The 72,089-nt window shown below is 40.2% G+C and overlaps 2 protein-coding genes across 3 annotated transcripts in view; one reads left to right on the top strand and one right to left on the bottom strand.

The window, feature by feature from the left end:
- The window catches only part of ube2h (ubiquitin-conjugating enzyme E2H (UBC8 homolog, yeast)), a 23,319-nt gene extending 6,269 nt beyond the window's left edge, over nucleotides 1-17,050 (top strand). Inside the window, exons 2-7 of the mRNA XM_010757159.3 lie at nucleotides 9,169-9,245; nucleotides 10,364-10,438; nucleotides 10,527-10,566; nucleotides 11,198-11,250; nucleotides 12,582-12,710; nucleotides 12,890-17,050. Coding sequence (XP_010755461.1) covers nucleotides 9,169-9,245; nucleotides 10,364-10,438; nucleotides 10,527-10,566; nucleotides 11,198-11,250; nucleotides 12,582-12,710; nucleotides 12,890-13,014 — 499 coding nt within the window. The 3' untranslated portion in view covers nucleotides 13,015-17,050. The remainder of the gene's footprint in view (nucleotides 1-9,168; nucleotides 9,246-10,363; nucleotides 10,439-10,526; nucleotides 10,567-11,197; nucleotides 11,251-12,581; nucleotides 12,711-12,889) is intronic.
- Nucleotides 17,051-34,255: 17,205 nt separating this feature from the next.
- Nucleotides 34,256-49,102, bottom strand: nrf1 (nuclear respiratory factor 1). Of its 2 annotated transcripts, none has more exons than XM_019259169.2 (12): nucleotides 48,916-49,102; nucleotides 47,052-47,172; nucleotides 46,733-46,877; nucleotides 45,971-46,085; nucleotides 45,646-45,772; nucleotides 45,266-45,406; nucleotides 42,654-42,812; nucleotides 42,267-42,482; nucleotides 42,052-42,150; nucleotides 41,484-41,641; nucleotides 39,454-39,575; nucleotides 34,256-35,456 (listed from the first exon to the last, which is right to left on the bottom strand). In XM_019259169.2, exons 2-12 carry the CDS (start codon nucleotides 47,127-47,129, stop codon nucleotides 35,296-35,298), a joined length of 1,521 nt encoding a protein of 506 aa, XP_019114714.1. In that variant the 5' UTR covers nucleotides 47,130-47,172; nucleotides 48,916-49,102; the 3' UTR covers nucleotides 34,256-35,295. The 2 variants fall into 2 exon arrangements, with proteins under 2 accessions (XP_019114714.1, XP_019114726.1); XM_019259181.2 differs by having other exon boundaries at nucleotides 47,061-47,172; nucleotides 48,916-49,101.
- Between the last annotated feature and the right edge of the window lie 22,987 nt (nucleotides 49,103-72,089).

The following is a 72,089-nucleotide window of genomic DNA, read 5'->3' as shown; positions in this document are numbered from 1 at the left end:
ATCAGCTAACATAAAATACTCAGGGGCTGTATTTAATGGAAATCAAATTTGCATTGCAATATGATTGTTTTGTTTTTTGAGCTGGTGTTTTATTCTTATTATTTTTTTAGGTAGAATAATAAAAGCAGGTCTGTGTATTGTTTCACTGCATGTGTACATTGAGCATTGCAAAGGAAGCATTGCAAATTGTTATTATAATGTTGGTTGAAAGGGTTCATTGCAAAGGCTTTTGGCCTAGGGGTTTGGTGGTATATCTCTGTCTAAGTGAGCTGAGAACACACTTATGTGAGACCAAGTGAAATGTACCCAGGTTCAATATGTTAGTCTACTTGTTACATAATGATATGTCAGGTTTTATGTGTGTTCTTTTTTTGCTTCCTCAATTGCAGATATGTAATATATCATTATGTTAAATGTATTCAAATTCTAGGTGTTGACCTTTTTAATTTTCAAAGCAGAAATGAAACTGAGATATTCATAGAGTTCATTTACTTCCCATCCACCATCTATAGTGAGGACGGCACTTAACAGCTACCAGACATTTACATGTGGATTTCACTGAGTCTGGCCTTTGGGGGCCATATGTCCATTGATATGTAAAACCTGCTGCCAGGTTTTCTTTCACACATGCTGGCACCAAGTGCTCCATCGGTATTTCGATACTTAATGCCTCAGCACAAGCTGGGTGCTTCGAGAACACACAGTTTAAGTTGAGCTTTTCTGATAACTGTTAATTAGTTAACTGATATTTGTTAATTTGGATTCAACATTTTTAACCAGATGTCAATACAGTGAAGGAGAATGCTTCTTCTGATTTTCTGAAACACAACCAGTCCTATTAACATTAAACACAAACATTGTTTTTCAGTGTTTGGCTCTTCAAACTGCAAAATCAGCAAATAAGACATTACTTATTTACTTCTATTACTGTTAATACTTGCATTACTGACCATTATTATTTATGATATGATTTTCTATTCTTTATAACTATCCTATTTACACTATTTTTAATTTAACAAAGTGGAGGCGCTTATATTTTAGACACATATTTCACTATGATTGCACCTGTATGATTATATGTGACAATTAAACCCTAACTTTGAAATGATACAATGAAAGGAGGCAGCTTGATTACATATTACTGACTAAAAACATAACTACAACAAAAAAATCCTGTAACCTGTCAAAAGTGGCTGGTAAGGAGAAACAAATATCAGTAGCATGACTGTACTAAAGCCTAAGCTTTTAAACTCATAGCATAGGCCTTTATGGCCTGTTAGTTTTGGAGTAATTGTTACTAAACTGAGTGCAGCTCAAATGCTGTGGCACATTTAGCATTATTAGCTCAAGCCTTACGACTATGATCAGAAGAATTTAAAAACTGACCCAAATTTTTTTGGTTGATTTAACTGCTGTCTAGTTCATTTCCTTAGATAATTTGTGAGGCAGCATTAGTAGGAAAAACTAAAGAATGAATATGAGGATGACAGAGCTGCTCTGTTCAGGGTTTAAGTAGTCACATATGTAACCAATTTCCTGTGAGAGATAAATAAAGCTTAAGTTGTGTTTTTAATGATAAGCAGAGGTTGAAGCAAGTTGTCTCATGCTCAAGCATGTCATGCTTTTAAAAATCGTGACCCCTTCATAAGTTTGTTGGGATCTCAACATATTGTATTTTTTATAATCTGTATTAGATAGTCTGCTTAAGTCTTTGTAAACATTAGCTTTATCATGGCTATTTTAGCTTAGTTTTTGAAGGATTAGATAACTCCCCGTGGCTAATTCATTAGTTTTGCTTCCACATAGAACAAACACACGTGCATAATCTGTTCATAAGTATGTTGTAGTATAGGTTATTAGCACCTTACTTCCCCTCAGCAGATATCTCATATCTCTTGTGGGATATGGGTAGGAGAAGTGAGAGCAGCTGGCATGACCACAGGCCAGTTACTATCATACCACTTCACCTCTGTTCACTAACCAGAGCCAGCCAGGACCCCCTCGCCTCATAGGAGAGGTGACAATAACCAGGCCTTACCTTTTATGGTGAAAAAAACTAGGCTTGTGGTTGTTGCAGAGGTTGTGTGAGTACTGTGGTGGGCATCACAGTTTCCAACTATTGCGCCTCTGTTCTATCGTTACATGTAAAGAACCCTAAACCAACAGTTGTGACCTCTGACTTCTGTCAAGCTGGCTTGATTATTAGCTACTTTTCAACTCTGCCTAAATTAATTGTGGAAATGAGTATCTGTTCTTCTGCTGCTGTTTTTTTCCCTCCCATATATAGCTAACTAAATGTGTTGGTTTCATTTTGATGTAACCTAAAGGGACTTCCTACTTAACCCAAATATAGGGTGCACCAGGCAAGTTGCATGTTGATTAATTAATAAGAGTTTCATAGGTACAAAAATGAGAGTGGTATAGCATGATAATTCTTGTCATAACACCAGTTTTGTAAATGAAAAAGTTGTATATTGGGATATTTATAGTCTGAATGAATGAGAGCTGTTGTTGAACTTGGACTCATCACTTTTCTTTAGCTCACCGTGTATTCACAGGATTACCTATCTACTCAGTCACTGTGCTGGGGTTTGAGGGGGTTTCTGATGATTGAAATGGTCAGGCTCCAAATCAGCATTCAAATTGAGTAGAGAGTGTTCGACTTAATGAGCAATAAAAGAAAGTAAACACCAGAAGGAACATGTTAGCCGTCGGTGTGAGAGATTGAGAGTGAGTGAGAGTGAGTGGAGGAGTGGGTCAGTGGGTTTGGCTGGCGACTGCTGCAGGGGAGAACGGTGTTTGTTTGATTTTGAACTGATTAAATCACACTCCCACAGCAACACCGTGCCTATCACTCGCTCTGCCTGCTGTGGCAGGATGGTTGCCGTGCTACAGTAGCTGCCTCTGTTTTCAAGCCGCTGAGTGTAGTGGAGATCACACAGTAATCCTGCTTGGCTGGTTGCAGTGCAGTAACACACATAAAGTTTAATGAACAAACAGGCACATTTGACTCATGGGCTAGGATTTCAGAAGAAACAATGCACATGCAAAGGTGCATGCAGGTAGAGACTACAAATGAACAAACCTTCTTAAAATGCTGGTATTGACTTTGTTGTTTGTTTCATTATTGTTCTTCATCTATACAAGGCTGCTTTCTGTTCTTATTGCAAAATGTAGCTTGCTGTCTTAAGTAAGTAAGCTTTCTTTCTTACTATCTTTAGTAGGTGATGAATATTGGCTTATACATTTCTTTTGGTAGCTTATACATGTATCTCTTTTGGTGGAGGAAGCCTACCCATTGTGCACACCCTGAGGACAGCTGCTATATTTCCTGCCTTTCATCTTCAAGGCCTTTGATTGTACATTGTCAGTGCAATCTGTGTGTGAGGGAGAGAAAACGAAAGAGAAGTCTTTACCTCAGAGTTCCTCATCTCTAAAGAAAGATGTGCCCTTAAACACGTTTTCTATGAAGGTTATCATGTTTCTCCTGCCATTTTAAATAACACAATTTAGTTGAGTTAACTTCATCCAGTCTGTATGTACTTAAAGATCCTCACACTGTTGTATCTCTTTATCTAAGGCCACATTATTGTCAAAGGGTTCAGTAAAAAAAACTACTTGCTGTCAGTGTGAACCTCACATTATGTAAATATGCAGCAAGGCATTTCATCTCTCTGAAACAGAGATGTATTCCCTTGTGGCAGGAGATGACATAAGTATTTGCCTTGCTTCTGATGCAGACTAATTAATAGCTTCAATCCTCTGAATATACTTGGTATAATTATTATATGTGTATAAATTCTGCAATAGACAGTCTTTTAGGAGTTATTATATGTTAACATACACAGTCCTGCCAGAAGTGCAAGCTTAATTGCTTAACTACTGGCATACTTGCAGAAAAATCTTTTTTGTGTTGACAGGTCTTCAGCACTGTATGTCAAAACACCCATTTCCTGCACTTAGTCCCGTTCAATATCTTTCTTTAAACAGTTTGGAATTCATATTAAAAAAAACCTCAACATGAAAAAATGTTTTCAGTCACAACTCATCAGTAAAGGTGTTCCACTTGGCCCCACTCTTTTCTCCATTTAATAATGCTGCCTCTGTTACTTTAATGTTTTGCCAGTGTTTCAAGTAAAAGCTCTTCAAAACAAAACTGCATCATAATGCTTACATTTTCCAAAGTTCCTGCCAATATTGACCTCAATCAATCAAATGGGAATTGGAAATTGAATTCTTATCTTTTTGCCCATTTATGTGTCTATATACACTGAGGCAAATCATAATCATCGGCCTGCGGTCCACAGTTATGATGTCATTCATATCCACAGATCTGCCTGCCAGGCTAGATCAGCATTCTCCAGGCTGAACCCTTTCCTCTTATTATCTCTGCACCACTCTCCCACTGCCTCTTCTTTCCCATTGCTCTTTCCATGTTTCTTTCACTTTATTCATCAACAGCTCTGTGTATCATCTTCTCATGCTCTTTTCTCCCCTGTCTCAGCCCTTTGCTCTGTTGGCTGACCTTATTCTACCCTGTCTTTTTATGTTCCTATTCCCTGCTGGCTTTTTGGGGGTTACGGACTATTAGTGTCTTTCAAGGAGACTTCTTAGCTTTGCCCTTCCAGTCTCACTGCTTCTTATGTTCAGGCTTTGACAGCCAGCTTCTTTGGTTAGTGCCATTAATAACTGGAAATTCTGCATGGTATCCCCTTTTTTGATATTCAGTAATCCATCTCTCGGCCCATGTCTTAAGGATTATTTGATTTGTTGCCTTTCCTGTTTTTTCAACCCAGTCTGCCTAGAGGCTCTGTACCTTCTCTTTAAAGGGATTACTTGAAGCTGGAGGTGTCAGCAGGTGGTCAGAGTATTGTATGCTGATATGTAAATAGTCTGAACTGGCTTGCAGAGTCACTTCAGTCTTTTTGAATTTGATTATACATGCCTGTCTTGTACAAAAAAAAGTTGATAATGGATTTTCTTTGTGGAATTGTTACATCACCATGTCGATGAAAGGACATTGAGGGCTTTTCCTGCCCTTCTTCTCCTCAAAAAAAAAAAAGAGACAAGGAACTGCTTTGAAACTAGCCAGTTCCTCCCTTTTACAAGATCAACAACTTCTCTCTCCAAGAGTCAAGAAGGAAATATTCAAGCATGGTTGATACCACATTGTTTGACAGAGTACTGTTTATGATTCCCCATCATGTTTGTTTTCCATACTTAGAAAGAGGTTGGTCAGGTTTGGATATTTCGATCCAGGGTCACACAGGGATAGTGTCCTGAATGGACCAGAAAGAAAACAAGGCATGTCTAGACCACAGCCGTAAATGCTATTTAGTGCATATTTTTACACTTAAGCCTCTAAATGTTCTTTATAAAGTTCAAAATCAGGATAATATTGACCCTTAGTGCTTGGATAAACTAAAACATTTTAAAGATGCTAACTGGTAGTCTGAAAGTACTTCTTTTCAGCCTTTTCTTTTTACACAGTGTTTTCAAGTGTGAGTGTTTTCAAGCCACTATGTCATTATGTGAAGAAAGTCTTGCAGTGAAATGGTGTGAACACAGGAGACCTGGTTGCTGTTGCAGTTCAGAGCTTTCAGGATTCTCTGCATTGAGAATGTATGTGTGTGTGTTCTTCTGGATTGATTAGGCTCTGTGTATGAGATTAGAAGTGTGTGTAAAACGATATTGACCTTGTGCTATCCACAGATTATGACTTATCTATACTAATCCAAGCTGGGGTGATGGACAGATTGTCTTTATGCAGGGAATGCAGAACAAGTAAATGACCTTGAACAAAATGTTGTTGTTAGGAGCTATATGTCTTAAAATTTGTTGAAACAATTTAATCCTGGTTGATATATATGAACTGATCAGTAAACACTTTCAGTGGTTTATATTAGCCTTGTGTTAATTAGCGATAGATAACTTTGAATTAGATTTTTCTAAACCAAACAATAAGTGATCTGTGATGTTTACACTCTCTTTGTTGGCGGAGTGTCTATTGGTCCACTACACTGTCAGTACATCAACCCCATCAAACAGTTGGGAATCACAAGCTGTACCAGGAACTCCCTTCTCTTTTAACAGACCTGCCAAAAACTCCTTCATAAGAGGGAGGGCCGTTGTTGACAGTGACTCACAGTTATTTACTGGGTGGAAGGAATGAGTGCTTGGAGCTTTGGGTCTCACGGTATTAAACAAAAGGCCAGTGGATTAGACAACTGTGTCACAATGATATGGAAGATCAAAGTGAGTTCATAGTGAGTTCATAGTTTTGGGATAAGCCTTCTTGAGAAAAATTAGAGAAGGTGAGAGTGTCGATGTCAAAGCCAGAGATTGTTTCTTAAGATTAAGATCGTAGCTATTGTTATGCAAATGTATATGAATGAACTAGGCTTTGTTTGTACGGAGACCGGGGTTAGTGGGTGATTTGTGTTTGTGATGGTGGGGATACATGGAAGGTGCTCAGTCCAGCCAGTTGCTCAAAAACTGGATGTGGTTATTTTTGACTGTTGACTGCACAAATTTGCTTACAAGTCTTTGTGTGTGTGTGTTAACTTAAGTAATGAGTAATATGAGCTACTCCCTTTCCCTATCTCATGCTCTTACATGATCTCATGTATAGCTCCGTGAATATTTACAGATCACAAGACTCCGACCTTTGCATTTCTGCTTGCTTGTAATTTTGCGGTCTTGTAAAGTGAACTCATGCTACACAGTATCCTGTAAACCCTAGCTCGTATGTGTCAACTAAATGTCTAAAAGGTAAATATAACAAACAGATTTTACACAGAGAAACTGGTTCTTCTCTAGCTTTATGGTGAGTATGGCCAATGTCAGTTACCCTGCAGCATAATCAGTTGATTCAACACCATTAATAGCTTATCCCCCACCCCGCCTCACTGCCATCTTCTATAACATAACACACACAGTCCATACCATCCCCCTCCTCGGTGTCCCTCTCTCATGGTCGTATACACGTTCACACACCAGTGGTTTCACTATTGGTAAAGGTGCATATCCTTACATGAAGGGCAGAACTTGATGAGATGCAGAATGTAAACAGAGTGCTTGTAGTGTGACTGGTGTCCCTCTGGTGTTAGTGTTCACTTATTCTTAGACTTGGACTTTGCCTCAAAGAGCCTCCTTGACTCTTAACACGAGTCAGAACAGAGAGGTTCCTCTTCTGTCTGACAATGACACATTTCCCCACTGAAGCCAGGGATTCAGTCTTCTCTTCGCAGACTCAACCAGAGCTTAAAATAACCTCCAGTTTGATTTAACCCTTTGGGGGTCAGCGCTACTGCTAAAGGGATACACACTCAATCAGGATTGACAAGCCAGCTGCTACCGTGTGGCATGGAAAACTGATTTTTATCCCCTCTTTAACCTCCTGTCTCTAATGTGTTCTGTCGGTCTTTCACTCATTTTACAATCATTTTCCTCTCTGTCTTTTACACTTGTTTATTTTCTCTCTAAGTCTCTGTCTGCTTCAATTATATTTCCTGTGCTTCTTCCCTCTGCTCGCATGAAAGGGAAACCATTTCTCTCTGACGGTTTTGTGTGTTTTGAGTGGCGATCTAAAATGATCAGAGCATGCAAAAATTATATGGCTGTAATGTTTGATTCGCCATGTGATGCTCTGAATGGAAAAAAAAGCTAACATTCTTCAGGGTTTGTTGTTATTGTAGCGATCTCTGTAACTAGGGTCGCAGAGGAAAACAGTCTGTGACCATTTCCTCTATTTGCCATAATAAACTTCTTCTGTGGTAGATGATGTGGATATATACAGCTCTTCTAAATATCAGCCTTTGAATAGGTTTTGAGGTGAATCACATTAAAATATCTAAAGATGGTTCAGACCGGTTCAACAGTTGGGTCGAGCTGTCCTTTTGTTCTCTTTCTTTCTTTTTTTTTGGAGTATCAAGATTCTTGCATCTCATTAGAATCTAGGTCATGAGCAACTCTGTTGCTGTTGTTGTTATTATCATTATCATTATTATTATTCCTGTTATATTAATCTCTCACACTGTATTTAACCTCCAAGCATTTGTACATTTGAATGTCGGAGATTAAAAAATTAGTTTTTGCCTCTTAATATTATCAACCCTCATGATTAAAATTAGGTTCAAAGAAACCTTGCAAAACTACTGAATAGGACGTGATTGTGACCTTAAACTTTACAATTTGCCAGAAGCACATCCCTGTAAAAACACATGCCTTGTCAGAGTGTTCTCTCTCTCTCTCTGTGGGTTATTTGCTTATTTGGACTAATGGAGCTATTCTCGTCTAACTAAGGAGTCTCCTGAAATTTTATCTGAAAAAACAGTTGCTTATGGCCACTAAAATAAATTATGAAGGAAAGAACTACATCTATGTGAGACTGTGAACTGTTTCAGATAATGGGACATTATTAGTCTGTTGAATCATAGCGTTCATGATATAAAGTTTAATCAGAGACTGATTACTACAAATTGAGTTGTTTTTATATCTAATTTTAGGCTAACAGAGTCAACGGAGCAAGTGCATTAGGTTTTGTCAGCAGTATAGATGGTAACATAAACTTCTCAGGCCCTCTTTGTAAGGAGATGGCCTTCTGTACTGTGTTTCTCAGTGGGGACTTGTGGTTTATGTCCAAGAGGTTTATTAGAGAGTGACAGGAAAGAGGCCTGCACAGCCCTGAATACGATCTACTGGCTATTGTGAATGTGCATGACTTTTTTTTTTTTTGTGGTCTGCATACTTCACATTCAGTCCGGGGATATTAATCCAACATGCAGAATGACAAATTGGCATGAAGCTATCGATTGTCATTGGAAGTGAGTCTCCAGGGCCAGGGGTCAGAACAGAAAACCAAGTGTAATTTTCCTGCATTGATTTGTTTTCATTGTCTGTCAAAAGCTATAATTTATCTCTTTTGTCTTCAGAACTCTGTATGGTATAAAAGATGCGGAGAGGAAAAAGGTCAGACTGCTTGTGTCTTCCTTCCAACAAAGCATGTGATGATGTGTTACACTGGAAACAACTGCTGCTGAATTATCATTTCGCAGAGGCCAAATTGTTGTGATCCTGAATATTATTGAAGAATTATTGGTTGCTGTCTTGTGTGTTCTTGTTTGTGTATGTGATCACATGAAGACGTTGTCCTTAACAACCTTTCAGCATCGAGAGCAAGCATGAAGTCACCATCCTCAGTGGACTCAATGAATTTGTAGTGAAATTTTTCGGACCACAAGGAAGTAAGTGTTTCTCTCCTCTCTCATTTAACAGATTTTTTTTTTCTTCTCCTGACACATTAAATAAGTTTCCTGATTTACTGCTGGATCCTTGTTTGGACTAACAAATGCGTACCAGAAAGAGGCTGTAGGATTTAGGGTGTGATCTTTTCATCTGGGTACAAAGGTACAAAATTGTTCTTCCATTAATCCCCCTCCTCTTACCGAACCTTTTCAAACTGGTTGTAAAACCAGGTTAATGTTGCTGTTAAAAACTGATCATCTGACCACATCTTGTGTTTAATTAAACCCTAAACAGAGCGTGAAGTGAGAATGAATGTTGTCCTGAGGGCAGCCAGCACAGGAATCTCAGTCATTCTCCTGTTAGAAACTTTAAGAGAGGTTCGTCACAGCAGGCCAGGGACGTAAAATGGACTGAAACCAGGCCTGAAGCCACAAAGTGTAAAACAGAAGGAGCCAGGCTTGAGGAGAATTTGGATGAGGAGATTGGCGTCATAATCAGGAAATACTCCTTTCGTTTGCCGTCCTCAACATCTGTCGCACTAAAAAACACTGCCACTTACGCATCAGTAAAGAGAGGAAGTGGGCGTCTGACCCTGTTTATGATACCTTGAAACCGTGCCAAATAAAATGGCACTGTTGTCCGTTCACATGTGTGAATGCACGTGCTCACCATCATTCATCCTCAACAAGTGTGGTTTCAGTCATCTGTGGTGCTGTTCAGTGTCGGTACGGCACATAAGGGTCCTGTTACACACAGCTATTCTGGGAGAAGCATCACACACTCACACAATCTCATTCTCTTCCTCTTTGATGTTAGTGTATTATATGAAGTGATTTGGATGTGGTGAATTCTCCAGGGCCGAAAAACATTACTGCATAAAATAAAAGGGAATGGAAAAGGGGAAAGTGGTATGTGTAGCCCATTTCTCAAGTGGCCCTCACTCTGATGTGTGTCTGTGCAGAGAAGAAAGGAGTGCAGAAAATGAATATAATCCTACAGTGTCTTAATTTCATTGACGAACATGAAGGATGGAGCAGGCATTCAATGGAATGAAAGTCTGTCCTCTGTCCCTAACAGTGTTCTGTCATTATTTTTTGTGTCCCTTCCTCATGTACAGCACCGTACGAGGGAGGCGTGTGGAAGGTGCGAGTAGATCTTCCTGACAAATACCCTTTCAAATCACCATCAATAGGTAGGGGCTGCACTATTTCATGAAGGATTGCCAGGGTACATTTTCACTTTTTGTTACACTGTCCTCACCTCTGCCTTTTGCTTTTCAGGATTCATGAACAAGATTTTTCATCCCAACATTGACGAAGCGTAAGTTGATTTTAGTCATATATTTGAAGTGAAGGCTGGTCTCTGGGAGGACCTGATGGACAGGCTGAACCTGTGCCTCCTCCCCAAATGGGACAGTCGTGACTCAGAAAGAGTGAAACTAATGGTGCATTCAGGTGCTCATCATCAGACGTTGACATTTATCACTAGGAAATTCCGGTGATAAACTGGGGCAAGTTCCATGTAGCTGTACAAATTGTGACATTTCAATTTGACACACAATTGACAACAGGCAAATAGCGTATAAGATAAACTGTAAATATGCCAATGTATGTTTAAATGTTTTGAAACAATCTGTAATTAGCAACATATTTAGTGAGCTAACGAGAGCATGGCTTCCATTACTCAAAGCACATGATCTTTTACCACTACGAATTTCTGAATTTTGATTAAAACATTGGACAGCCACACATGCAATATATCATCACTGTACTCTAAGTCTTGGGCAGAATGGGCTGCATTTCTCAGGCACATTTGCCTTGTTGGAACAGTTGACCTAATCAGTGTAGAAAAGAGGACTTTAAAGGATCCGGCCCCTGAGCTGGGACACGCATTGCACACAGATTACCTTTGGCCTTACTCCTCTAACTCTGCTTTCCTCTCGGTTTCCCAGGTCAGGGACAGTGTGCTTAGATGTCATCAACCAGACATGGACGGCCCTTTATGGTGAGTAGCCCCACTGCTTACGTGTCCATATTAAGTTTCCTCGCTGGGGTCTGTGTGATTATGTGTGAAGAACTTGACACAGTGCCATGAACACCAAAAAGGTAACTGCAAGCCGCTCACTAGCAAGTATGGGCACATTAGGCAGGGGCACAATTGGCCTTAATCTACTTACTTACTGAGGGGTGAAGTGAGCACTAATGAGGTAATACCCTCACCCAGTAAGGTCAGAAAACATTCACCTTCAACAGAGATGATTTACTGTCTGTCAGCTGTGAGAGACAGCGACATGCTCATACTCTCAATGGCAGTGATTGTATTTGCCGTTTGTCACCCAGTTGCTGTCCTCACTGCCACCGTGTCTCTTTCTGCTGCTCCCAATGCCTCTAAGCCTTTCTCCCTATTTTCCCATTAATTTCACATTACAGCTCCTCCACAAGGCTACAATAGCTGTTGAGCACTATAAATGGCTTTGCAGTAATATTCCTAGCAGATGTTTTCATCATCCCTTCCTATTTATTTTCACCGTGTTGTGGATATGACTCTGAGGCGAATTTTAAAACCCTATACTCCGTTTAAGCAACTTGATTAAGTTCACTCTGATTCCAGTGTTTTGATATAAAGAGCCAAAGCTTTGCTACTTGATATAAATGCAGCATGGCTTGTTTTTCTCTAAAGTCAATTCAAACCTTTGGAAGAGTCTAATTTGTGTTATTTTCTATTTTATTTGTACTGCACATTTTGTTGTGTTGAGTGTTTTGGAAAAGAGATTAACCAGACATGAGGAGAAAAGGCCAACCAACCAAGTATTGTCTGTAATGAGTCTCTACAATGCTGATTAAATCAGCTAAACATGATAATACTGTGGGGAAGTGTTTGTTTTCCTAACTTGAATGGACCCAACAGTGACACCTAGGAGATGAGAGCAGAATTGCAATTTTATTTTTCTACTAGGCCTCAGCTCTCAGAGAAAGCTGAGGCCTGCTAGCAGGGAGCTAGTCAAAGGGATTAGTGTAGTTCTAGTATCTGTGGGTGAGGCGGACTTTACATTTGTGGTCTTGTTGCTGTACACCATACGTCTTTGATATTTTTGTGTGGTCATCACTGACTGTTAAGCGTGTAAATTGATTATGAGCTTTCCTGTTTACAGAGGCAGTGTACATATAATTATCAGAATACTGGCTCAGCATTTCTCCATCAGTCTCCTTCAGATTAATGGTTGGATACTTAGGAGAAGCCTGATAGTAACTGCCGTTAAATAATAAACAGATTATTTTACTGATTACTTGTTTCGTTCAGTTGTTAAAGTGGTAACCTGTTATCTTCTCTCCCAGATCTGACCAACATCTTTGAGTCGTTCCTGCCCCAGCTGCTGGCTTACCCAAACCCCATCGACCCCCTGAATGGAGATGCAGCAGCCATGTACCTTCACCGGCCAGAGGAGTACAAGCAGAAAATCAAAGGTTCAACCTAATCAGAATCTGTTGGGTGTAGATCCCAGATCCCTTTAGATTCTTAGATTGTTGCACACCTGTGAAAAGCTATTTTCCCCAACTTTAATATCTGACAAAAAAAAGTAATTCTAATCATGATTTATTATTTTCAGTTTTTGTGTCTGACCATGCCATCTTTCTTTCCACAGAGTACATCCAGAAATATGCAACAGAGGAGGCTCTGAAGGAGCAGGAAGAGGGGGCAGGCGACTCTTCATCTGAAAGCTCCATGTCTGATTTCTCAGAAGACGAGGCCCAGGACATGGAGTTGTAGTGATAGGAGGGCTCCCCCATCCCGCCCCCTCCTTTAACCCCCACAGAGACTATATTTGATTTCCTAACCATGAGAAAGCAGACTTATAATATTCATATTTAAACAAGTTGATTTTTTTATTATTATTATTATTACTACTAAACAAGGATTTTTATGGATATCTAGCCTTTGGTGTGTTTGACACCCCTCCCATTCTGTAGCTGTTTCTCCCTACACATATGTTGCGATTGCTTTCACATTTTCTCCTTGCCATCTCCGCATTTTTAAGGTGCGTCATGTAGTCAAAGGCAGGAAATGCCCCAGTGAACATTTAATTTCGTTACCCAAATTTTCACTTTCCAATTTGAGCTGAATCCTAATGTCTTTCTTTATCCACAATGCCAACTGATTCTGACCAACATTTTGTTAGTTGCTCCGCTACAGAGCTGCTTGGGTCTTGCTTGTCTGGGGTTGCAGCTTTTCAATATTACGCTGTAGTCAAAACAGTATTTTAGTACGCACAATCACACATGGAGTGTCTTTGCACACCTATAAACTACAAAAAGTGTAATGCCAATAGACACTCAGAAATCAACCCTGAAGGCTTCCTAAACATATCTTTTTCAACACATTGATTGAGACATGCTATTAAAAAAATATGACTTTCTTTCTTAATCTGTTTGGCTACCCAGACATGTTACTTAACTTTTTGTTACTCTTTGTTGACCTGCTGCAGCTGCCTGTCTACATGTGCCGCTGTGCAGTGCAAAAATGAATGCTTAATAAGGTCAAGTCTTGGAAAACAAATTAATTTAACGCATGTCTCCATACAGGGTCAGTGACAATGTGGTGCTAAAGACGTGTTGGGTGCTTTGGGTGTTGATTTGTGGAATGTACTCCTGCTGCATAATTTGTATGGCAAAGGCAATGAAGACAAAAAGTGGCTTTACTCTTGATGCATTTGTGGAGATCAGGTCAGACTCACTTGGTATTATGGGAATTAAAAAAAGACCAGAGCTGCCCTTTAACCATCTGACCATATATAAATTTCATATCTCATGTTTGCTCAAACATTGTCATTGTGCAGGATGCTTACAGTCACCTGTACTCCTGCACATTTCTATTAGTATTAGTGGTCAAGAACAACTATCCAGGTAGAGAAAGAATGTAACTATCACCTATTCTGGTGAATTTAGAAAACCAGCACCGAAGTCGGTTTTAATTTTAGTAAAAAGCAACAAAAATCACATGGTTATTGAGTGGATCTGGGGAGAGAAAAAATTCAGTGAAGATTCAGTTGTGTGTAGTATTCATCATCCTCACATTCCACTGTTACCTGGAGTTTGCTCTAATGCATGCCCTTAATATTGGTCTCAACCTGTGGTATGTACCCCGACTGCATTGACTGGACTCCCACACTTAATGTCTGCCTACCAGGATCTCTATCTGGATCACTAGTTTGAAGAGGATTACAAAATAAGATGCCCAATATGTGACATTTAGACATTGTAGCAATTTTCGTTGATGGGAATTGATTTAACGTTAATTTCAAATGTACAGATTTGACTTATCTAAAAAAGAAAAGGAAAAAAAAAAGAAAAATGCGTTATTCATTGTTCAATGTGGCGAGTTGAGATGTAAATCCATGATGCGTGGAAAGAGATTGCAATCGCAGCTTTGATTTTTGGCTGTTTTTTTCCCTCCTTTTATTTCTTGTACATTTTTTGCCCAATGGGGGGGTCAACACGTTTTGGATTTTTTTTTTTTTTTTTTTTTAAATGGACAGCATCTACCTTGTACAGTGATAAGACACCTCTCTGTAGCCTCATGAAAATTCAGTGTTGAACTCTAAACACTGACTGAGTGTGGCTTGTCGAGGCTAACACGGCAGTCAAACTACCTAGAAAAAAAACCTTGCATTGCAGTAAGAATCACTGGTCGCTTTGTGGCAGATTGTGGATCCTGAGTGGGAGATTCAAGGCTGAATCCTACCCGGGAGGTCACCTTATCACCTCTGAGCTCGACTCCCTCTTCTGTGCCTCATCACAAAAGGAAGTTGACCGTTGAAGAAAAAAAATCCCCCAAACCATGTTTCCAAAAAAGCCATGAAGGTCAAAAGTTACAAGAAAAGCACATTGTTTTTACCTATTCTACTTTTATTCTCCTCTTCCTGCAAATTGATCCTGTGCAATTTATGATTTGACATCTACATTTTCAATCTTTGTTGCAGATGTGGGGAATGACCCAGGGTTGAGGGTTGGCATTGTGTTTATTTGAGCTAACGTAGGATTGTTAGACTTTTATGGCTCAGGTTTGAAATGCAGTTTGGTTGTATCTTGCATTGTGATTCACATTTTCACCCGGGACTTACTGAAAGGATGGAAATCATGCTAATATTTGTTGAACTGTGTTTTTGACATGTCAGGATAGTTAGTTTTGCTGGGTGTTTACTTCAACTAAACAACATATGCTATATGGCTGTATTACAGATAGAGTTAGCTAGTTTGATATACTTACCTGATAAAGCATTCATAGTTCACCTGATTTTAGTTAGTGTCTGTTGTGTGGTTATATGTAAGATACTCCATAGACATGCCTGCTTGTCCTCTTCTTGCAGAGTTGTACAGATGAGTGTGAGTGATTTCAAACTAGGGTGATGTTTGACCTGTAGTGAGCCTGACAGATCTAACTGTACAGAAATGAAAAGTTTGGTTCAGATGTTGGATTTTCTCCACACACACACACAAAAAACACGATTTAAAAACACAATTCTATGCTCACATTTGATTTGTTTTTAATTTCCGATATTTATCTGAGAAGTTTGACTTGTTTAAAGCTATGGGATAATAATTCCTCTCATCCAGCCCTGAGGAGGATTTGAATGTTAGCTCAGGGGTTAGCTTCCAGCAGGATGCAGCCATTTTAACTGTTGCAGAGCTAACTTCTGTGATATTCAGCATGTTGAAGGCAGTATAAAGCTACGTGAATGTTTTACATGTGTTCAGAGTGTTTGTGGTGAAGCTTGTGAACCACATCCACTCGAAGAGAACAAACCTGCAAAATTGTATGCTGATCCCCACTCTCACAATTGGCTTGTGTTTTCTCCCTGTGCTGCCTATAAATATGTATTTATTCATTAAAGAGATCTCCCTTTTTTTTTTTTTTTTAATTTTGGTCATCAGGCGCCACTTGTTGTAAGTTATAGTTCAGCTAAATGATCACACTGATGACAACTTGAGCTTCAGTTTATTTTTTGTTTTAAGTAATTCATTATTAGAAACTCTTGTTTTACTTTACACTTGTGCAGTATTGTACTTGAGTGCTGAAAATACAGTATATCCAAGCTGAGAATTGTAATAAAATAGCACATTATGATGCAGTGGTGCAACAGGGAACTCATGATATTTTTGTCTTTTTCAAAAACAAACTCGTGTTCATAGGTTTTCAGCATAATTTGCATCTGCTGGGCAATAAATTGATGATATACTCAGATGTGGTGTTGCTCTGGTAAACATGACAACCATTTGATCTTTTCCATTTGTTCTCTTTCTTTTTTTTACTCCCTGCACTTACTTAGAAAAATTACTGCCTCTATGTTTCAGGTTTTCTTCAATTCACAAGAAAAAGAAAATATCAAACCAGTAAATGATTACGCTTCCCGTTTCAACGTAAATTCTAAATTATTTTTGAAGGAGTCTGGATAAACATGTTTATTGTGCTTTTATTGAATTTCCTTTTGGCTTACCCCCCTCCACCTTTTTTTCTAAGACCACAGGTGTACAGATACAAATGTCTTAACTACCCACAGTTTTAAACAGCGACTCCAAACTACCACACTGAGATGATGGGATAGATGGAGGGCCTCAAAATTCTGCCTGCGAACTTGCAGAGAACGTCCAGTCCAGAGCTATAGCCCCACAACCGTACTCACACACTTCACCACACCCTGCTGGATACAATAAGGATGAAGGGCCTCATCTAAGTGAATGGACTGTTCTATCATTAATCCATAGACAGGACCTTCAGGGCCCACCCTCCGTTTTTATCAGCACAGCTGCAGAGAGCCAGCACCCTGATCCTGTAATATCACCTCCCCTAATGTGTTGACTGTGTGTCCTTGTGCACTTGCATGCTTCTGGTGTGGAGTCGAGGCTCGCTTGGTGCACACCTCCCATTCTGTCTTGTGCTTGTGTGGATTTGTGCCCTGTGCTGGCCTACAGCTGCAATCAGGGGATTTAGCAGGCACACACAGCATGGAAAATGGCAGTTTTTTGCTTTTTTTAATTTAATTAATTTTTTTTTCTTTTTTTTTTTTATAGAAACTATGTATTTGTTACCTAGTGTGTGATACTTGAGGGTTAAAAAGTCAAAAGGTTTATTTTTGTTTTGTTTTCAAAAGTCCATCCTTGGTCTTATTTTTATCACCCTCTTTGCCCTTCTTCTCTTGTTTTTTCTTTGCATTGTGAAGTGGGCATGCTTGTCAAAAAGACAAAATGCTCTCTATTAATAGGCTTATAACCTCATAAATAGTTGTGTATAAAATAAACTGTTATAACTTCTTTTTTAATAAAACATTCAATGTGTATAAATTGTTTTTGTCTGAGGCTGATCATTTTGCAAATTCTTTTTACGAAAGACCCATTTCACTGCAGAAAACATGAACAATAGAACATTTTTTTCAAATAGATCTCATTTTAAAGTCATTACTGGACAGAAACAGGAAAGAGTGGTAGAGAGGAGGGACGACATGCAGCAAAGAGCTGCTGGTTGGAGTCAGACCAGGCTGCGGTGATATGTACTGAGCCTTTCTATATGTGACGTATGCTCTACCAGATGAGCTCCTCACGATTTAAATCTGCCACATTTCAATACCAACGGCTATAAACTTTATCTTATCCTTCTTTCATACAAGTTGGAACCTGTGGATCTGTATCAGCTGATAGATGGAAGTCTAAATCTCCCTTCATGGATCTGTGGGGAACTTTCGCTCAGTGCCCTGAATTCCTGCTGTGTGGGCTGAAATATCCTGATGTTCTCTGAACATATTCAAGGTAAGCAAATTGATTACACTTCTCAAACTCACAAATTTGTTTAGAATCAATCATTAGATTAAAGTGGAAACTGATTATTACATCTCATTTTAGCAATATTCTAAAATTGTGCAGTTTGCTTTACAGTTAAGCCATAATGTACAATTTACATTTTTAATGAGGGGCTTAATATATACTTTAGTATTTATCTATATTACATACGTTTATATTTATAATGTATTTATTTATTGTTTATTTATTTGGCTATTCTTTATTGCTTTGAACCTCGAACTGAACACATTTGTTCAAATACTACAAATGTTACACCTTGGAAAGCTAAAGTGTCCTTAGAAATATGAGCCAAAAGAAACAATGAGTGAATAGGTATGCTGTGCTATATCCTGTAAACATTTCTTGAGCAGGAATTCATCACCTCCACAAGATGTCAGTGTGGCACTACACTGCTGTGTAGACATCCCTGAACTCCAGGTCTCAGTCAGTTTGTACAATATGAGCCACTGTCTGGCATGATCCCTGTGAGTGCTGTGAAACTGGAGAATGAGGTTAGAACCCCAGTACTTCCAGTCTGAAATGGGGGTGATGAATGACTACAGCCATTCAAACACACAGCACTGTTTAGTGAGTTTTCCTTCAAAAACAGGTTTTTGAGTGACCGGTGTCTTAACCCTTCACAGTACTGGTTGGCTTTACATAGCAATGCATAACTCTTGTAAACTGCAGTGATCTGTGTCAAACCAGCTAAGCGTCTGAGATTCTGACTGGGGTTTTATTTTGAAGGGGACATTGGACTGTGTGAGATTAACCTTGCTGTGAGGGCACCCTCCACATGCAACGATAGATGTGGTTTCACAGGAGAGCCAGGTGAGGGCGCTGCCTTGTTTATCCTCCTCTGTCCTCAGCTGAAACCCCCCTCTGTATAATCACAGCAGGGGAAAATAAATGCTGTGGCATAAGGCTGTTTAATCCCCTCTCCTCTGAAAAATGTATTCTGTCACGCAGCAATCTGCTCTCTCTTCCTGTCTGTCTTTATTTCTGTAGCAGTGCTGAGACATGAAAATACTCTCCACTTTGATATTTTTGAAATTTGAGTAAATCGTCAGAGTTTTTATATTTTGTTGCCTTTTCTTTGGCTGTATATTGCAAAACGATTCATGTTCATGTTGCACCTCTTCCTTTCTCCCCATCATATATAATCTACAAAAATGCCTCCACATAATGCAGTTACTACAGTAGTGTTTTTTGAGGCTATAATAAGCTGTTCGAATGAACTGATTTACAGTATATTATAATGTACTCTGTACTGTTCCTTTATATATACCTCTTTCTATGTACTGCATCCTATGCCAGGCCACAAGCTCCAGCATGTCCAGATGAAACCCCTAGAGTGTCTTAGGCCCAGCCAGGAATGCCTGTCAGGTGATCGACACGTGTCTGTTTTCCAACAGAAGGCCTGCAAACCAAGTAAATGATCCTGCAGATTTGAGATGGCTATTATAAGAACAGACATTTTTTTTTTTTACTGAATCACGATATAAATTTAAGGAGCACTCCAGCAATTTTTTTGGGTCAAAATATTTGAAATCTCAAAGATAATATCATCCAGTTTATTTTCTCCTTCAGGGACACTTTTAAAGAGAGTAAGCTGACTTTTATGTGTAAAATTGCTGAAGCTCCCCTTAAACGACCAGTGTGTATCTAGCGGTGAGGTTATAGATTGCGACCAACTGAATACCCCCTGCCTCACCCTGCCCTTCCAAACATGTAAGAGAACCCATGGAGCCTGTAAAACTCATGATAAATGTGAAATGCCCTCCCTTAGAGTGCCAGTGTTTGGTTTGTGCATTGGAGAAACATGTCAGCGCAACACGGGGGACTCCATGGAAGAGCACTCATTCTGCACACTAATTAGAACATGTGAATATTCAATTTCTGCCATATTCTGCCAATAGATCACCCTAAGTCTTACATACTCGACCTTTAAATTAGATATACAAGGTGCAAATACTTCCTGTTACACCTGACACTATGAAACAGCATTTTTTTACCCTTCATGTTTAAAAAATAATATCCAAGGAGGCACAAGTCAGAGCAGAATGTTGGAAGCAACCTTACTCCCCCTTGGTTGAGGACTGTTGTTCACAGCAGACTCTTCGAGCTGTAAAAACCCAACCCTCTGTTTTCACCCTGCTACCCCTTCTCCTGCATCAAAAGAGGAGGAGGAGGAGGATAGAGGGAGGATGGGAGGGAGAGATGGAGGGAGGAGGGATGAGAGGACGAGGCTATCTGTCTCTTCATAGTCCTGACCTCCAGAAGTCCAGCAACCTGAGAATCTCAATGAAATATTTAAAGCTTCTGTTTTATCCGCAGTGCGTTGGTCAAGACAAACTGTGGGCCTCCATGACGTAATGCCAGCTGTCTGATTGGTCCTCACTGAGCAGGGTGGTCAGGTGACCTGTGCCGCTGTGGCCTTTTAAGGCATTACGATGCCCAGAGGCTCCACATTAGGCTCATTGGCTGTCTGCTGCAAGTTATGATCAATCACTGCTGGCTGCGGTATTTTCCATAGCAAAGCTTTTAGCAGTAAATCTTGTGTATGCGTACATTCTTCAAGGCCTGAGTCGCTCATGTTATACTGATCTAGAAAAGAGTCGGTATAACTGTTGACAGGCCTCATGTTTTAGGACTTGAGGCCTCCACAGATCCAGATCCAATCATGACCAGCTAGACCTAAAATATGTTGACAACTTTGATTTTGTTTCTTCTCTTATGTTTTTCCTCTTTCTTTTCTATTCCCCCAAAACACCATGGTGAGCTGACAGCCCTTCAACCAATCTGAGTGAGCCATCACCGACATGCTGTGTGTTGAGTTTCTCAAGCTGGGGCTGGGTGGCAGGCAATGGGCCCTCTCAAATTACAAGCTCTGTTTCACTGGCAAAGTGGGGGGTTGGATGAGGTGGTGGAGGTGGTGATGCAGCAGCAGTGAGCAATACAATGATCCTGGGTCTTTACTAATAGATGACCCACTGACTAACATGCCCCCACCCACTACCACCACTCCTTTGCTGCAGCAGGGGGGACCAGAGCGGGAGCAGACAGCAGAGAGACGGTGCTCACGGTGGTGCAGGAGACTCTGTAGAAGGTGGTTTGTATGGGCACAATCACTGGCTGTGTGTGTTTGGAAAAAAGCAAGTTCTCAACATCAATAAAAGACTATATGAAATATATGAATATGAATTAAATGCTGGCCTGATTTGAATATTTTTTCTCTTTTATCACACCTGCTTTTTCAATTTTAAACCTTCAAAAACACATCCAGTTTTTTAGATTGTTGGCCTTATTTCATGACATTATTTTCATCTTGACAATGTTTCCCTGGGTTATAATGCTGCATGTGCTGAGGGCATGTAAATAATCCCAATCTTCAGTAATCCTCTGCCAGTTGGAGCTAAAATGTATCATCATTTCATATCAAGAGAGTGATGAGTTAATATTTATTTATTTGAATCAGTTGGATCGAAATATCTTCCTTTATGTTCTTGTTTTATTTATTTTTGTACAATATGCTTTATGTTGGCTCGGTGATTTTAAGCACTGTTTTGCTTTGATTGATTTATATTATTCTCATAAAATACAAAGTTTATTTCAGCATTTCTGCAGAATCTATGATAAAATATGGTCTCTGCATACGCCAGGGCGCCTTGTATCCTCAGTAAAGTGATCTCTATTGTTGCCATTTAGTTTTTCTTTAGGAGCAGCAGCCTGAATCTTGCCGCATTATTATTTCATCCGGCGTCCTATCTCATGGCCTGGATCCCTCCACGGGAGACGGGTGGCAGCACAAACGCACGGCGTCCATCTGATCCCTCCACTGGCACCTGTTTTCATCTGGCTCAGGCACGACAGCACAGAATCAGATGAGTGTTTTAAATATTCATCGTGGGCTACTCGTGTCCTATACACGCCGGCCTCTTGCACAGATGATCCGCGGCTCCGGTTTCAGCTTTTCCAGGTGGAAACCACGTCAAGGTTTTGGAGAGGGCTTCGGGCTCCTCAACTGTGAGCAGCGACGATGAGCCACTGCGGATTGATTTCACTGTCGCTATCCGACCTGAAAGGAGTGTAACCATACCCAACCCCATCCATCTCTAAATATTAGACGAGTTTTGTCCACCTAGTTATCTGCCTAATTATCAACAGCAGGTAAATGGACTCTGACTGGCCATCTGAGAGGAGCATGGGTAGAACTCACCCTCATATATTAGGCATCCTTAAGTGAAGTAGGGACATACCTCGGGCTCTCACTTCAGCATGGGTCCCTGCACTGATGTGCAGCTCTGCATGAGGGAGGAGGATGCGGACACCGAAGCCCCTGAAGGCCCTGGAGAGATTCTGCTGCCTGGGAGGACACCAGGCCTCCATCAGGCCAACATCAGGTTGTATGGTTTTGACTAGAAGAGTTTGTGGTGACAGATTAATGATGAAATAATATATGATAGAACCAAAATATGTGGACAACATATCCTCACTTTGGTGTTTTAGTAAAGGTATTTATTGCTGCTCGCACATGAAATGTTATGCAATCTGCACGAGGTAACCACTAGTGCAGGCTTTAAATGTAGTATTTGATAATCATCAGCCATCTGGACGTGGTCATTTGATCCTGCAGCACCTCGACCCAAGAACTGCAGCCTCAACAGCATCAGCCGACTAAAACTAATCCTGGGATGGGGGGCTGGGAAAAGATGCGCCAGATAGCCAGATCTGTTCCGTGCTTGGTTTAATATCTGAAAATGCAGCGCAAGCCATGTTGTACTGGACATTAATGAGCTATCTAATCTTCTATTTACTCGGAGTTAGTTTTAATGGTGCAGACTGTTTGTGTTGCAGAATTCAGAGGCCCTTAATGGAGACAGCTGTGGAATATAAATTATAGGTTAACTTATCATTTAGGCCAGTTCCTCCATCAGCATCTCTTTCTCTCCATTGAGACAGAATGTGGTCTGTGGGTAAAACTGTAAACTTCTGACCTGTAGGCCTACATAAACCACAGGCCTGCAGGCCTCCTCTCTAAAGGCCTTTTAGGATAAAAAAAGGAAATTGGCAAAATCAGGCCTGCGTTGGACATTGTAATATAAATCTTGAATTGCAGCAGCATACAGCGAATATCTGAAGACATTTAGATTAAAATCTAAAAAAAATAGAGTCAATGAAATCCACCAATTTTTAAATTTGTGTGTCAATATTATAGGGATGTGAAAGCATGAAATAAAACTCTAAATTGTATCTACAGGCCCGATTTAAAGCTGCAATGCATCTTTTCTTATTTAATTAACCTCACATAAATGCATGTCTGGATCTAAAGAATTATAATATATATATATATATATATATAAAGTAGAAACAGAATCATCTGGATGTCCTAACGAAGTGTCCAATTTCTAACACAGGGGGTTGGTCCAAATTATTCATCAGGAAATTGTTTAATCCGGAGAGACAAAACCAATCCTCATCCGCTCAGACTGCAGCAGTCTCTGGGTTAAACCAGCACCACTTTTAAGGTCTCCTCGCCTGCAGAGAGATCAAGCTTAAAGATACTGTAGAGCCCGAGGCCATGAACGCAGCAGAACAACAGACACACACACACACACACACAGAGGCAGTTTGGATTACTTTGGTGTGGGGGTCAAATGCTCGAAAAATGTGTCTTTTTCTACGCGGTCAAATCCCTGGACTCGCAGCCTAAAACCAGGTGGAAGGAGACTCGATGGAAACCGTTTGGGTCCAGAAAAACGTCCACTGTTAGGAAGACAGGTACACGCCGGTACGATTTGTACCCATAGAGGCTGTGTCATTTTAAATAGGTTGTCACTGAGAACGGGACATTTAAAAGGTAAGCATGTTGCTTAGAATATATCTCGAAAATATGTCTTAAAAATATGGACAGGTTCATGTTGAGGCCTATAACACATACATCTGAAAAAAGAAGAAATTGAAATATATTCCATAGTTTCACATGACCAGTCAACAGCTGTATCTGAAAGCTTTAAAACGCAAAATATTAAAGCACCTCCACATTTTTTAGGGGCTGTTGTTTTATTCCCTATGTAAGTTTGTGACCTGTTGTCGCTCCTTTGTGTATCTGCGGCTTTAAAAAGGTGCGCGCAGCACCTTTCCTTCTGTCAGTGTGCAGTTTGGACGCGCAGGTAAAAAAAAAAAAAAAAAAAAAAAGGGAGGAGGTTGAGTTTGGAGAGAGAGGCAGCCGGTGGGAGAGGAGCGCAGGGCTGAAATTGACATTTGATACTCAGGAAGTTCAGAACGCCGCTTGGATTTCTTTTGTTTCATTGTAATTCTGCAGTCCTGCTGCAGGGAACACGGACCGGAGGCTTGTTGTGCCCCAACACTCCTTTAATAGTGGAACTCCTTAGATAATAATATGGTAAGGACTAAAGTATCTGATGGGTCCGACTTCAGTGCAGTTTGTAGCTTCAGGTATGGCGCACAACGATGGACTCGCAGGAAGGTATGAATTGAATTTGATATGTTTTGCTCCAGTTAGACTATTAATTAGAAAACATTGATGTCCTATGAATAGGAGAGCTGCGCAAAAAAAAAAGAGGAAAGCTGCGCGGTGTAATTTCGTAAGAAGTTGCCATGTTAGTTATAAATAAGGAGATATTACTGTGATTAAAAACTCGATGTCACAGCTCATTCATACTAAAAAGTAATGTAGTTTTTAGGATTTAGATAGTTTAAAATCAGAAATGACTGCAGTGCATCTAATGCGTCATGGGACCTTCTTTTTACCATCTTCTGGCCTGACCCACAAATAGTCCGGACAGGTTGGATTTAGTCGGAATAAAAAGAAAAAGAAAACAATTATAATGTTTCAAAATCCAGTTGTCCACCATTAATACTTTCAAATTAAAAGACATTGTAGTTACTGAAATATGTGTTATTTCCGATTATGCTGCAGGTTGCTGGTATGTCTTATTCACATTGCACCTGCTTTTTTTTCAGCTGCGATAAATACCAAGGGAATACAGTCGAGGCACTGCGGGTTTAGCAGCTTAATCCTCTGGATTAATACTGAGTTTGGTATCTTGTACATTTTTACTCGTTACTCACGTCAGCAGAGGATATTCAGAATGTAAAATATATAATAATTACATGGAAAACACAGTAATCAAACGTTATATTGGTGGACTAAAACGGACATAAAAATATAGATTCTTCAAATAAGGGTAATAATTAGTAACTCGCTGTAAATTCGCATAGGATAAAAATAATTTTATATGATTTTTATCTTGTTCAAAGGCCTTTTTCTTTTTTAAACGGGACATATAGTCATATATGTCAGGTTGCATGACCGACAGAGAATTTAAATCGTGCTGCAGGATTTAGAGGAGGTGATAAATCCTCCTGAAATAACCGTGAAGTTGAGGACTTGTAGACTCCCGATTCAGACAAATGCGATTAACTGAAGGGGCTTTGGAGCTGCTCTGAATTAACGATGGCAGAGACAAAAGGCAGTCCGGGCCGTACAATGTTAACATTTCAATAGAATAAAGCGTGTTAGTAAATTCACATGCAGCTTAATGAAGAGGGGAAATTGATTTCTAAATTTCACTATAGATGTATGACGTGTCTGCCTTTAAATCTAAACCTTTTTCGTATTTAATCTACAATATTCTGATGTGAACTGAGTTTATAGAATCCATTTAAAATGTATTATAGTATTACTATTGTTCATTGAGGAGTCAAATAGGAAATTATGAACTATTGACAGTTGACAAAATAATTACTGAAAATGGGCAAACCTAAAAAAAACATTTTTCACATTAATTATATCAGGTAATTATTAAATTATCATCAACTAAAAAGGGTGGGTCCAGTTTATATAGGTTATATAGGCCACTGCAGGAGGGCTTTGTATTTTGACAGCTGGCCTTGATGACATTTCATAGCAAGATGACTTTGTATGTCATCTATTGACCTGACTATCCAAACAAATTCATATTTACAGAAGGATAAAAAAGAGGTCTACATGAACAAACATACTTTGAAATATTATTAATATAATCTCTTAGAATAAATAAGTAATATGAGTAATAAGTAATGTTCCCATATGCACTTGTTTTTCATCTATGCTGCTGGCAGGGTTCATAGAGACTCTTATGTAATAACTTATTAATAAAGCAAAAACAAAGCTACATTTTTAACTAATTAAGGTACTGAAAAACAAGACATGGACAAATCTTTAAAGGACATAGGTTCTTTTTTCGACTTGGCTTTTTAGTGGTATTGATTTCTTCAGGAAATGGCAATGGGAGTCTTGCTCAGGGAGCCATTTGGGCGTCTGAGGAATCACTTAGTACATGGTTTGATCGCTGGAATCAATGGGAGCTCCGTGCACTGCAGGGCCCAGGGTGAGGGAGCTAATGGCTGAACCAAGGGTGGGGCGTCTGAGGACGGTTAGCCTCTCCAGTTCGGATTATCTGCAGCTCAAAGATGCTTTTGACAACTCATCCAAGGTCAGGAGATGGACTGAAGGTCACCGCACGACTGCAGTATTGTGTATCATAATTTGGTGGACTTGATATTCACAGTGAGACGTTAATGTTGAGCTGAATTAAGAGAGAAAGGTGCAGGATCATATTTTAGTCATTGGATAGATATTTTGAAACATTACTTTGATGCAGCGTCCACATCTGACTCAGATGGCAGCCATTTTATGGGATTTGTAGCATAGATAAAAATGTAAGACATCATGACAAATGACAACCCAGATTCAATGAAGCTTACTCTGTTAACTGGAAGTTAACTGATTGTTATAGGAGAATATTCAATTTCAAACGCTTCACATAGATTGGTATGTTATCTGGCATCAAACGTTAAAATTAGCATGTATAAACTATTCAATCTTTCTGATACAGACAACATTTGTACAGTATTTTTTTCATTATAACCTGCAGCGATTGCTGTGTAGAGGACATGGCAGCATGTCTCTGTCATGACATTGACTTGAAAATGCAACAACGCTAATCTACAGAGCAAATTAAGAGGTCAAGTTTAGGGTGTCACCCTATGGACGAGTTGTGAGTGCAGAGCCAGGATGTAAAGAGATTACCTAGAAAACAGGGCCTAACCTTATGTTTCAGACATGGATGGGTTTAAGCATTAAAGCTCAGTTAAATAATCTCAATTATTACAGCTGAATTATTGTCTGTGAATGAAAAAAAGTGAGGTGTTTTGATGCAGCGTGTATGGACAAAACTTTGGCATTCAGGGTTTTATATTGCACAATTATCTTGGAAAATCCCCCCTTGCTGTGCCATATGTGCTTCAAGCAAAACAAAATTATTGAACTAGAGGATTGATTAATTGGTAATTTATCAATCAGTTTGTCATGCTTATGAACGTGTAATCGCAGAACAGTCACCTGTGTCATAATTTTATCAGCCGCCAACCTTAACACTCCTTCCCTAGAAATCTAAAGATGGCAGTTCAGATGATTAGCAGTGAACAATTACAAGAGGATGTTTTTTCATTCCTCGGGTTGACTGGATTTACTTTATATTTAGTCGCCGACTTGGAGACACAGTAGCCTTTGACCTGTTACTCAATGCGTGTATCCGTCCACTGCAGTGCAGTGCATCCAGAGTTAAGCTGCGTCACTGCAACACTGTGGAAGCCTATAACTGCGCCCCTTCCTGTTTCAGATCATTTCTTCCCTTGCTTTCGTATCTCTCTCCTTCATGCCTCACTTTCTATCTCTCCAGGCTGTTGTTTCCTCTTCTCCCAAGAGGGTCGGTGGTCTAGTTTGCATAGTTTTGCTTTGCTGGGCTGACTCTCCTCACAGGCTGACTGTTTGGCCTAGGTGTTGGGGTGATAATGACTCCTGTTCTGTGTATGGCACTGGTAGAATTCACTGTGAGAGCTCACTATCAGTGAATTACCATAGGGCCATAAACAGAGCAGAGAAAGAACCACTTGATGATGCCCGTCCATAGTGGCTTACTGTCTCTAGCTCTCCCTCTCTCTTGTGCTTGTGGGTGGGGTGAATGTGATGTAATGACTCTGGTGCCGTTGCATGAGCTGAGTTGCGCATGTCTCGCTGGGTACTTCGACATCTCTCCGTTCTCTCCTGATGTGCTTCTATAAACAACAGCTGGATGCCCCAGCCACTCCTCTTCTTTGCCCATTTTGGCACTAGCACATTTTTGCTTCTGTATATATACTTTGAGCAATTATGTGTAGTGCCAATATAGGACAAGACAGACTTCCATCACTTTCGCATAATCGTGGATTGTAATCTCGTCTGTATAAGTACATGTTGTGGTGTCTCTCAGTTATAAATTGCACATGATTGATGCTTTAATTCTCCTCATTGTCCTCATGTAAGTCATTTTCTCCTTCCAGTTGTCCTTTCATGTAATTTGGTCTTCCTTACCTGACTGTACAGGAACTTTCAGTGGATGTGGATCCATATTTTGAAGACACGCTGACTCTTATACACTTATGTATTTCAAACCATGACCCAGAAGGATGATATCAGCGCATTTTCCCATACTCTTCCCTCTTTATGTATTAAAGGTAACTCCTGTTGCTAAGCATTTTATATTCAGATTTCATCTTAGTTCCTCATATCAATCTGAATCACATGACATCCAAAGAATCCATGTTTGCATTTGCTCACGTGGGTCTGAAGAGGCCCAGCAGCTCTCTGGTGGTGTTTGGCAATGGTAGAACTCACACTGGTGAGGTAGATGGATCCGGTGGTTCTAGACTTGCCAACTACTGCTTTAGAGCGTCCACCAGCTGAAAACGCTGCAGGGACAAAACGAGCCTTCTAGTCCCAAGTGGAGAAACATCTTAAGGACACTTTAGTCAGTGAGTGAGTGGCTGACGGTGGTGAAGGGTGGGGTGAAACTCTGTTCCTCCCCTACGCACCCCGGCCTCAGAGCTCCAGTGACTTTTTGAAGGACAGGTTGTGTAGGGCAAAGAATATACCAGACCCAGGACAAACATCATTCTAAAATTTTAAGGATACTGTTCAAGACTGATGAGGTGAATCCAGATACTTTTACTTTAATCTACAAAAGAGGAGATGCAGGAGGCAATAAACTGAGACAATTGAAATAAAAAAACAAAAACAAGAACAAGATACGTCCCTAATATTTAGTCAATTCTGCATAAATCTGATATTTTTATATATATATATATATTATATCTATATATATATATATATATATGGTGTCTGTTTGGAACGCACTGCAGAAAAATGATTGTACAAATAGGCTGTAGAAGATGGTTCACTCCCCTGTAAAGAAAATGAAACCTGGGGTCAAAAATCAATGTAAGTGTTTCTTGAAACAAGAGTTTCAGTTGCAATCAATGCAAAAACGTCTGTCAGCACATCCCAAAAAACGTTACATCACTTTCTCAAATGATGCCAGTTGTTAACCATCTTCTACCTTATCCTCAATGATACCATAACATGTTGTGTTCTCAATCAAACAATAAGAATTTCAACGTTAACCATTTTAATAATCAATTAATCATTTAAGTCATGTACTGAGCAAATTCAAGGTTCTCAGATGTAAGCATTTGCAACAATGATCTGTTTTATAGTTCTGTAATTTCAATATCTTTGGGTTTTGGATTGTTGGTTGTCAGGCAAAACAAGCAATCCGACAAATACTAGAATAATTAATGTTTTATTTGTAATGAATAATGAATAGAATCATTAGATGCATCCCTGCATGCATTTAATGGAAGAAACTGATGGCTTGTACTTTCTTCCATGCTGATAATGGATTCCTCTGTTCATCAGTCAGTCTTCAGGTTTGACCAGCAGAATTAGATCAAGTGAGTGCAGCTCTGCAGCATGAGGGACTCACTGGTCGTACAAAAGGTTCAGCTATTCTGCCTTCAGCCAACCATCAGGGGGTTCCTCTCTTAGGTCCGTGGCATAATTGGCAAACTGTGCGGTGTCATCTTACCCCTCTCTTTCAATGCAGCCTTTTTCCCCCTCCCTTCCCAAACGAAAAGGGTGGAGAGCGAGGGAGTCTTTCTCCAACGTTGGTTGGGTTTGCTGTAACAGTCCATTGAACGGTGTCGCTCGAAAAGCTGCTACATACTGAGCTCTATATATCTGGGTCAGGGTCTGCTAATGTAGGTGACAGGGGGATCTGGGGATTAAAACCTCTTTATCTGTCTTTGCATAAATCCTCCTTTATGGCCTACACTTCAGCTTTAGCTAATATGATTTGTATTGTTACCAGTTTGCCTGCAGGCTGGCTATATTTGATATACATGGACATCGTCATTGGACCTGTGCAGGGGCTCTGTTGCTTTTGTGTGGGTCGTCCATTACAACAGAAAGAGAGTGGGTAAGTGCTGAGATTGTGGCAATACACAGACTAGTTGACATAAAAGATCTTAGCTCAAGCTGTTATTGACTGGACAACTGATTCAGGTTAACTGTGACTGTGTCTCATGTTACAGAACAAAAATCGCCCATATGACACGTAGTGTGTACATGTAAGCTCACACTATTAATGCCACATGAATGTAACAGGAAGACATGTTTTCACTTTGCTCTGTGTGTACACCTGCTGACTGTTATCTTTCAAATTACATCTTGTTTTTTTTTTACCAGTCCCTCATCTGTGATGCAAATAAATACTTTCAAAAGGTCCGATCCATGTGTCAGACTCCCTCTAACGATCTTCTCCGCAGCAAAGTGCATTGTGGGATAACCCTTGTCAATGCAAGGCCTTCTCCAGATGGGCCGAGGAGCTCAGGTTACACCGCATTTTTCAGTGCCCTCTCTCTCCCACAGCCCCCCTTGGCCCCTTTCTCCATCTCTCTTTCACACACACATACACACACACACACACAGTTTCCTGGGTGGGTAGAGTTGGGCTGAGACAGTGCTTCGCCTGTGTTCTAATGCAGGCTCCAGAGCATTAGTGAAATGAGATTATCATCGTTCTTACGCAGTGTCTGGGCTGGAGGTGGACAGAGGTGTGAGGAGAGAAGGTGAAGATGCCATTATTAGACTATTGGACTACATTATGGAGCGAGACACTTCATCAGCAACATGTCTGCTGATGCTCAGGCTTTATGGGGGGGGGCTCTGCATTAGGCCCAGATGTGTACTGAGATCAGTTATGTTTCTGCATTTTCACAGATGAGAAAACTGTCTCTATCTCAGGCCAGTGGGTCAGTCATGGGTCATTATTTTTCTGAATGACTAGCCACTGATGTACAAGTATTTGTCTTTAAGTCTCAGTTTTGCAGGTCACAGAGTCCATTTCCTCTTACAACAAGGATGTTTTTTTTTTTAAAGTTGTGCACCAACCCTATGCTCAGGATGAGGGGTAGGAGATAATCTCATGTCAGAGCAAGTGGGGGCTTGGGCAGTGAGCAGTTTGTACATATGTGTCTGTGCCCGTGTGGCAGTGCATGTGTGTGGGGGTGTAGGGCCTGGGATGCACGTATTAAGAAACGATTAGTGGAGATTAAAGCTCTGCCCTAGAGTCTGCCTGCACGACTCCAGGCAACAAGAATGACCAACCCCTCCTTTCTCACCATGTAGTGACCCCTGTGGAGCTGGGCCACTGAAGTCCTGGCTACATCCTTGTCCACCGGCTGTGGAGAATCAATAGCGGTGCCCAGTGATCTTGCACCACTAAACATATTGCCCCCAGGATGGAGCGCAAGCACTCACACACTGCAGCCTGACTGCCTAGATTGGATGCTTTTAATGACATCCAATCAGGTTCAAAGTCAGGCAGAAGGATGTGATGATTGGAAGAGTGCACTGCGGTGTGGTGCAAGATGATGTAACAATGATGATGCATAGATTGGGTCCAGTGCAAATGAAGTGATCAAGCAACATGTCCTAAGTTCTGACACACATTCAAACAAAATTTGTAATTTTATGATGGCATTCTTAAAAACTATATTTTAAGAGAAAAAGCTTACGGTATATTTGGCATTGACTAACAATAAAATATTAAACATTAAACATGCATAATAACTAAGTTCAAGGTATCTCAAGACTTGAGTTGGCTGGAGTTGACAGCATCAAGTTCTTTTCCTTATTGAATCCATGCCATTTCATAACTCAGTTGGGTTTAGCTTTATGTAAGTGTAGCTGAGTGGATGGATGGTGCAGTGAAAGAGAGCGACAGAGATGGAGAAGAGCGAGGTTTAGGTAGCATGAGGTGTAGGCCTTTTTTCCAAGAAAACATGCTAATAAGGCCTTCTTAATCTGCAGTGACAGTTCGATGCGCATGCGTGCCACACGCCAACAATGACTTAATGACTCAAACATCATACACGCAGCATGCTCCTAAGTGTTTTTTGGCTCACACAAGGGTTCCAATCTTAAAAAAATGACTGAAGGGAGAATAAAACATAGAACAAGAAAGAAAATGGGATCTTTTCATCTGTGTAAATGCAACCTGGTTCAGCTTTAATCTGGAGGAAGAGCGGGATATACACCGACGCCTGATAGATTAAGGCATGAACGCTTCTCTCTCTCTGTTCTGCTTCGCAACAGAAGGGCCTGGCTAGCAAATCCCAGGCTTTAAAGCAGAGGAGGTTCAGGCAGCTTATGATGTAATCATGGCCCTGTCTGTCACGGCAGGGAAGGTGGGGGTGCTGTAGAGGAGAGTGTGGTTATTGGGATTGGTGGCAACTACATCAGTAAGGAAGAAAATGCTAATTTTGGCATTCCTCAAAAAGGGATGTTAGGTTTTCAACTCTGAATACTACAACTTCATAGTTCCCTGCATGTGTGTGCATCTATTTGGCTATGATAATACTAATAATAGTAATAATATGTATATATGCACATTTACAACTCTGATCTAAAGTATAACTCATATATGATATATAATCCTGATCTCTGCTAATACACATTGCACAATACAATGTCACTTGAATTGAGATGTTATTGCGCTATTAGTTTATGTGCAACACTAGTTGCAGGGGTTGTATGTGCACTAGTATTGCCTGTAATTTGAGTGTCATTGCTCTTCTATTTAAACAATTCTAATTCTGCTTAATATATTTATATTCAAATGCATTTATTTTTTACTTACTTAATTATTTCTGTCTATGTGCTGCTGTAACAACTGAATTTCCCTTATGTGGTATCAATAAAACAATCAGTAACATGAGATGAAATGCATCTTTTCTTATAATGGAAGAGTTGGGACAAGGTCATTGCACAGGTTATCAACACCACAGTGTTAAGTATAAATGAACAACTATATAATATCAAGTGTTAATATGCACTGAAACAACAAGGCATCTGCATTTTGATGAACACATTATTCGGCACAGAAATTCTGTCTCTCTCGCTGCAATGTAGCAGTCATAATGATGTAGATGTGGCTGTTTTGCATAATTGTTATAGAGTTAGAAGTACGAGTGAGATGCATTTGAAAGTTAGTGGTTATTTCTGTCAAGGGACCGTGTTAGAAGATATTTATTTTTTAGCTTAAGTCCGGGTTGTTTAACTACTAGGACTCAAGAGCTTTAACATACTCAGCTGCGCAACATCAAGTTGGTTGCAGCTGTATTTGCATCTTAATCTGTGGTTTCCCTGCATATGATACTTTACTATACATAATTGACATGCTGCACAGTTTTTAACAGCATATTCTTTTCATATTTACTGAATGTTTGTAGAGTATCCTCCTAAAACCAGACTTTTTTTTTATGTCTGAAGAAGTCTAAAATCATCACTGACTCCTGACAGTATGTGCTCACACAGGAGCCTTAAAGCTGCATTAACACATTGGTGACAGACAAACAGCCAACACAACAACCCAATAAAGTTTATGATGTCATAGCTCACAATTGCTTGTTACACATGGAGCTGACAGAGCAAAATTAGGTTTGTGGAATTGTTTCTGGAAGTCCAATATTCACCGTTGTAGCTCTGTTTTGGTCCCCACCAGCTCCTGAAGAAATACCCGGATCAACGATACCTGACTGCATCCTCAGATTTTGTCACCATTTTGTGAATTTGGTGGATACAGCTCACTACAGAGGTGAAAACCTAACATACCAAAGCAAATCAACAAGCTAAAAGATACTAAATGGGTTTTTAGGACTGCAGAGATGTCCATATCTAGCTTGATAGTAACACTTTTGAATGAAGTGTACTAATAATCAAGGCAGAAACAGAATAAATGTTGAACAGCAGCCATTTTATTTGACTTTAATTTTTTTAAATAGTGGTGAAACTTGACCAAATGTTACATCGAACTACGTCGATTCTTGGCAAGCAAATTTTTTGTTGTACAGGAATGCTTTTTTGATGTTTGCATCACAAATACTGCAGCGCCTGTCCAAGTATGACTAACTTCCTGTGATTTGCAAAGTGATGCAGACCGCCAAGTCCTAAGTGACATACAAAGGAGTTCATGTTAAAAAAATAACATACCAAGGGGTGCCCCTATCCATGCACTGTAAATAAATGGATTTGGTAGACAAAATGGCTGCTTCGGGAAGCCAGCTTTGCAATCCAGCAGTAAAAAACACCTTGATGTATATCCTGAGTCTTCACAAATCTTGGCATGTGCATGGACTACAGAAAAACAGCACAGGAAAAAAAACAAAAAAAACACACACGACAAGACGGTATTTTAACGGAATACTTCCTCATGTAATGTATGAAATCGCTGGGAGTGTCTATAGCTCAGATGCTGTTCTGTTTTCTAACTTTTAGGTGAGTTGAGGTGGAAAGAGTAAAATTTCAAATAGTGATATGGGAAACAGAGAGGAGTGATTTCTGACTATGGCACTGAATTGTTAATGCATCCTTAAAACAAAACAGTCAAGCACACAGACGACAATGATGACAGTGATAGTAACACACTCTGGGTGAAGCAGTGGTGGCTTTCCTCCCGGGCTTTTTGGTTCATCTTTGTTTGAAGTAAAGGTTAATTGTAAAGAAATAAATACTAAATACTCAACATCACAGAGCTAAAAACAAAAAAACAAAACATGAAGCTAAATGGGAGAAAAAAAAATACACCACCAAAAGCAATATTTTTACACAGTAAACACATTATTACATTGAGAACTCACTTTTACTTCCCCTGCAGATGTACATTAAAAAATATATTTGACATTGTACACAGCGTGATGTCTTGGAAAACAGTAGGATAAACAAATCTCCAAGGTGGCCATTCAGTGCCTTCTACTCCTTCCAGGGTTGTAATTGTCACTGCTCCAGGGTCACAACCTCCACCGCCTGGCCGTCCAGCGTGACAGTGTTATCTATGCGTGTGGCGACAGGTGCCATGGCAACCTGGACAGGTCGGTTGCCTTGGGCGAGGCTGGTCACTACAGTCTGGTACATGCTGACTGGGATCTGGACCAGACCTGAGGAGAAGACGCAGACATATTTTGGATTTAGACGTAGCAGATGCCAAGCAGCATCACTTTTTATGTGTGCGTATGTTTTATCCCAGTGGCCGTAATGAGTGCTTGTTTAATCAATTAGTCAGATAAACTAACTTGTAGTGTATGATCATTGATTATTAGACATTTACCAGGCAGCATTTGGTGATGCAAGAATTTAAAATATGAAGATTTGTTGCTTTTTTTCTTTTTTTGTCATTTGCAATTCGATAATGAAAATGATCATTAGCTACGAAGTTGCAATTGAGATTCGAATATTATAATTTTCCCAATATTTAGGTGTTTGTAACTAAAAATCTTATGCAGTTCATTCAAAGAAAAAAAAAAAACATGCTGTGGGCATGCTCCCTACTCTTGATGCGATCAGTTACTTAACAGATATGAAACAACAACATTTTTGACAATTCATTGATCTTGGAAGTCTTTTAATCAGTGAAGTTTTTGATAATTTGTAGCCTTTTTGTTTTACATAATGTGTAAAATCAGGTTTTTACTGTAGTTTGAATGAAAAAAAGCAATGTGAAGAAATCATTTAGTGAAATGTGAACAAACTTCACTATTTTCAGACTTTTTATAGACTGAACAATTGACTGGTTAATTAAAATAATCATTAGTTTCAGCCCGATGCCAACAAATCATCGTTCAGTCTTTGGTAATCTTGGATCACTGGAGTTTCTGTTTGACACAGTGCTTGGGAGGCAGTCAAGTCCAGGTAGTTGTCTGTGACAGGAGGCGGCCATGTTACAGAGACGGCATTTCTGAACAATGGTCCGATTGAACGTTCTTAGCTCGCTTCCCCCATGCCCAGCTGTGTGTGTGTGTGTGTGTCTCTGCCTGTAGGGATTATTGCTGCAGTCACGTGGGCTTCTGCCCCACCCTGCAAGCTGTCACAGTGTCACAGGCAGGCAAGAAGGTCAGCGTACGGGACGGCAGTGGCTCATGCCCGCTCCCATTACTGTGAACTAAGACACTGGACATTGAACGCACCAAATGGGCACTCGCCATGACATCCTTTCTAATATTGAGATGATACAAGGATGCATTCAAATCTGTTTGTCTTTCAAGCCTCCAAAAATAAACTCTGGCCCCTTTTCGCCAGGTTAGCTTGTAATTGCTGGTCCTCTAATGTGGGCCCTTGCTAAGCCCACTCACCAGTGATTTGTGACAGGGTTAAGTTTTGCTGATGCAGGTAATTGTACTGGCAGTGATTATGGTGGAGGGCTTAGGAAACAGGGCATTGGCCTGGTACAGTGACATACAGACACAACACAGTTACTGAGTGAAGGGCCTCATTCGGCCACTCCAACATAGTTACTTAGATGTTAAGGGCCGTGTGTATATATATTAGTGTGTATGTGTGTCTGCATGCCTGTGTCAGTGAATGGGTCACTACACAAGCCAATCAGCGGCGTCTAGGCCAGTGCACTTCAAACGGTGCTCTGCACTCCTGTGTAGCACTACAGTGATTAGCTAAGGTCAATAGTCGGGAGAAGGACTGGCTTTGGCAGCTCCATTAGTTCCTTTAAGTGAGCTATTGCAGCCAAATGACTCCTTATGGTTTACGAAGCAAGATGTCAAGCAACAAAGGCTGCAGATGCTAGATTTGAATGACTTCCATCAGGGTGCAAATGTGTAAATATAGAGTAGCATATTTTTAGAGTGTGTATTCTGTTACGACTATTCTTTAAATTTAAACACGTGGTTCTCCATTTTTAAGTATTTTATGTCACGTTCACTGGTGAAATTTAATTTCACTTAGACTAACCTGATTGAAAGAAAAATTGTTTCGTCTATGGAAAGAGCCACAGGATTCTCATTTCGGAATCAAATTCCTGCCATCTTAACAAACCTGCTTGGTGTTTTTGTGCGAATATAAAATACAGCAGCAATGAAAATGCTCCCAACTGTGCCTGCAACGATCTGAGCCACTTGTTTAAGCAGTTCCTACAGCTGGATGGCTAATTTAAAAGCACCTAGAGGTCAACTGATTTGTAACAAAATACCAATTTGTCGTTTCATGTGAACTAGTGAGCGAAAATTGTTCTTTGTGTTCATTTTGACAGCTAATCAGCTCGAGTGTTTAAATACATGCTTTAGTTCTGTGCTTCTCTTTTAATGCAGGGTGTGTGGACAGTAAGGGAAGACTGCAAGTGTGCGTAATGGAGAAAGCACAGGCACACACACGTGTTTGAATTTAGAGAAGGTCTGCATTCAATGTGTTTATGTTACCTAGCAAAAGAACCTGGGACAACTGATGATGGTGACCTGGACTAGTGACCTTTGTGTGAGTGCATGTGTGTGTTTATTCCACTGTACGTTAGATAAAAAGGCGAATAGGAAAAAAGTGACAGCGTGACAAGATATTTGTGTAACTTTTTGTCTGGGCAGAACCTCCTGTTATACTATTATACTAATAATGTCAATACAAAAGGATAATGACAGCAATGATAAATAAATATCTAATTCAAAGAAAGATGTATTACTGACATTTACGACATCAGATTAGCAGCGTTCCCAATGTTAATCATTCACAAGGAGTAGCTTTATGTTCCACCCTCAGGATATTGACTGAACATATGCTTAAAAAATGGTTGTTAATGCTATTCAACGAGGATGTGAGGATGTCATTACAAAGTGATCCAATCCCAGACACACACTGCAGCAACAGCGCATGCAGTATGCATGTAAGGAGGCTGGCAATAGGGTCAATGAAGCTAACGCATCATTAAAAGAAGGTCGCATTGCTACAAGACACACACTCACACACCATCTGTCAATGGTAGAGTAGATTAGAGTGTAGGAGCTCAGAGGTCTCACCGCAGTGCTAATGAAGGGAAGCTTACACTTAGTAAGACTAATTAGAATTGCCATTGGCTGGGGAACATACACAAGTACCAATTAGTAAAAGAATTTAGTCACAATGGAAAAATGCATAAATCAAATATTGCCAACTGCTTAAAATAGTGCGAAATAATTTTGTGTCTTTTTACATTTACCCACTCAGACTGCTGATTTAAAAAGGAAGGAAATGTGGTTTAACCCCGGCAGAAGCTTAACGGGTATCACAGAAGACCGAAACTGTTCGAGCTCATCACCTTTCCCCAAGCTATTTCGTGTTAAGGACAGACAGATATAAAACAACATTTCTGTGTTTAAATTATCCCTGAAACATCCTAAGATCAGCTTTGGGGGCCTCCAAATTTGGAAGCATTTTCCAAAGACAACACTGTTTAATAATTATGCCAATCACATGATTTAAAGAAGGAAAAAAAAAAGACACTCTCAATTTAATTTCTCCAGATTTTCCAGATCATTTTGAAGTGGTTTAAATCTCTGAACCATTGTGTATTGTTAACTCAACAGAGTGTGATTTATATACCTGAATGTATAGGCTACTGTATGTAGTCAAAAAACTTGTTTAAAATCATTTTTAGGTGAAAAAATTACAGTTATGCAACACTTTTTAAAAAATATCATGAAATCACAATTTACCACTCACTAAAGAGTAAACTCTTGAGTCTATTACATAGAGAGCTTTGAATGAACGGAGGGAGTGATCTCAGACACTGCTGGGGTTTTAGCAGTTAAACGACGATGACTATGTATTCAACAGCTAAAGAAACTTAGATGATAAAGTACTATATCACACTGACGGATAATTTATTCAAAGTTCATGCTGACATAAAGGAAAGCCTGTGGGCAACTGATAAAAGTATGACTTTATAACACCTGCCACCCTGCTACACTGTCACCACACACAAATGCAATACAACAGTCCTGCTGCGGTATTGAGTTGTTGCAATTGTATTGAGTTTTGCAGAGAGGTGTTTCTGTTATTCATTAACAGAAACACCACAAGCCTGCAGACACAGACCACAAAAGTGACCTGAAACTATACTGTGTCGTTTGAAGTGTGTTTTGCCTGCTGGTGATAATACCGTCATGGATGAATATGTACCTGTGGCATCTTGAACCCCTGCCAGTGCACCAACAGCTGCTGCTGTCTCTGCCAGGACAATCTGCCCTCCACCTTGTAGAGTGGCCTCTGCCAACGTCGCCACAGCATGGGCTGCTGCCTCACTGTAACACATACACACACAAACAAACAGCAGATAGAGTTCACAATATGTAAAAACTGGGCAAATAAACCTTTTCTGTGTGCAGAATTTAGAAATGATACACAAAAACAAACACCCTCATCTATATTTGGCTCCCAGATGCGATCATTGGTAGGAAGCTACACACGCACACACACAGTCTGCACACCAAGGCAAGGGTTATTAGAGAGATGTGGGGTGAAGAGGTAGGAGTGTATGAGCTGTAAGAGGCTTTTCTACTCTGGACTTATGGAGAATCTGTCACATCTCCCTAAAGGCCAGGTGCTGCGGGTCTAACAAAGCAGTTTTATTAACCAGATCTATCCAGTGGAATTACCGCGAGCCTATTACCACACCAGCTTCGTTATGAACTAATGGAACTGTTCACAGCTTGGTTGATAATCACATCTGAGATACACCTACAGACGGACAGATAAGGAGGAGGAGGAGGAGGAGGAGGAGGAGCTGAGAGAGTAGAGACAGAGACAGTAAGAAGTGATGATGCATTCACACTGCAGTTGTATGTGGATGGCATCCAACTAGTATTAAAATTGTTTTTCTTATCAAGTCTGGATTTTGCTCATTTAATCGCATGTCATTTTTCTGTTCAGTGGTAAACATTTTGTGCCATTAATGCATCCATGCTATGATTAAATGGTCAAAGATCAGCAGGGCTTTAATAACTGTGTTGACCATAGCTTATACATTTTGTACCATGATATGGTGTCATTTTTTGGTTCATAATGTCAACACAGCGGAAAAGACAGCGAGAGAAAGAGGCCCTATTATCCCTCTGGAGCTGGAAAACAGAGACAAAATGTTCCAGAGCCTGTGGAGCAGAGAGCCCAGAGTAGCTCAGCACAGGTAAACAGGAGAGGGGAGGGGAGTGGAAGGAGGACTCAGGTGGATGCAGGTAACAAGCCCCAATGGGACATACCCATACACATCTGAAATTATTGCCTTGACACTACTGTGAGGTGAAAAAGGCAGCCTGTCAGCATCTCAGCAAGCCTGACTGATGAATTCGGCAAAGAACGTTTAGATCCTAAGAACTAAAGATCATTTGGATTAAAGTCAGGATGCGTCTATGGCTGGCTAAAGTCTACAGTTTAGTTGCAACCAAAGACTACTAATCAATTTCACTCATGAGCACACTTTCAACCTGCTGTATTCTTGCCCTGTAATCAGATCCTGAAGACACTTGGCCCTCCATGGGATAAGGTTTAAGATCCTGTCGTAGATCCCACCTGAATACAATCGTGTGGCTGATTTCCCCCCAGAAAAACATTACAACAACAACCCTTGTACATGTTTTACTACTAGTACTGCTGCAATTAAGACAATTCACAGTCAATAGTAATATGACTGAAAACAGGACTATTTCCAGAATCAGCCTATCACTAAAGGTCAGTATACTGTATCCTAAACTCTAACCATCTTTTGATTACAGGTTCTCAGTGATATGTTGTGTGTAATTTTATTTCAAACCTTTCCTGACTTCCTTTCCTGTTTTTTCAGTAAACAAAATTATACTGAGCCGTTATCACATGCAAATATGTGGCTAACAAGCAATTTAATGGCTGTGCACTTTGCACGCAGCCTGTATAAAAGCTACAGGCTAATTAATAAGATGCTGAACTAGGATCTCTAGGGGAACCCCGCTGACCTGCCCTGACAGTTTTCCCGTTCTCCTCCAGTTGTTAGAGCTGCATGAATAATTATGGATTGTTCTTAGGCTCTGGAGTTTGCTGGCACATTTCTAGTGAACTGAATTAAACATTTCTTTCTCACACTGCCTTCACGCATCAAAATACTATTTACATTACATGACTTTAAAAGCCTTATTTCCCTAAGACCTTGCAAAATGACTTCCCACCTTTCCCATCCTTACCTGTTAAGAGCCATTGTGACAGTGGCTCCGGGCTGCATCTCCTGACTGGCAGTGATTGCGGCTTCAGCCAGGGACGCTACTGCTTGCGTGGCCTCTGAGGCCTGAGTGGTTTGGATTGTCATCTCTCCGGCCTGGAGGGTGGCCCAGTTCTGCTCCACCTGGAGAGGAGCAATACAACGTCATGCACAAAGCAGACAAGGATCAACAGTGCTGTAGTAAAGGTTGTGTGAAAATGTTATTGGATTGTTGGTGTTGTAATATTGTGGTGCTGAACGGACAGCTCCAACTAAATGCACTTTACACACTTCATTGAATGTGCTGCAGATTCTTTGTGTGACTCTGCGATCCCTGAAGACTTGTTAGATGTATTCATTTAAATGTTTTAAGGAATAAAGGAGTGGTTAATTTGGAGTTTATTACTACATTCAGGCTACAATGGTGTACATAATTGTATGTTATTCATTTTGAGAGCCTGTGTGTCTAGTAAATTATATGAATGAGTGCTTATAGTAGTAGTGTAGTATAAAAAATGATTTAGAGGTATTTGTTGTGCACATATTGATGTTACCTCTCCATCAGTCACAGTGGAGTAGTTGACCTGTGCCACTGTAACACCGGGCAGCTCTGAGGCATCAGCCAGGGTGGCAACCGTGTGTCCTGTGCCAACCTGAATGAAGAGGGCACGGCCACAAAACACAAAAATTGAGTTTCTGAATGAGAGTTTAATTTGAAAAATATATATACAATATTATCTATTATGATCAAAAAGGAAGTAAAATGTACCTGGATGAGCGAGACTGTTCCGTCAGGGTTGTTGACGGTCTGTACCACAGTTTGAGAGGGCACGAGGTGAGCGATACTCTGCGCAGTGGTCAGGTGGTGCTGGGTTGGGGTCACCGTGGTTATCTGTTGGTCTTCAAACGCATACAACAGATCCTCGCGGCCGTGCTGCTTGTAGCAGTTCTTAACGATGGTCCGCAACGCCTGCGTCCAAGATACCTTGGGAAACGTAAATACAAATAATTGCACAGATTTATCAACTATTGGCATGGAATGTCAAAAGTCAGATTATAATTGCACAGTTTACATCATCGTCATTTGAGGCAACAGAAACAGCATTTCCCTGCAGACTGACAAAGTACGCCATCATTACACCAATAATTCCCTTACCCTCTGTTTCTGCTCCTCTGTGCGGACATCACTGCGGACGTTGGCCCATGGGATGTCCTCAGGCCACCACACTGGCTTGCAGCTCTCCTTACCCCAGCCAGGCTTCCCTCGGCCCGTTGAGTACTTCAGCATCTCTGGAATGAACGCTCGCAGCTGGGCCTGGAGCAAAAAAGGACGGATGCATTGAGTAAAGATATGATACAACAAAACTCTAAAGTGGAAAGCTGCAGTGTCTCTCACTCTCTCTCACACACACATAAGCAGACACGCCCTTGAGCAAGCAGCAGGAGGCACATATTGATCGGGAACCTGCTGCTAGGCGCTGAGGTGGTCAAGGCCTGCAAATAGAAACAGGCTTTCTAAAAGGAGAACAATGCGATCATGTTTATTAACAGACCAATCTATGGCTGTGGCTCCAGTCTGATGTGTCAGACAGACACCATGGGAACATCAGGGGTGATCCAACACAGTCAAGCAGTCAACCTGTCCTAGCAAAGGCTCCAGTAGACTTCACGTTGGTATTAACAAAAACAAGCTGATCGATATCGTTAAAGAGAAAAATCAATGTCAAACATTTGATTCATTTTGGTTATTCATGACGTGTGCTATTTTATGGACTTGTACAGAGACTCAAGTTATTATTTCATTAGTGTGGATTGAATGTATCAGTGAGTGCTCGTCCACTATATTTGAGTGTGGCATTCAAACAATGGAATAAGGGAGCCATGCTTGCAGCTAAACTGTAACTGTAAGCTACAACTTAAATGAAATTTCTCCCCTCTGAGTCTTTTCCAAATGATTTCTTTGTCGGCCTTTGGAAGTTTAAGTTGTGCCTGAACGCAGCAGAGAGAGGGAACGAGTGGGGGTCTTTATCTAAACTGATCTGCATGCTATTGTTCATCCAACAACATACGTACTTCACGTGTGGCATGCATATCCACTCACCATCACGTAAACACTTCCAGAACAAGGATGCACTCACTGACTGACTGGGGTGGGGTTTAGTGCCAATGTCCTCAGTGTCCTGGTAATATGCAAGCATCACCGGGGGGGATTATATTGCACAATGAGGCACTGCAGCGTCTGCCTGCCTTGACATCACCGGCTAAATTTGGTTCCGGGAGAAATAAATCACTCCCTCCCGTTTCTAACTCACAATCACTAACCATCTATGCATGGCTCCTCAGAGCGTCACACGGAGAGATAAGACAAAATGGATCTTGGTAGAAAATGGATGATAAAAACATTCAGCACACCAGCTTTGGAAAAAACTAAGAGTGGATCGGTTGGCCGCAGAAAAGGGGCTTCTCTTCAGTCAGCACGTGGCACGCTAACAGAACAATCTGGATTGAGTCCAGAAAAACAGACAAAGTAGCAAAAAGATGCTTGATTTTCCACCTGTGGCTGGTCCATGTGTGGATGTATGCGGATACATGTGTGTTACGCCAGATGGCCTAATTACAGTGGCTAGTGAGTTAAGTGGCATGTTGCCCTCGCACCCACCACCCCACCCCACCCCAATCCTAATCCTCCAAGCAATGGTCCAATCATCATTTAGAAAGACATCTATGTTGTCGGGTCCGTGGCCCTAACAAGGCTAGGGGGTAATTATGGGCTCAGGCTAGACCCGGGATCACCTGCTACAGATGCTCTATATATCAGACGGGCCTGGGCCTCTGTCTGCGTCACTAAACCTCACTTTGTCTTTCTTCAGCTGCAACCTACCGCAGATGTCTGCGTAAAAGACAAAAAGGACTTCTAGACTTCTCCTTTTAATTGTAGAGTTCTCGTTTTCATACTTGCCCTTTCTAAAAGGTTGACAGAGACGTTTCCTATAGGAACTGGGCAACATCCTGTCTGCAACACACATACCTCTAAAAACACCAACCCCCACACCTTTCCACCTGACTTGCCCAAGCTGAGTGAGGCAACAGGTTACTCGTGATAATCTCATCCTACAACCTCCAGAAAAACAAGCACCAACTAACACCTGCCCCCGGAGGACACATCTGGCCCTGGGATTGGCTACCTTGCTCCCAGGGTTGAGGACCATCTCTGAGGGCCACTGCCATGATGGCTACTCTGACGATGATCCAGAGAATGCGTCAGCAGCACTGGGAAGGCAGAGTAAACAAGCTGGGTTCCCTCGGGTGAAGCGAGGACTCAGACTGCCAATAGTGCTAATGTTGCAGTGAAAACCTACGACGAGCAGTCTTGGCTGCACATCCTCATCATCTTGCTTGGCTTGTCTTTAGATGCAGACACTGAATTGCAATGTGAGCTCGCTCTTTACCATGAGAAGTATTTTACAAATAATTATTCTAAATTAATAATTAATCACAGTGATAGACATGGGAAAAGAGCTCAAACTGAGTCTATGACCTTGATGCATATATCTAGCTAAGCTCTTCCTCACAACACACATAAAACATTATCTGTGATTCTGATTTGTTGCCAACTGGTGCCCTCTACTGGGAAAGGTGATATTGTGTTTGTGTCTCAGACACCAAAAGGCAGTTTTGACAGTTGTTAATGTTGAATATGTATGGCTACTTTACTGAGGGTACTGAAGATTGGGCCATAATAGATAAACACAGAGTATTAGGCCTGACCTGGGTCATCTTGTCCACAGAGACAGGGATGCCATCAATGGTGAGAGGGGGCAGCTCTGAGGCCAGCTCTCCACCAGCGGGGGCATGTTCAGCCAATGCATTCTCCAGATCCTCCAACATCATGCCCTTGTACTTCCTCACCTAGAAGACAGTTGTAGCACAGTATTTCACTTTAATGTTGGAACTACTTGCTAATTACTGGTTAGATCAACAGAAAAAAATAGTAGTCTCTTTAAGGTTTGCTGTGTGAGGAGAGAAACACCATAGAGGCATGCACAGAAACATCATTGGCAAGGATGCAATAGCATGTTGCAGTAATTAAGACTTTGGAAGGTTGTGCAGCAGACAAATGTGTCCCGTCTGCTGACTGTAACACTCACCACATTCTCTAGAGGAGCAGCACCAAACACCTTGAACACAGGGTTGGGTTTGGAGGGAGAGATACACAGCACTATGGCCTGTTGGCCTACTCTGGTGGTGTACTCATCCAGGGTGGCTCTCAGTTTCCTGTAAGCACACACACAAAAACCGTCTTTACCTCCTGATTCCTAACTCCATCTGACTGATCTGAATAATGAGCTCTGGTGCTGAAAGTTATGCAGTTTCCCAGTTGGGGATTAATGAAGTATTTCTAATCTAATCTAAAGTGTAACTGTTGTTGGTTGAGGTACTGGGAAAGTGGACAAACTGGTGTTTATATCTCACCTGAGCAGACGTGTCTGCTGCCTCTTACGGATGGAGGGGTTGGATTCAAAGATATGAGGCCTCTTTCTTTTCTTACCAGTTGCCACGGCAGCAGCAGCTGCCATGCCTACTGGCCCTGCGAGCGAGAGAGACAGAGAGAGACAGAGAAGAGAGAGAGAGAGCAAGTTTGACTGTTAGTAAAAGTAGAGGCTGATGATCGGGGCTGAACAACATTGTGTTGATTTTGTCCGGATGCTGTTGTGTACTCTCTGATCTGTTTGATCTTGAACATATGGACTACATATGTGTTATTATTTTTTATCTTCTTTTTTTAATTTGACTTGATTTGGTTTAAAATGAATGCCGAGGTCCAACTGTGGCTCACAGGCATCATTTGGTACAATGACAACTTAAAAAGGAAAAGACAAAAAAAAGTGTCAGGATCATGACAGAAGGCACTGTCTCTACAAAACAGTCCTCTGGCACCACCTGTTGTTCAGTTAAAACCATTACAATGAACTCTGGCAGCTATGCATGTTTTACTGTATTAGCAGAATTCATCAGTGAAGTAAGATAAGATAAACCATCTCTTAAAAAGGACCCAGGTTTTCAGAAGATGATCTGAGACACACACACCTTCACCAACTATAAGTGTAAATTATGAATAATATAAACACAGTCAAAACGACTGAGAGCAGACATAGCTTCATCAAATAAACCCCACTCCAACTAATCTGAAAGCAGCGAATCAGTTAATCCCCACCGAGCAGAGTCTAAGTGTACCTGCAGCTGCCAGGTGGGCGGTGACCTCATCAGTGCCAGCTGAGTTGAGGATGTCCGTGTCATCATAAGGATCATCATCCGGTGAGGACGTCGAGTCTTCCTCAGCACTCAACATGGATGCTTCAGTAAAGGTGGCCACGTGTACCTATACACAGTAATGATCCAAACAGAACTGATTTAAACTTCTAAACAAAACATCACGTCAGTCCTAGCCCTGTCCCTGTGTCTGCTCTAGTCCAACAACCTAACTAGATGCTAAAACACCGGGACTACGAAGGATGATTTCTGCCCTCTCACTGTTTAGTTATCATAAGTGCACCTGCTGGACCTGTTGGCTGACGGCGCTGGCCTCGATGGTGGTCATGTGCTCTGTCTGGTGAACAATGTGCTCGTCCATGATCGGCCACCTGGTCTATACAGCTGGATCCACGGCGCAATGACTGAGGAGAGAGAACAGAAAAAGAAGAGAAGCAGCATAAGACACAAGTACTCCATCTATTCATTGTAATAAAACCAGAACTTGTATGGGAGTGATTCCTGCTCTACTGACCATCGATACATATCGCTGAATATACACAATGACGTAACATCTTCTATTAATTATATAGTAAGACGTGCTTGCAATCATGACAGTATAACTACATCACGCTGGACACAAACAAACTCAGTGTGATGTTAAAAAACAACTTTTATTAAACATAATTGGAATGAAAAGCCTGATATGTTACAAGATGTGAATTTGAGTGTGTCATAAATGAAAGTGCACGGAGTTGTTAAGACCTCCAAAACCCAGCAACTGGTACAATGCACGGCTGTCACCGTCATCATTTAGTTCACTGTTATATATCAGTACTGTAAAGATCTGCTTCTTCTGTCTGAGCGCACACACTGCACCACCTTTGCTCCGCCTTTAGAGGGCTTCATGCTTCATGATAAGTGAGTGAATTTAATTTCATCACTGTAATCGAGGCATGAAAATAATGTTTCATTTTCCCATTTTTTGCGTGTTAAATCATGTTTGATACAAAGATATGCAAGATATGCATCATATATATATATATGTATATATATATATAAATATAAATATATATGTGTGTGTGTGTGTGTGTGTGTTTGATTGATTTAGTTTCATATCCAACTGAGTGAAAAGGGGATTTCTGTGGGTAAAAACGCAACTAAGTTAGAGAAATGATCAGGACAGTTTGAAGACGTGAGCGTCTGCATGATCATTGCTGCGTTACAGTCAGTGGATTGATATTATAAGTCTAAGACAGAGGGGTTAAATTAAATTACACAATACAATAAAAGGTTAAAACACATTTACAATGTGCTTATGTTCACACATAGAAACCCATGATGTAGTGTCATTGTGTGAGGCAGCTGGTTATTTTGTTCATGGTGGCATAGGGAATATTTATGTTTTCTTTTTTAATGTTTAGCTCAGTCTGCTGTGTTTTCAGTGTACTGTCTTATATTGTTTTGATTTGATGTTCTTCTTATGTAAAGTGTCTTTGAGTAGCTTAAATAAAATGTATTATTATTCTTTGAACACATAATAAAAAAAATGCAGCCACACATGTTTATCCTCTGTAGCTGCTGATCAGGATCAATGGGATGATCGGTGCACGACTATGCACCAACACTGATGTTTAATCACATTGCATAGGCTGCAATAAAAGCCAGTTTACTGTGCAGATGTGTTTTAAATGTGATGTGATGTTAGCAGACATGCCGGCTGGTTGCCAAAGCTAAGGCTAGCCATGTCCTACATTTGGCTAATGCGCTAGCTCGCTAAGCATCTGAATGGACACTGACTGCGATCAAAAGCAGCAATGTGTTCCTCAAAGTCCGCACACTGAGAGTGAATTAATTTGCAAAACACACAACAAAACAAAAGGAGCCTTCGTGAGGCATCGGGCTAGCATTCAAACCCCGCGCAATATGAAACAAAACACAGCGCTAAGTCAGGCCCAGCGGCCTGCGTCTCATCCAGCGCTATTCTCTCCTTGTTGTCGATACAACATGATTCAAAAATACAAAAAGAGGCACACATGTTATCACAACACGGCTCCGGGTCAACATCTCAAACAATCCGCATCTTTCACCCCCGCAACGCTGCCGGGTTCGATGATGCGGCTGCGCCGGGGCTGAAATAAATGGAGATTGCGCGGTAGGGCACTAACCTCAGAGCGGCTGCGCTACTTCGGGCCTGCGCCGTACAGCGGGGATGGAGCCGAGCTGTAATGGAGGACAGAGGGGAGCCAAGCAGCAAACACAGCAAAACACGAGCGAAGACCGCACACAACACTGGGCTGCACTGGTGATGCCTTCAGGTACCCATCGCTGAGCCTCTAGCTCTCAGAGTGCATATAGTCACACATCCAGACGCGTTTTAAAGCGTAAAACGGTGCAAAAGCACGTTTGTTCCTTTCGTTTTTATATACAAAGGCACACTGAGAAATATATGATGTAACATACTGTCAGAAGATTTTGCAAAATGAATAAAAACCTGTTTGCCAATGGTTGCAAATAATAACAACCAGTATAAACAAATTATATGACATAAAGTATTGTTGCAAAACCAGTACAATATTAATAAAGTAAAATACATTTGAATTAGAAATGCAATACAAGTACAAACCACAAATGTTTCCAAAGCAAGGAAAGTTTGTATAGCTTTTACATAATACACTGTTATTATAAAGGAAATAGTGTATGTTAGGATTAAATAAATGACATTTACAGCATTTGCTGGCACAGTTTTCATGTTTCCATTGACTTCACATTTAGGATACTTAGGTATAATAAATAGCCCTTCCTGATCACAGCGATCGTGCCTTTTTATTTAATCCAATCCTGTCATTCATACACGGTTATTCGTTGTTATATTTCCGATAAAACCTGAACGCCACATTGAACCTGACAAACCACGCCCCCTTGTTTCTCACACTGGTACTGCTGCAGACACACTGAGGAGACCGAGGTGAAGTTATCAACAACAACAACAACAACAAACAATGAACAATATTAGAGTTTAGTTTTATGGTGTTAGAAATTAGGACAACATCACTCCCGACAAACGCCAAACCTAAACGAGCTTCACCATTTCCTCCAATTGTTCAACCTGTGTGATTCAGGTGTGCTGGGCGACTTTCTGCATGAGCCAGTTGATTCCCCCGGGAGGTTAGTAGAATATTTAGTTGTACTTTTTGTACATATTTGTTAAAAAAAACATAATTTAAACAATGCATTGACTGGGACACATTTATTACATGGATGAAATCTGTACATTTTCTAGGCTTGCACAGACAGATTTATGATCTAACCGGCTGCAGCAAAAACTGATACAGTCCTGCAATAAATCTAATCAACCTCCATGAAGGCTAAACTGTTCAGTTCTTATTGAAACTGTTTTAGGTAAGTGTTGAAAAAACTTTCTGATCATGCAGTTGTGTTTTTTTTTAGCCTGCCCTCATTGAACATAATAATATAAACATGTCAGTATAATGCAGTGCAATTTAACACAAATTGCAGCCCCCACAATTAAGCATTTATTTAATTTCATGTGTATTTGATAGAAACAGATACAGTATGCATAGACAGTTATCTACTGCTGTGTATCGCAGCATTTATAGCTGCTGCTATGATCATAAAATGGAATCAACACCTCTGTAATCCAGCCAAAACTTAACATTCTAACCTTTATAAAGGTAGTATTTATTGCAGGCCCATTAGACTGCATTAGGCTGAACCGCGCCTAATAAACTGTCAATTCAGTGTATACGATAGTAAAGTTACAGAAACAGAAATGGCTTAACTTTCCGCTTTACTTACAGATCAACACAAACATATTGTACAATATGTTTGTGTTGATTTGTCCTGTACACGTGACATCCATTGCATGTCTGTCCGTCCTGGGAGAGGGATCCCTCCTCTGTGGCTCTTCCTGAGGTTTCTTCCACCTTTTTTCCCTGTTAAAGGGTTTTTGTGAGCACGTTTTTCCTCACTCGAACCGAGGGTCTAAGGACAGAGGGTGTCACTCCATGTACAGATTGTAAAGCCCTCAGAGGCAAATGTACGTTGTGACTTTGGGCTATAAAAATAAAATTGATTTGATTTGATTTGATCTGAGATTCAAATATGCTGCTACATTAAAAGGGATGTCAAAGACATTTCAATGGTAAAAGTCTCTCAATTGCATCACCAGTTAACTGACACTACAATTTACAATATGACCCTGTTACAGTATTCATGAAGGACTATATTTGCTATGTATAGGTGACAACACAATATGTCTAAGTTTGCCCCGATCCTATAAGCCTCACCCATTCAGTACTCCAAACAGGTATAACGGATATAAGATGTGATGGACAACTTTCAGTGATGCTACACAATGTTCCAAGGAAAAAGCTGACTCAAAGGATAGAAAGGTTAGTTTCAGATTTGATATCTTCCCTTTGTACTGTATTCCTATTGTAGTACAAACTTCATTTGAAGTTGTAACGCTCCAGTGGCACATCCCAGACCAGCAGCCACAACTTGGAAGACACCTCAAGGGGGCAGCGTTGCATTACAAATCACACATAAAACTCAGCTCCTCAAGTTTGTTGTAACAGGAGATGGCAGTGAGGCATCATTGATGCGGCTCTCTGCAGGTGCCCTGGCGTGTATTCAAGATGATGGATGTTTTACATTAGTGTGTGGTGACAGCAGCTTATGTTTGTGTCTCACTAAATGTCAGCAAGTATCATATTCAAAAATTTGGCAGAAGAGCTGCAGAGTGTGACTACACATTTTACAGCTTCCATACTGTGTAACTGACCTTCCTACTACACCATCTCACTGTAATGCCCGTGTTTCTGTTTTCAACGTTTGGAGACAGGATTTCATATAATCAGTACTGAGTCTCTTAATGCTTCACGATGGACAAATTATGATCACAAACTGATAGGTATACTTTCGAGTGTTGCTTGCAGAGCCCCGTTGAAAGTTGAAGATGACTCTGTTGAGTTTTCCTTGCAAAAGAAATCATCTTTTGCATAAAATGGTTGTTCCTGGCTTAATATGAAACTTGTTGACTCTACTGATCATCAAAGGGTTAAATCTGTTTGCAACTAAAATGCATTCTGCGTCCATAGATCATTTCTGGAGAGTTTTACATATTTAGTAGGTACTGACTTTGAATTTGTTAAATTTATTTCTCAAGGGCACTGCAGGAGGAAACCTGTTTCTGTTAGGTAGATGGTGTGATGTAGATGGAGTGAAAAGCTGGAGAGTGTTAATGAACCAAAGTCTTATTATTTGGTCCTATTCTGCTTTCTCCTCTGTGGGCTGTGGTTGGGTATAGATAAGGCTTAGAGCCTGAGGGTCTGGAATCAATAATGGATGTAATTGGTGAGGTGGAAGTGAGGATAATTGAAGATAATTGCAAGGCTTGGAGAGAGGTCAAGAAAACGAAAAAAAAATAGGAGGTGGTGGGAATGGGGTAAAAATGATTGTCTAGTCTTCCTGTAGCTGCTGTATATAACATCTGCATTGCACCTACCCCTGTGTTTTGTTATGTGTTACAATTTAAAGCTGCAACCATACAATATTTTAGGTAAAATGCAAGATTTGTTAACATAAATAACAAAAAGAAGTCTTCATCTTCCCCAAGACTCTCTCTTCCATCCAAGAGACAGGAAGTTAACAGAGAAATCAGCACACAAATGAAGAAATATCTTTTGTCTTTTCTGTCCTATTTGTCTGAAGCAGCCAAGACCATCTGTGTTGCTAAACATGAGCATGTTGTATTCAGTTTACAGATGTCTCACTACATGATTTCTGAATTTCAAAGTTTAAAAGAGTTGTTTGGAGTTGCAGATGTTGCCTTGTGCTACATTCATTTCAAAACTGGTCTGTAGTTTGTTATTCCATCTGTATTAAGTCTCCTGGGGTGCTTTTAAATTTTAATCCAATACAACACCTTCAGAAACTTAAAAAAAAGTTTTTGGCAAGATTATTTGGCAGGTCCATTTATGGATGCTGTTTTTTCTTTCTTATGAGTACATCTGTGTTATTGTTTTGCTGGCCACTAAGGAGTTGCATTGCAGCACTTGTTTAATACCTGCCTTGCTTAAGGGCACCTTACCAGTGGTACATAAGAGACTGTGCGATTAATGCGTTCACTTGTTTGTCCAAATCATTTCAGCTGGATAAAATTAAAACAGGCAGCAGTTTAAAATCCGTAACCACTAGGGTGCTACAGCTTAAAGTCAAAGTTTGTATGTTAACAAGAACTGGCATACTCGGCGTTGCTTTGGTAATATGTACCTGTCTTAGATCAATGCTGTGTGTGCAGTCTAAAGAGCACAAAGAATACTGATGAAGATTTCTTTGATTATCAAGTGTATTCCTTCTACCCAGGTTGTAGGACTGTTCAGAAGTACCCACATACAGAGGGTATAACAGGTGGAGTATTCTGCATGATCAGCAGGGGGCACTGCAGTACCACGCATCGAACCAAAACTAAACCGCTGTGGAAACTTTACTGCTGCTCTGCAGAGTCATGCCCACTGAATGATATGACACATTCATTCATATTTCACTCTGAGAACATTCAGAGATTACTTCCATCTAGTATCTTGGAACAAAATTAATCTAAGATCTGTGCTATGTTATCCTTCTGTGGATGCTATCGAACTTAAGGTTTGTTTTTGCAGTTGAATATACTTTCAATTGGAGAAAGTAAAATTTGTTCACAGTAAATAAATGACAGGATGTAGCTAGTGAAACCTTGAAAGTACAAAATACAATGTGGTATTATACACCATGTGAGAGTAACAACATTGTAGCATGGCTTTTCTGACTTTACTTTTTTATTCATGCTTCATTTAAAATTTGGATACAGGAAGTCAAATTTGATTCTGACGAAAGCGCTGAGCACTCTCTGCATACCAATGGGTTTTTAGAGCCTGATTAAAACAGTGTTTTTACGGCTGGCAGCAGAGTTGTCGTCCTTCCAAGTAGTTGCTCATATATATACTAGAGGCAAATATTTTGCAGTTGAAGAATACATTTTGTATTTTTAAGCACTCTGCACCACCATCTGCTTATCTGTGATACTTTACTGAGTTACTTTGCATAAACAAAGGTCTGCTGAACAGATGTAGTTATGAAACTCTCATAATTAACTCAAGTACTTTCTTTAGCGTAGGATGTTTTTTTTTTTTTATTTGCATATGGCATCAGCAACTTAATATCACACTATACATTAGTGTTTTTTACTCTTTACAAATCCTCATATAGTCTATGTAGAACATATTTCTAAGAGAACACAAGGACTCTAGAGGTGAATGGGAACAGTGGCTCAATTGACAAACTGAAGCGTGAGAAAATATAGGTGAGTAGGTGTAACTGAATTGATACAACATCAATCACCGGCTTTGATGTCACAGCCAAATTTTTCCAGGTGATCACACAACTTCAGAGCTACCCTGTCATTAGCAGACTTTGAAATAGCCGCTCCGGCGTTCTTTCCATCTAGATCCAACTCCCTGGAGGATTCGATGAAGGATGTTGTCAGTGATGAATGCTTTTTGCAATTTAACTGGATATTAGATTGGAAGTCCTCCTGTTATTTCTCTGAAAGTTACCATTCAGCTGAAAGGGAAAGTGGATAGATGGAGAGCATTTAGAGTAGCTTGCATACATGGAAGAGAGTAAGGCACATTGTATTGATCCCATATTTTGGTTGTATGTGGTTTTTGTGTGAACCTGCTGCAACACACCTTTCTTCATGTTTCAGTCTCACTCCAACCATCTGCTCTCCCACTCTCCTCTATCTTGCGATGTATCATCTGTCTTTTCACGACCAGTGGTATTTGAGTAAATGCAGATAAATACAATGGTTCAAAACAGTATGAAGTAAATGCAAGGGTTTTGAAGTGAGTGAGTGAGCATTTTACTGTATATGAGTTGGGAAGAGAACAGGGAGTGTAGTGTTTTCATTACAGATAATCAAGTCAAGTTATTCTCCAAGCACAGCCCGTTGTCAGTAGAAACAGGAGTGTAGAGAAGGTGATAATAAAGGGCAAGAAAAACAGGATAAAGTGGAAAACAAGCAGAAGTTGTAAAGGGAAGACAGAGTGAAACAACTATCAGGGAGCTGTCTCTTTGTCAAGTATGTGTCTCTTTGCTCCTTCACGATGTGTTCCTGTGCCTAATTGGAAATGAAGTGCAGCTAATGAACCTGTTTATAGACTCATTACTACAATATTCAGCATTAGCAGAAGTTATCGTGGACATCCAGGACATGAGCAGTGGAGACGTGAATAGAACGAAAATTGCATACTTTAATGTAAAAGGATATATATCGCAGGTGTACTTTGATGTCTTTTCACACATACTGATTGTTGTGACCAAGATAATTGGACCCCTGTCGGCTTGTGTTTTGCCATGACTGCTTGTTTTTACACCTGCCCAAGAGGGGAGTGTAGTCTCGTAAAGCCAGGCTACTGTACATCTTGCAAGCAGGCAAGTTATTTACTGCAAGATTGAACACCATGAGCAAAGCAGAAATTGCGAGCTAGTGTTGCCACGCTAAAGGTGGCAAGACATCTCGTAAAAGCAAGTACTAGCTCTCAGAAAAGGTGACATTTCAAGGACTTGCAACAAGAAAGAAAATATACGCAAGATGTGGGAGTTTATCATCACTCCCCAATCTCTGCTTCGCTGACGTTAGTGTATGCTTACAGCAAGGGACAGTGTCAGATTATAATGAAGATGTTATATCATTATTATTGTTATTCCAGCATGTGGTGGTTGAACCATGACTATGCAGAGACCCTTGTGGTTAACAAAGAAGAGGGGACACAGGAACAATTTGCCTCAGGTTTATGTATTTATTCATATTTAAGGTAGTTATTGTCTCTCACTGTACATGCGTTTCCTGCCATCACATCTGCATAATCACAACACCCCTAAGCTTCCGCAGTAGTACGTCTTTAACCCAAACAAGTTCGATTTTCCGTTTGCTGCAGGAGTCTAGTTGAAATTCCATTTACGCAAAAAATACTCAGCATGAAATTCTATTAGTTACAAACTGTGCACTAACACCATGACCTTAATTCTTGCCAATGTAATGAATTCACCTGTTTTAACTCAAATAACCCTTCTAAACGCTTGGAAGAAGTACATCTTTTGACACCAGTGAGTCACTCTGTCATACTTAATGGTGCAATGTTTGCTGTTTGCTATTTATTGAGCTTCATTAAGTTTTGACTTAATAGAGTTTTTTTTTCCCCCAATGCTAATTATATCTATTGTACAAGTAACAGGGACTGCTGTTCTCATGCTGGGTGCTTGTAGAGCAGAACACTGCCATAAAACATCATCAGATTCTCCATGAACATGTGTGTGGCCTGTATAAAAACGGGTTATCTGGTCATGTTGCACTAGATGTGTCACAATGCAATTCAGTGCTTTACTCCACACTTTTTTGACAGAACAACTTTTGCCATCAAAATAGTCTTTCTTGTGTTTACAGTGTCTTCCAAGCCATTCCTCCTTACAGTCAAGTCTTCACACCACAAACCAATGGCATTATCTCAGCCAAGATTCCCCGATGCTGATCCATTTGAAGCTGAAGAAAAAGAGCTGACGAGAGGTGAAAAGTAACTCTGTTTTTAAAGGCCAGCCACTTTCACTGTGTGTATATGTGTGTGTGCCTGTGCTGTCCTTTCTCTAATTGACCAGCTGCGGCTACGTGCCTTGCCTCCTTAAAACCCCCATTGATCCCATAGCCGCTTCACAACAGGCCTTATTGCTTTGCTTGTACTCTCCGTTCCAGCCATCCGTAACACCTCTGAAAAGGAGAGAAGGAAATTGCGGCGACTGTGATTGTAGAGTAAGGGAGCGAGGCAAGTGGAGGACAGAGTGAAGAGGAAGCAAAAAGTCAGCTAGGGGATAGATGATCAGGGGCAACATGTGTTTGAATTTCAATTTTATACGAAAACTATTTATATAACAGATTAAACATGATATTATACACACAAAATCCTGCGTCAAGGACCTACTTGATACAGTGTGCAAGAATCAATAAAACGATACCTGCACAAATGAATTCCTAAAGATTTCCAATGCGAAGACTGTTGGAAAATGGCCCACAGTTTTCAGTTATTAAAATGTAAATGCTTCCACATATCTTGAATGTCGAATTCAGTGACAGTAATATGGGCTAAGCGGAGTACATTAATGTGTCATCTAAAATATATAATTGTGTGGCTCCTTGTGAGTCTGAAATGCAGGCTGCATAACCTCATGGTCTTGGTTTGAACCTGGCCAAGAACCTTTAGTTACCCCTCTTGCTCTTAACGTCTTTGTGGCTTAAAAAAAAGCAAAAACCTTTTAAAACAAATAAAATTGTAATTGCCTTTAGCTGTGGGCTAAGGTCACAGAATATGGTACTTTCAAACTTGGCTGGCTTTGAATGCAAGCTCAAGCACATTTTCAAGGGGAGAAACTTGGGAAAGTCTTGGCTAACAGAATTCCTTCTGTTTTATAGTCGATGCGAAGATGGAACCCTGCCAAACATCCCACACCTCTGAGTTTCTCTTGCTCTAATATTATACGAACTTTGACCTCTCTTCCTCCAGGACTCTTCTTCGGGGTTGTGGGCTAGGGTCAAGGCCATTAAACCCGGCTTAATAAGCTGCTGAGCCCCCCTCTGCTCACCCCCCACAGGTCCATGGGAGGTCTGAAGGTTTAGAGTCAGCAAAGTCAGAGTCTGGTCCTGTCAGCAACCTTCAGAGATTCGAACATTGTGTCTCTGTAGCACCTTTTTCTTCATGATAAATGAATGATACTTGGCTGATGCATGCTGATAGATGCTGATCCTTTAAATTTTCTCGTTTAAAAACTTTATGCAGCAGTGATCATGTGTGATCTGTAGACCACACAGGAACTTGAAGGAAATGACACACGCATCATACTGAGCGTGTTAAATGTGTAAGAAGAAAGTATTGTTGAAGAAGTGCTAATACAAGCATGTCTAATGACATTAGTTTTCTTTCTCATCTTGGTTTGCACTGCGGAGGGCGTATTTTGCAGATCATCCTTATATGAGCCTAACTTTATATCGAAACACTTCAGTATAATTGATGTGTGTCCTTTTGGGAGTTCAGGATGACTGTTGTGTTCATCTTCTCCAGTCCTGCTGGTTGTTCATTCTCCCCTTTTTCGTACCAGTCCCACCACTTTGTGTTTTTTAGATGCTGGGTGCCAGCAAACAGTGGCCAGATTGGCCAGCATAGTACAACCTGCAGCCTTGGCTGGATTATGCAAAGCAGACACCACAATGTCAACACTACACAATATCAAATACAAACCCTCTAACTGTATCATCATATTGACAATATTTCTTAGCCTGCTTGAATTCATATATAATAATATATACAACTATACAATTATATTTGCAGCGGTATAAATGTTGTCCTGTTTGTACAGCTACCTGTATTCATGGACCAAAAACTTCCACTTAAAGAAATATTGCATGGTTTCTCTTTACTTCTTTTCTACTTGATCAAAATTTGCATTGCAAATGACAAAAACTCCTATGAATTGATCCCCTTCCTACATGTTTAGCACTGGAGTTTGTTCTACAGTGTCTTACTCCTGTGAGTCAATGCATTTTTAATGTGGACTTATTTTCAACTGAATAATTTAGTGCATGGTCAGCAGCAGGGGTGATCCAGAATCTATCTGGTGGGCTGAACGAGTACAGGGGGATATATCCAGCTCAGGAAGTTTGAATGGGCATGAAAATGCATATCGTAGCACTATGTGTTCTATAGGGCGAGTCTATACAGTGTCACTTTTGAGACCAGCAAGAGCTGTGGTAGAGTCATTAGAAATGGGCAACTTGTCTATTTGTTGTAATTATTTTGTGTTGTAACTGTAATAGTTTAATATGTTGCAATACGCATTTTGGTCTAAATAACTAATTCTGATTCTTCACCCAGAATAAAAACAATAGTTTTAAGGCCAGCTTTGAATATGCAGCTGCCAATGTAAATAGCTCGGGCTGGTTTATTTTCTCGTATCCAGCCCTCCTCCCAGCACACACACAGGACTGTATTCATTTGTTTTATTGCATTAGAGCATTATGTAAATATGTACATTGCCAGTCTCTGGAGGGAGAGTTCGCTGATGGGGCTGAATAGAGCATCCAAAGAGGGCAATTTAACAGCCAGCGATGAATGCCCGGTAACATATGTCAGCTTGTCACACACACAAGTGGACATCAACATCATCATGCAGGAGAGCGAGTAGACCCATCTGTGCCAGGGGTAGACCCGGGCATCCGGGGGGCTCCATCTCTTTTATTTACCATGGCCGGGTGCTGAGTATAAACGCAAGGTTTGTGAATGGCCTGTTATTAATGAGGCCTCAGCGCGAGCAGACACCCAGGGCTGCTGCTTAGTGGCATGCCCTCAGCCAACGTGAATAACAAAAGGCAGAGTGGGATCATTAGGCCAGCGGACGCCCGAGGGGTCTGCCGCTTTAATCACGTTTGTGTAATGAATGCAGCTGCTACGAATCACTGCTTATTCATAATGTCTTCAAAATGCAGTTGTAATGTGCTATTAATGTTGCTACTGTCCTGCCAGAGGTGTTGTGTGTCTCTGTATACGTAATTGAAGAAACTGAGATGGTGTCTGCATTTATTACTCATAGACAGTGGCCCTTGTGTTGGTTTGATACTGTGACAATGTTATGACAAGGCCTGAGGTCATATTAGATTGATCATCATCCTGGGATTTCCTCATTCTGCCCTCATGAGTGTGGGAGATAAAAATTCACAAACCCCCTGAGCAGCTGTGATAGTAAAATGTTGGAATAGGTTGTGACATGTTGTGCAGATCTAAGATATGAACATAGATAATCCGAAGAAAGAAATAACAGGTTCCTAATATTAGTTTTTGGAGTTGAATCTTACTTCTCAGTCCTGCATGTGATTTTCTTGCTTATTTCCAGAATAATTTCTTATTCCAGACATAAAGTTAAGTCCCCATGCCTTCTGCTGAGAGGGCAAAAGTGTGTTTGACTGAATGCTCTCAATTGAAAATGTGATGAATTGTGAAGGACTCCAACAGACTGATGATTAGTGTGTTGATTTTGCTTAGGTTCACTAAAAATTTAATATTGAGCCCGAGAATACCCTCTCTTTTTTTCTTTTGGCCATTATGCCACCATCTGTGTAGCCACCACTACACCTCATTTCAAATGCCAAGATTTGTATCCTAATGGTTACAGTTGATAACTGTGTTTGTCTGCTTTCATGTACCCCCCAAAAAACATGTGTGATCAGTTGCCAAATGAGTGACCTTTTCCCATTTGTCTTCCTTAGAGGGGGCTGTGCAAGCTCCAAGGTCTTTCCCAGCTGTTGGGCTTAATAACGTGCCACTGGAAAATAGCATGTCACTCTCTGATCTTTTTGATGTTCTTACTATGCCTTTGTACTAGTCGGCACGACAGCGGGCATCTCTGCATGCCAACAAGTCTCAAATAATCTAAATTAAAATGGCTAATCTTGTGATTAGGCCAGCCCTGTCGGGCCATGTACACTTCAATGCATCTGTGTCTCAGCCTCTCCTTTTCTTTGTCTTTATGGTTATCAGAGGAGCCAAATGGTGCCAAAGGGATTTGGAGCAATTGTGCGCTGCCCTTGAACAATGTACATTAGTTTTTAGAGTATAGTGTTGATCACTGTCTCCTTTGAGGCCTTTATAAATCTGCTTTCTGTCCGTGCCAAGGCATCTGCCTTGTCACTATTGCAAGTTAGAATTAATCCCCAGAAGGAGACTCGGTCTTAAATAAATGAGTTCCGTTTGGTTTCGGTACTAAAGTACATCTGGACTGTCTAAAGGACAGAGGGCAAAGGCTGCTGTCCCAAATCCCACATCCCACCTTTTGTAAACCCTGGGTTGTTTCATGCAGAGACAAGAAGCAAGTATAAAGACACCCGCTGCATTTTTATCTAGATTTCTGTCTATTTGCATATGCAAAGGATGAATCATTGTTGTCATTTTAATGAAGGGGGAAAACTCCCTCACAGGCAAATACCACAAAAAGAGACCATTTTGATGGCAGACATGCCTTCATGATCAGCTTTAATAGGCTATTTTACTGGGGAGCTGCATCGAAGTGGAGCGCATTAAGAAACAGCTTAAAGTGGCTCATAAACTGCTTGGATCCTCCAACGTTCACTGTCATCATCATCATCCCAGACAGAAAAAAGCATTCCATTTTGAGTATTTTGTGCCCTCAATGTCTCCCCATACCCCTCTCTATTCCTTGCAGTCATTTTAAATTCTGAGGCTGGTTGTGATGCTTATGATCTGTTTTAGTGTGTTAACACATCTTAATACTTTTTTTTTTTTTGTCTTGTTTTGCTTTAATGAAAGGTGCCTTTGGGAAACTAGCTGAGTGTCAGACATGGGAGATGTGGTCTGTCTACTCATTCTTGGTGTTAGCTCATCACCTATCCTTATTAATGTAAATCCACACTCCAGAAAAACTTGTTTGTATATTCCTCGGTTGTCCATTCCTCTGAGCATTACAATGCTAGGCAAGTACTATAAAGGCACATCATGTCTTTGCAAATGAATCCTTTATAGTGATTTGCTAGAACATTGAACTTTGTTGACAGTTGACAGGCCATTTTTCCAAAGAGCTCTAGGTCTCCAAATTGCAGCATGTACTGCTTCATACTTTATTAGTATTGTGCTAAAAAATGTATAAAGTTGAACTTCTCTTTTTGACTTTTGACAGCCTGTAGTTAAATATTGCACAAGCATGGTGGCAAACATAGATATATAGACAGACGCCTACATGTCTGAAATCCAACACTTTTCTTTATGCCAGCTTGCTTTATCATTCACTTCTTTTCACAGAATGGAGATTCAACAAACATCTTGTGGTCTTTTTCAGACGGTCTTTTTTTTTTCATGCTGTCCTCAACAATCTGTCCTCATTTTATTAAAAAGCACAGAAAGAAGCAATGTGAATAATAAATAATCCAAGAATTACCATTTGTCAGGTCAGAGGTGCGAGAAAGAGACATAGCTCGTTGGCAGCACTAGTGGAACAGATTTAGTTTTAAGACCAGAGTAACCATGGTGGTGGAAGGGGAGTAATAAGGGGCTTCCACGGAGGCCAATAAAGTATCTTGGTAGCATAGATCATGCCAATAGGTAAAACCTCCATCCATCCTTTTGAAAATAGCATTTGTTAGAGAGTGAATGCTAAAAGGCTAAAGTTATTTTTTAATGGGAATGTTTCATTTACAAAAAAAAGTTTATATTGGCAGACAATAGTCAAAGTGCACATTGTATTATTATTTTTTTTATGAGCTTCATATCCCCATGCTATTACTCTTTCTAGGACAGCACAGCACTTTTGCACACATAGCCATATTTCAGACCTATAAATCACTGCCCACATTTCAGATTTTTCAAATGGATAACTTTTTTTCTTTTTAAATAAATAATGGCCAAAGAAATAACAATTCACTCTGAATATCAGGATAGAACAGAGAGTAATAAAAAGGACATTTTTTTAGGTTGCACACCAACCAAGCCCAAGTCTGTGAAAACTGCAAAGACACATTTAGTGTAAAAAAAAGTGAAGCAAACAGTTACTAACTGTTAATGTTTATTGCTGGTAATAAGTTCTGTGTTCAGTTTTGCCAGCTGGTGAGTGATGCTGGCAGTTTTTTTTTGTATATGAATTGTAAGTGCCAGTTTGTGTGATTCATGTCTGATAGAGGTGGCAGACTGATATGAACTGGAAATTAATGATGTATCAGTGAAGGTCACCAACAAACGAATGAGGAGCAGTTCACTGGTTTGCATAGAAAATATCCTTTGATGTTGTGAAGCTGATTTAATTTGGCTGATTAAATCCTGCATTGATGCATACACCTGTGTTTTTGCACTGTTAAAGGTGAGTGTTCGACTGCAGGCAGGCCCAGTGTTCTTAATCTGTGGTCGATGCCTCATCTCTTATATTTACTACTGAGAGATGGAAATGTAGAGCTGAAGTGGACATTAGAGAAGTTAGAGGTTGTGTGGTTCTGTGCATGTGTGTATATTTCTTACGTATCTACAGTTGTGTGTGAAAGCAGACTTTCCACATGTTTATATTGAAACATTGAATGATTCCTTTTTCTTGCTCTTATGCTTACAGTGTTGCAGACTATAGATATTTAAGGGTGTGGGGACTCAGTCATTGATTTTCTTGTATCTGGGGAAAGCCTGATGATTTTCTTCATTATTTTTAGTTTGGACCTGGTAGTATCTAGTGTATCTATTGCAGTGTTAGAGCATCTATGAAAAGACAAAGGGAAAACAATGAGACAGAGACAGTAAGCCTTGGGAAATATAATTAATTCTATGCCTCAGGAATGAGCAGCATGTGCACAACCACGTGAACAAATGGGACAATTTGAGTTGCACATATTCTGCTAGCCAACATTTGGGTCATTAGGTAGGTGTATGATCTGAGTTTGTTTTTTGTAAGGAATTACCATACAGATAGCCAAATCTGTTTTCTCTGATACAAACAATGCATAATTTCAAGGAAGATCGTGTGTTTGTTTTTTTGTCTGCACTTGCTAATAGCTATTACAAAGAAATGATTGTCAGACGATGAAAATATTTCATGTCCGACTGTAAGAATGCACTTGACGTTGGCCCGACTCAATACTTTATTGCAGACAACTATTATTGCCAACTTTATTGAAGTTCTGAGTTGTGGAGTTTAAAAAGTAAATCTTATAATGTCCCTAGACTAATTTGCATGTTCATTTGCATTTTATAGATTCTGCATCTTCATTTACACACTGTAGTTGGAAGTTAATCTCCACAGGGCAGGGAATGATGGCAACATCAGGCTTGCTAAGATGGCAGTATGTAAGTTTAGCTACCTGAATGCGCAAGTTAAATGTGTGTTAAATATAACTCCATGAGTTGAAGGTGTATGATGACGACATATCTGAACCTTTAATGTCAGTTATCAACAGTTACCATCACCTTTGTGTGCCAGGTAAAATATGTACAGTATCATACACAGCATGTGCAAAGAAAATGATAAGCAGACAAAGGCAATTATACATTATTCAATCTTTTCCTCTAAAAATAGACCCTACCATCTGCTGGAATGTATTGGCATGCACAGTATTTTGTAGATAAATATCATCAGCCAGGAGAAGGTGCTTTGTTCATACTCTAATCCAACTGCTGTTAATTGGTGATTACATGACAGACTTGACCTTAAACCCATGTGTTAGTACAGTACCTGCTTGCATGCCAGTGTTCGTGTCTATGAGTGAAAGTGAGTGAGTGAGAGAATGAATGGTGCCAAGGTATAGAAGATGCTGAGATGAGGAGAAAGGGAGGGAGAGGGCAACTTTTCACTTGGCCCCCATCCAGCTCTCATATCAGCTGTCTGTTGAGCTTTTTCAAAGGCAATTTATTTTTAGATATTTCAAAAACTCATTTGAAGGCGATTTTCACTCTATGGCTGCAGCCCTCGCCTTCAGCCTCCTCCCTCTGCGCTAGTCTTACCCCCCTCTCATGTGGCACCCGATGTGTCGCAGAGCCCATTCCTTGGCAGTCAGCACAGTTTTGATTTAATTCTGAGGGCCATCTGTAATCCCCTGCAGGACACAGAGGCCCATAGCCCCGCACACCACACCTCTCTATCTCAATCTCTATCTGCCTTTTTTTATCCTCTGCTCTCTCTGGGACTGTACCTTTTCTTTCTTCTTCACTATCAGTAGCCCCCCCAACCACCCAGCCACCACCCCCACGGCTCTGTCGCCCCACTGTGGGACTGTCAACACATCTCATACATGCAGGGATAATGGGATTGCAAAGCACCAAAGACTTACTGCAGGGATTCAAAGAAAAAAGATGTTGGAGTGAGAACCATTATGATTAGAATGCACTGATGTTCAGCATTGTTCCTTGTTTTTAAGGTAGTAAGCCATGTTACATTATACATTCCATGGAGTCGTCATCGTTTAATGGAGATGAACATCACCATTTAGCTGAATCATCATTGAGAAGCATCTGATAAGTCACCCAAATAGAGTTCTTGACTTTTTTCTTTTACTTTCTAATTTTTAATTCCATTAAATGTTGAATTAATACTGATAATTGTTTTTTTTTAATTATAAGATATTGCATTAAGGACAGTGTCTAATGGTTGTAATAGTTTTAAGTGGTTATAGTATAACAGTTGCAGAATGTTCTTGCCATTTTCACTATCAATAAAATATATTTAAATCATTACGGCTGTTGTGTTTTCATGTCTTAGGTAAAACAGAACATGATATAGTGTGATACAGGTGTTTTTTTTCTCAAAGAATAAATAGTGTAGAACCTAGAAAATACACTCTCATGCTATCTAAATCACAAATTAAGGATTAATAATGAATGTATTAATGTCAGAAAGGCTATTTATATATTCTAAATACATCGTTTCTTGGAGCGGGTCAGAATTGATACCGTGAAGGCATTATATTAACAGTTTGTAAGAGTTAAAAAGTCTGCCTTGGATATGTAATTAAAAGTATGGTTTGATTAAAATCAAAGTATGCTAGAGCATTTTTTTTTCATGTTTAATCACTATAAATTAATCCAACCAGAAGGTCTACAGAGGTTCCAAAGGAGAGAAAACACTGCTATTGGAAGATATATTCCATTTAGCTGGGAAAGAAGAACAATTTTCAGAGTCAAAACAAATACAAATACATGCACATAACAGCCAGCATTTTGTCTACTACTTTGGTGCGTGAACTACTGACTGTGGATTATTTCCTCCACTGTAAATCAAAAGGAATTATTTAAACAACAGTACCTATAAAAACAAACAAACCTTGCTCTTTACTTCAGAGAAAATGTTTCTGTCTGACTAACATGGATTTTACAACAAGCTGTCCCATACCAACATTTTGAGCCCTTGCAACTTCTGGCACCTACACTGTTTGCCCATTTTAAGCCTGTGATTTCCAGTGTTCAGAGTGGACATCTGGACTGGCCCACTACTTTTCCTTCTGCTTGCTTTACCCCTCAACCACAACAGATTGCAATATTTTTGATAGGAGTTAGGATGCTGTGGCTGTCTATAGGCTATTCCCAGAACTACACCTTTGTGAGCCATCTACCCATGATATTTCATTACCTGTGTGACATCGTTCTGCCATCTAGCACAATTGGTACCTTGGGAAAATGTTGAAATAGGAGTTCCTGATGCTTGAAACATAAATGTCAGTGTTCTGAACCCACAGAGAAGTTTAGAAAGCACATATCTGCTACTGAAAAGTTACACTAGCTTGGTGGAAATATCTTTCATGGACATTGCTCTTCACAGGCTGATTGGAACTTACCCTGTGAGTGTCTGGCTGTCAGGGTAAAGCAGTTTGGCGGTTGGTTGACTCTGTAAGCTCTGGTCAGAGATAAGCACCTGGCTGGAGAGCTTTTCCATTTCCTCCCAAAGCACCCAATCAAGTAGTGGCTGCAACTCAGCACTAAAGAGACCTAAATACTCCTCGCTCTTCCTGTCTCCCTCTCCGCTGTGGAAGTTTTTCCGCCTCCCGCCTTGTCTCTGTCTTTCCAGTTCTTTCAATCTTCCTTCAAACATTTACTCAGAATATGTGTCACTCATTCATGCCCTGAAGAGTTTCACTTAGCCTTATTCCATCCACTGCCTTTTTGAGGTCATGCTGTCACCCTCAAATATTTTATAATTTCACCAATACTTAACCTTCCAGTACATTTTAGGCGTAAAAAAGAGTTTATGACAAGACAGACCAATTTAATCCTACTTGTGGAGATTGTGGATATGTGCCCAGCTTTGGCTGACTGTTGAAGTTGTAGCTAAGGGTTGTGACACTGCTGTGTGTGTTAATTAGAATGATCAAAGGGCCACGGTGCCTGTAAGCCTTCATATCCTGATTCAAGCAGAAATGTCTCTTATGCTTTTGAATTTGTGCCCTTATCAGTTCCTGCATAGTGTCTCTGTGTGTGTGTTTTTTCTTTGAAGAAGATATTATTTTTGTTTTATACATTTTACAAACAAATTGTAACAAATTTGTCACATTTGGTCAAGTTCGCCAATGATGATCCACTAGCCCACGAGGGTTACCAATTGTAATTTTTGTAAATAAAACAGTAGGCAGAGAGGAGGTGAGAGGAGGAGGAGGATTCTGAGACTTTGAGATAATTGAGACATGGATTATGCAGAAGCTGCTTCAGCTCAATATCAGTCCGATGGCTCAGTATTTATTTATTTTTTTGGTAAATTGAGTCTGAAATGCCATCTGATTGTTTTTATATATGTTTGGCCTTTACACATGATTGCACTGAATGAATGAATGTATTGATGAATGGGAAGAAGTCCTCAGATGAGTTTTCTTTGGAGTTTTCATTTTTAATTATAGTTCCTTCTGCTAACCATAAAGCCCCGGACACTATCTTAGTCAAGATTAGATTTTTTTTTTAGATGTCTTATTTTTCCTCTGTTTTAGTTGGCAGAACAAGCACTGTTTAGGATTAAGATGATACCCTAGACTTGATGACATTTTTTAAACTGACAAAATGTCAAATGAGCTGTTATATTAAATGGAAATTAGTTTCCATGATATTTACTGTTCTCTGCCTGCATGTCCCATCGTCACGCTGTGCCCCAGTCCTTTTTCTCTCTTTTTCTTTTTCCTTATTTCTTTCCTTAAACATCTGCAGGTGATGTCTTTGGAAATGCTGAATCAGCAGTGTCCATGATAGGCTGGCTGGGATACTTTGTCTTGCTAGTGACCTTCACTGCTCCTCTGATGTCCATAACAAATTGCCCCTGGGTATCAGCATGATCATGCAGTGGCAGCGCAGCACAGGAATAACAACAAGCTTTAACCATGCTGCATTTTGTGTGTGTGCATACGTGTGTGCAGTAACACACCTTTTAATTACAGTTCAGTGTCTTTCTTTTCTGGAAAAAACAACAGGGTCTGTGAGACCCAATAATCTGACTCTAAATGCCTCCTGCATGTGTAAACATTGCAATCTTAATTACATTACTGAAAAGCCTACAAAAGCTTCCATTTTTTCTTCTCTGTGGCTGTAGGTGCAATTTTAAATTACAGGTGTGTGCACATTTATGATTGGCTGTCACTGTTCTCCCCTATGCAGTAGCCAGTGGGCTTAGTTATTAATGTGTTTAAATATTTGATTCATTGAGTGCAAATGGCCTATTGGTCAAGCAGTAAGTGGCTGTGTCATCCACGAGTGCTGCAGGGGTTGTAATTCTCTCTCTGTTCAATACACACTCTCGGCCATTGATGAACAAGCTGGTCCAGGCGATGTGCTGCCAAAGCAGGATTTTATAGCGTGTGTGTGTGTGTGGGGGTGTGTGTATGTGTGCACATGTGCAAGTGCAGACACAAGTAAAGACAAATATATGTGTACATGTGGGAACGATTGAACATCCGAACATCATTGATGGGATCTCTGTCTGTGTTTTGAATCATTAACTCACCATTTAAAACTGCTTACACATACAGTAATGAAGCACCCAAACACCGCTCGTCCTTCTATCCAGACTTGATAGGCTTTTTCATTGTCAGGGTCACTCACATGGACCTATGAGGCAACATGATAGATGAGGGCTCTTATTGTTGAGCCAAGCTCGCTATAGCACCCCTGTCCCCCACCCCATCCCAAAATCTGAGCCACACATATACTATGCTGCTGTCGCAGCATTGCATTGGCACGCGCTCTCATAAAGTTCCAAGGGCATCGATTCAACTCTGCTTCATTAATATGTATTGGAAATTATTTTCAACTTTGTTAAGGCAAGTCTTGCTTCCCCGAAGGTTAGGTCCAGTGGGAGTAGGTGCACGTGTGTATAATTTGAGCTGTGCCAAATACAGTAGATTTGTAGTAATCAGTGTACCATGGGTGTTTAATTCTTGCTCAGCAGAAAAAGGAAATGAATTATGCTTCTTGCTACTCAATAGTATGTTGTTAAGGTTATGTTCTCCATTGTTAGGAACCTAAAATGTTTAGTAATTACATTAGCATTCCCCTAAAGATTGATATTTCAAGAGTAGCTGCTGGGTCATAAACGATGACTTCACTGTAAGTGAAACTTCAACTCAGACTTAAGATATATTCAAAACTAACTGGTATTGAATTATACATTAAAATTGTTGTTGACAGGGATGTTCTGATCACTTTTTTTTGACGCCAATACCAACTGGAGTGCTATTTAAAAATGAGTTAATTGAACCTGCTTGCTTCATTGCTGCTCCTGAGACATTCCAGTGTTGTAACAGAGCTCAAAGGAAAAGCAAATAAAATAATAATAATAAGGAGCAAATAAACAAAGGATTGGAAATGTATTGGGCTTTATATAGTTGTTAAGCCAATAAAAAAAAATGCTTGGATCAGCTCAAGTCTTGATTGGCGTCTAATTGATACCTGTTATTTCTTTTAAATAGGTTGCGTTCTCATAATACCAAAGTTCACATGCTAACAAATATCTTTGTATGTCTCCTTGTTGTTTTTTTAAAATCAGCAAATGCCAATGTTGAAAACATGCAGGTAACATTCAGACAACCAGCATCACTGGCAGTAGATTAATTAGCTGTCACTAATCAATGCTAATTCTTAATGTTAATTCTCTGTTGGTTAAGGTGCTTTCTCTAAGCTGCTACCTGTACCATCAAAGACTGTTTGCGAGCGAAAAGACAGATCACTCTCTGTTCAACGACACAAGCACAGTTGACTCACGATCATAGAGTGTTACAAAACCTCTTCTCTCCAAATGATTTCGATCAGGTCTCAGTTAATCAAAAGTGTTCGTTATTTGAATCGGAAGTAGTTTGTGAAAAATGGGGTGAAAAGTCAGTATGTTACAGCTGTTAAAACAATCAATATCAATCAACATTTCACATCTACTGCTGCAAATCTCATTTTAAGGCTGTTAAAATTGATGAGCCTAGCTTGATAAGCGTTAATGTTGTGTTAATTTCAAATACTTGTGATAATTGAGTATTTCTACCCTCTGTGCTAACATAACAATGACTTGCAAATATGATTTTGCTCTTGTGTTTGCTGTGGTCGCATGCTTTATGCTTGATGACTAGAAGTTATTATGCATCCATCCTGTGTAACCATGTTGAGGTTGTCTGGTAACTGAATATAAGTAGCTCATGGTAAAGAGGTTTAGGCTGGAGGTGGGTTGAAACCTGTTCTTGTGTAAGTGTCTGTACCAATGTATGTATCAAAGTGTATGTGTGGAGATATCTGATTATGTTCATGAAATGGACACATCAGATGTGACATCCAAAGCATATGAAAGGAACAATGTGTCTTATGATAAAGAAAATGTCAGGAGTATGTAAAGAAAGTCTGAATAACAACTTGAGTAAAATCATATGCTTCCTGATGTTTGATTGTTGATTACAAATAGAATTTGAAAGAATTTGGATTTGATAAATAGATTTGATAAAACTTCTATTAAACCTCAGTCCTACTTCTGAAAGACTACAAATGTAGTGTGTTTGGAAAACAAACTCCTTAAAGTTTCAGTATGCAGGATATAGTGGCATCTAGCGGTGAGGCTGCAGATTGCTACCAACTGAATACTACTTGCCTCAACTTCCTTCTTCAAATGTGTAGGAAAACCTATAGTGGCCATGAAACTTGCACAACAGTGTTTGGCCATTGGGCTAATGCAGAAACATGGCGGACTGCATGTAAGAGGAGCTGCTCCCTCTGTAGATATAAAATGAAAACATAATTGTTAGTAATATCTTGCATTTCTGTCAACAGATGGACCTTGACCTAATTATATTGTTAAGTTTTCTAATGCATTACTATCAGTCCAGCAGTAGTACAATAACAAGTTCATTAAACAGGTTAAATATTTATTTAGTACCATAGAACTTCAATATATGACATATTCTATGTCTAACAACATCAATCACTTTGCCTCTCTTTTATTAATAATACAGTATGTTGTATGCCCAGGGCTCCCCAGCACTCTTAATTCTTTTCCTGATTAGTGCTAATCAGTGTGTGTTTTTCAAGGTGTGTGAGCTGGGCATTGTTTTTTAATGGGGCATAATATCGGCAACCCTGGCACAAAGCTGGTCTCGTTGGGGAGCTGGTGACACCTGGGGCTGATTTGATTAAAGTAAGTAGATCCATTTCTAAGGCTGCTCATTACACCGGGTAACTCGGGACCTAATGACAAGACCACTTAGCATATATAACAGCAGGTAGTGGGAGATTTAAGTGAAGATTAATGGGAGGGCGGAGGAGGACTGAAAAGTTCGAAAGAGAGATAAAAACTTTCTCATAAAAGATTCCATGAGAAGATTGAGCTCATGCTAAAGACTTTGCAACTATTAATATAATTTTTCATCTTTACATTCAGTTTGCCCTAAAGGTATTCTAGACCTCATGTTGATGAAATGTCAAGTGTAATTTTAATGTGGCCCATGTTTAAAATATGGGCCTTGGATAGATTAATAGAGGCCCACCCCCAAATTGCAGTTTTCACTCCCCGGAGCGAATGAAAACACAGCAACCTGCATTAGCATTATGAATATACTCCCAGATGTCTAAAATTAATCCGCAGAAAACACCACTTAATTTTTCAAAAGAGCAGGAAATGTTGGCCTCTTATTAAATTGAAAATATCATAATGAAAGATTTTTACTGCAAAAGGCATCACACACATTTACCCCCAGCCCCCCCCCTCCCCTCAATGTGCAGGCTCATACATAGAGAAGACGATTCTCCCTCTACATCCTTTAGAAATAAGAGATTTAAATGGAGGTGTCAGCACTGGGAAGATGGATAGGTCTCAGTTAATGTGTTTTTTCTCACTCGGTAGGAATTAACTCCTCTCCTCAACTCTGGCTCACCCGGGACGGCAGAGTAATGAACCCTAAAAGGAAAGCGCTGAGCATGTTTATCTTTTTTTCCAGTGTCTCTGCTGCCACAAACCCAAATTCCTTGACTCAACCCATGACTTATTGAGGGGCTCAAAGCTCAAAGCCAATTTCACAAACATGTCCTCCATCTCCTATTTACTTATAGGTGTGTGCATTGAAGGGGGAAAGAGGGCTTTAGTGTATAAAGGTTAAGATTTGTGTATAGCTTTTGCTTGATTGTGCAGTAGTGCTGTGGGGGAGTGTATATACAGTATGTGCACCTTGGGAGCTTTACTCACCTTACATAAAAGGAGAAAATGAAAGCGTGTTCGCTAATTCATCTGCTCCTACAGATTGTGTTTTCTGACAAGA

This window comes from Larimichthys crocea, chromosome XX (genome assembly GCF_000972845.2).
Source record: "Larimichthys crocea isolate SSNF chromosome XX, L_crocea_2.0, whole genome shotgun sequence".
Classification (NCBI taxonomy): Eukaryota; Metazoa; Chordata; class Actinopteri; family Sciaenidae; genus Larimichthys; species Larimichthys crocea.
Note: the sequence above shows the minus strand (reverse complement) of the source record. Positions and strands in the feature narration are given on the sequence as shown.

Coding starts and splice junctions, on each gene's coding strand:
- nrf1 (XM_019259169.2), bottom strand. CDS start 47,129: ATGGACGAGCACATTGTTCACCAGACAGAGCACATGACCACCATCGAG. Junction 45,407..45,645: donor CTGCTCCTCTAGAGAATGTG/GTGAGTGTTACA, acceptor ACTGTCTTCTAG/GTGAGGAAGTACAAGGGCAT. Junction 42,813..45,265: donor CTGTGGACAAGATGACCCAG/GTCAGGCCTAAT, acceptor TTTTTGCTCCAG/GCCCAGCTGCGAGCGTTCAT.